The 72,089-nt window shown below is 43.4% G+C and overlaps 1 protein-coding gene across 1 annotated transcript; it reads right to left on the minus strand.

Moving 5' to 3' along the window:
• Positions 1 to 30,534: 30,534 nt before the first annotated feature.
• LOC308298532 (uncharacterized protein) lies at positions 30,535 to 31,716 on the minus strand. Its single transcript, XM_080742158.1, has 4 exons — positions 31,630 to 31,716; positions 31,335 to 31,388; positions 30,886 to 31,139; positions 30,535 to 30,672 (listed from the first exon to the last, which is right to left on the minus strand). The coding sequence occupies exons 1-4, from the start codon at positions 31,708 to 31,710 to the stop codon at positions 30,630 to 30,632; spliced, it is 432 nt and encodes a 143-aa protein (XP_080598284.1). The 5' UTR covers positions 31,711 to 31,716; the 3' UTR covers positions 30,535 to 30,629.
• Positions 31,717 to 72,089: the final 40,373 nt, after the last annotated feature.

The raw sequence follows: 72,089 nt of genomic DNA on the forward strand, positions 1-72,089 counted from the left end.
TCATTTCCACACCACAGCTGTTGATAAATGTTTTCACTAAGTATTGACTGTGTGGAAGAATGTTTTGTTAATCCAACCTTGATGTGTTCATTAAAAAGGTTTTTCTGCCATATTTTTTCAAAACACACTTTTTGCTGTCATCTGGTGCTGCATATGGTGCTTCCCTGTCGTCTATAGCACTGTTTCGCAAAACGTGGGTCGGGATCTAATAAATTCCACAAATTAAAAAGAAGACTTTCAAGTAGTAGTGAAAATAGCTGATCTACAAGCTCACAACGCATCATGCACGAACGCAAGCCAAGGACACCCTACTCCCCCTGGACCACAATGACAACACAGAGGCCTCTGATGGAGGCAGCTCCATCTTCATAATACTCTTGCAAGATCTGAGGTAGAGGTAGGAGTATATATGTCACGGTTTTAAAGAGAAACAGGACATTCGAGACGCGGAGCACTCGTGGTGCGGCACGGGGCGGAGCAAGCGGTCGCCAATACAACGTACTCCAGGCGGTGCGCCGCTCTATTGTCCACGACACTGCGAGCGGCTACCGAAGCCCCCCTGTATCCACGAAGCCCAAACGAGTTACGAGGCCCCCCTGGGTCCACGAAGCCCCAAGCGGCGCGAAGGCCAGCGGACCTTGGTCCTGCTCTTCGCCCCCGAGCGCCGCAGGCGCGAGTGGCCGCGAAGAGCGGGCCAGGGCCGGCCGCGCGAGTTACGAAGCCGTGGTGAATGCAATCGTTATATTTATGCCCAGGCCGTAAGGCCTGGGCAAGCGCACGTTAAACGCCCTGTCCAAGTGACTACAATGGAGCTAATGGCTAGGCTAGGCTAGGCTAGGCTAGGCTAGGCTAGGCTAGGCTAGGCTAGTAAATAAAGAGTAAACACTTCCGGTCTGCGGCGAGTTCAAAGCGTGACGTAACTCTCTTATCCAGTGGCTGACGTCGCCATCTGGTGGTGATTAGTGTGTGGTGAACGTCAAAACGAGTGCTCCTTGACAACTTTTACTGGTTTCTTGAACATACTGTAACATATACGACTGACAGGTTTAATAACTTAGCCAAATAAAGCTGACCAGAGCACCGATCAGTGGCCTCTCACTTGTCCGGTCAGAGAACGGTGGAGGAGATAAGGTGGCTAATCTCCCCCTTCCACAATAAAGATACTACCCAAACCCCCTTTGCCAGGAACCCACTAAAGTGACATTCATTTGAGACTTTTGAGAGGCTAGTAAAGGATCACGATCTGCTATGTTAAAGGAGTAGTTCACCCCCAAAATCTAATCATTTTTTATAGTCAATATAAATTATGTTGCATGTTTGTGTTACATTTGGTGGACGCGTTATAATATGAGCTTGTAGACACCTACTTTCAGTGAACAGATTTGGTGTAGAGGGAAAAAGAAGGGGACCAAAAATAGACCCCTGGGGGACTCCTGGTCAACAAAGTATACAGTGTTTAAAAGTAAAGCTGCTCTGTTATGATTGTCCCTCAGTGCCAACTTTGGGTAGACTCTTATCTGCACATTCCAACTCATGTATTTACCCTGGTGACTGAGCACTCCATGGGAAACTGCTGGGACTCCCAATATAACACTGTGCCTTTCTTTTCTTCATCCTGTCACAAACAGATGAAATTATTTGTATGTTTGTTCTGTGTCAAAGTTTATGCATGCAAAATTTAGTCAATTAAATGCTTTGACATGCTCAATTAGTGATGTGTGAGTGTGATAATGTGTTCCAGTTTTAATAGTAGTAGTTATTTGATATTTAGCAGTAGGTCATGTTTAGATTTTGTTGTTTAATTTATTGTGAGATCATTTGGATTCAAACAATTTCAAGACAAGTTTTACATTAAAGAAGATAACAGTAACATCTCTCTCCTGTTCACAGCTCCAAAGGGGGTTGGGGGGGGGGGGTCTCAGGCAAGTCCTCTAGCTTGAGGGAGGAGCAACCTTGAAGATAAAAAGACCCCATGTCTCTAGATAGTTTCTCTTTGTTCTCCTGCTTCTCAAAGTCACTCTGACATCAGCATCACAACACAACACAACACAACACAACACAACACAACACAACACAACACAGGTAAGGAGACAATATTGCATATAGTATCTATACCTGTAGATATATTTGTGATTATATTTGTGATTTTCTTCCATTTGTAATTGAGACATTCAGCGTGTTGCATGTTTAAAGAAATATGTAAGTATTTTATTCTTACTAAGCCTCTACACTACACCATTAAAACCAGGAAAGCATCTGTGTCAGATGTTAGAGTTGGCTATTAGCAGATAGCAGATGTACAAGCTTGCAGAGCAGCACAAAGTGTCACGCTGCAAGCAGCCAGCTTGTACATCTGCTATTTTCAACAAAGTGTGAGAACCACATGAGGGATTCTTTTTAATTCATCTCTTCACAAGAAACCACACTTCCACATTAAAACACACTTAACACCAAGCAGACAATCAGTAGTGGCACATTTAATTGCATAGAATCTGAAATGATGCAATCAATATTGCTTTGAGAGTGTACAGAAAAACTAAAATCTGCATACAGTATATCTTGGTATTTTAACTGAATCGCGTTAAACAAGATACTATATTGATGCATTTGGCATTATTTTATAAGTCACATTGAGTAACATTGCTATACTTTGTGACGGACAGCAGAGGAACTGCTCTTGTAGTTTCTATTTACCTTCTCTGGTGACTTTGCCAGGCAAGAGGTAACAAACTAATAAATACTTGAGACAAAGCAATCTCTTGGGATGATGTATTCAAAACAAACAGATAAGACGAGTCGCCCACTTCAAACAGGAAGGCAAACAATCACCTCGTTGAGATGAGGTGCATGTTTTAACTCACAGGGGTGATGACCATTGGGGCAGAGTTATCACCATTACGTATTGTGCAGCAGGGGTTTAGATAAGGGTGCAGTTTAACGGGGAACAGATTCTTGGGGAACTTCATTCTCGTGAAGGAGTAAATGTGCCTCTTGTGCCCAACGTCGTAAAAAGCCACCTCTCCCGCGTCGTAATCGACAAACACCCCCACCTTCTGGGGCTTCTTGGAGAGGTCAATAGCAAATTGGGTTCGGTCACAAGCCAGAAACGTGTTGTTGTCCCTCAGCATCAGGACACAGTAGCCCTGACTGGGATGGACGACATGGGAGCCTTTTCTCTTCACAGTTTTCAGGGCGACCCCGATGTCCCAGCTAGTCTTGTTCTCCACCTGCACCTGGTGTAGATAAACATTAAAGTTAATGAATATTAGGAAAGTATGAAATTAAAGGTATGAAAATTAAGACACGTTTTATGTCAGTAGACATTATTTCCTCACTAGGTTTTGAAGCTCTTCACATCATTTTGGTAGATAAACTACTTCACGCAAGCAACTTCCTCTGCCAAGAAACTTTGTTTCACCCCAACAGGGGAACATTGTTTATGTCTCGTTTATCTGTCTGCGAGCATGGGGACAGAGATAGAAAGCAGTCACTGATGCTTTGCAAATGTGCCCTAACCCTAACCATTATTGCAGTGATTATAGGTTAACGAAACCAACAGTATGGCTCTGAGACATGTTTTGAAATTTTTGTTTTATTTTAATCAGAGCAGAGGTACAGGAAATTCATCTCCTTCTGTAATTTTCGATTGCTTTTAAACAATAAAATGTTCTCCCAAAACAGTGAGTTAGGTTTATACCAACCTCGAAGTAGAATGCTCCAGAGCTGTACCCTTCCTTCCCCAGCACACAGAGCAGAGTGTCAAACCTCTCTGGGTTGTCCGGAACGTTCTGATGCATCATCACTCCATCATGTGTCACTTGCTTCCTGTCTGCCGACACCACGAGGGCGGCGTTCGCAGTGTCACAGTCCAGGGTCACATCCACTGAGCAAGAGCACGAGGGGACAAAATGCTGTCAACTATGTGGAGAGGGGAATGACCCTGGACTGGCCTGGTGCAACACATGAGAAACCTGATTCATCCATACACAAAAACATATTACATTACCTACCTGCATATTGCTGAATCCTTCTGAGTTCTGCAAAGAATAAATAAGTGAGAGTGAGATAATGTATTATTCACAACATTGAAAACACAGACCACTGATTAGATTCTTTATGGGAATAGATCTTTGCAGAGATCTTTTTTTTGTTTGATTGTAGAATTGCAGCATTTAATGAATTAGACGTGTTTTAGCTGTTCTACCTTTTTCTTCCAGCTTCTTGATTTCTTCATCGACTGTTTTGTGAATTGCAAGGCGCAGCTGATGCAGCGCAGACCTCACTGTCCCCACACATGCATCACTGAACACACTGATCTCAGACCAGTCCTTGGTGGTGGGAGGCTGACACAGAGATGGTACGTCCTGTAGAGACGAGTGTGTGTGTGTGTGTGTGTGTGTGTGTGTGTGTGTGTGTGTGTGTGTGTGTGTGTGTGTGTGTGTGTGTGTGTGTGTGTGTGTGTGAATATAATAATTATAATAATCATTTCAAAACCATAAAAAATGTGAAAGATATTTCCTTTAAATGGTAAAAAAATTAAGAATAGCAAAAATAGCAGATCTACATCTTGTGCTTGTCGATATGTGAGACTTTCGCTATTTGTTGTATCATTAGCAGCTGATATTGTAGGGCTTAAGTGGTCAAAGGCTGGGTCATCTGATATCTCTATCCACAAGTTTCCAACGTCCCATTGTGCATTGCGCAGAAGGTGTGCGGCAGTTCCGGCGTCTCAGCCGACTGAGCCGAGTTTGATCTACAAGTTCACAACGGTTGCAACTGCGACACGATGTGAGCTTGTATGTCAGCTGTTCTCACACATAATGCTACAGTAAAGTCTCACGGAAACAGGTAGATAGTTTATTTTCTAATTTGAAAATGAGCCTAACTTAACTGTAGTTCTTCTCAACTGAGTACAATGACAGAGAGTAACAGTGACCTTTAGGAAGGGGAGGTGGTCCTCAGTGAAGGAGAGCTGCTCCAGCTCATGTCTTCTCCTCTCCAGGTCATTGAGCTCCTCCTGCAGCTCCTCCATGAGGGTGTGACTGCGCGTCTCTGTGTTTTTCTGGTGGATGTCGATCGTAGCGGTGACTTTTAACTGGATGACCTCAGTGGCCTGATGAATTCGATGAAATGCCCTTTCGGTGTCCTGAATGTCGGCACTGAAATTGTTCTGATGAAGTATTGTTTTTGACATAAAATAATTATTAAAAGTTACATATTTCAACAAACAAAAATGTGCTTTTGTCTATTTAAAAATCATTCATATCCATAGGAAAATTCAATGAATGTCCATTGGCTAATACAAACCTTGCTGATCTCCATTGATTGCTGCACTTTATTCATCATGTCTTTGCGCTCCCTAATTAGCTGATGTACCTCTTCCAATTCCTGGTCAAACGTTATCTGTGTAGAATCATACAGAATATTCATAATTAAATTGAATCATGTAGGTTCTGGGTTCATAATAACTCTTTATTTAGATCATCATCAATAGTAGGCTATATCTATAACAAAGCATCACATAATGTATACAGTAATCAAAAAAAGAAAAATTGAAGACTGACGGAAATGTATAGAGCTAAAAGCTTATGTGCCCATAACTTTTATACTAATTATCATATTGATATCCTTTTTAGGGTAACTTATTCATACATCAGCAATTTCACTTATGCAAGTGTCTTGTTGAGCAACTCCTGTTATTTTCCTCCTTGTATAAAACACTGAGCATGACTTAACCTTTCACCTTTTCCAGTCTTAGTCTGCCTTCCAAAGAGACACATTCATGGGTCTGGTGGTCTGATTCCTTGCACAGGACACACACCCGGGTCAGATCAGACTCGCAGACCATCTCCAAAGGCTGCCTGCACACCCTGTTGGTTTTGTGTGTTGGGATGTGTGGTCAAAATCACAGATTTATAGCGAAATGGTGAGGTGAGATAACATTGACCCACAGGGGTCCACTTCTTCCATAATCGTTTTTTGTTCTCATAATCCATCTCCCTCACCTTTCCTTTAGTTTTCTGACGGGATCCAACAGCATGTGTCCCTTTGGTTCAGCATCTATCGGACGAGCTTGCAGCAGATGTTCACCTGAACATGACTGAATGGCCTTTACCTTCTTGCCTTTGGTACAGACATCGCTCAGAACCTCATGACGTTTGGTTGAAGCCTCCTCGTCTGTATTACCGGCAGTCACCTGGCTGAGCGTCTGGAGCAGATCTCTGAGTGTGGTGTTAACGCGGAGCTGTGGTCTGAGCGTGAAGCTCTCCTGGCAAAGGGGACACTGGAAGTGGACACTGTTGTCCCAGTGAGCGTCAATGCACACTTTGCAGAAGTTGTGTCCACAGGGAGTGGAAACTGGCTCAGAGAGCGTATCCAGGCAGATGGAGCACTGGAAACTGGCCCGGAGTTGACCGGGTAAGGCCATCTCATTAAAAGACTGTTGCAAGGAGATAAAGGTCATGAGGTTAAAACAGAATTATATTTTATTCAGCGGATATCAGTCTTTCAGTGTGACTTGTACCAGAACGGATCTGGTATTAAAAGCCAGCAGCACTTGTATGACTATATGTCTTTGATGATCTCACTATACCGGTAACCAATGACATTCATATCCACAGGAGGTTTTTTAAAGCATCTTGAAAACCGGTCACTCCAGATTCCTGTCTTTCCTATTTGTACGTTGCTTCAGTGTGGAAAAAACACATTCACATTCAGATTCCAGTCTGTTCGTCTTGCTTCACAAAGAGGTTGAGTTTCACTTTTGCTTCATTACAAGCACAAGACAATGTGTAATGTGTGTCATGTGACACATGTAGTTTCCCTTTTCATGAAAATCCCATGGAATTTATCTCTGTAAATACCAGGCACGTGCACACATAGACATCAAAGGGGGCTGGAGCCCCTGCCCTTTTACCCGTCTGTAAAAAGTGCCCTCTCCAGACCATGAATGCAGTTTTTACTATGGTGAAAGAAATGCAAATGCCCTCTTTCCATGCCATACCCGAAGGCAGCATTCAACAGAATTGCCTTGTCCAAAAGCTCTCCTGAACTTGAATGCAGCATCTCATTTTGAAATAATTGCCCTCTCTGTGTAGAAATCCATGCCGTTAAGCCACATCTCCAGTATTGACTTGATTATGCTTAGTTCAGTGTGGTATCAAGAAGTGAAAATAGCAGACCTCCAAGCTCACAACGCGTCGCAGCACGACGCGTTGTGAGCTTGGAGGTCTGCTATTTCCGATATTTTTTACCAAAAGGCCCTTTTAGAAATGTCAGCCCCTGCCTCTTCTCTGCATGTCCCTGGTAAATACACTACCCTGTAAGCAAGTATAGGTAGTTAATCACTTAAACCTCATATGTTGCTGAGCAGAGTTCCTCAGGGCTCTATGCTAGCGTATTTTCTGTTTTCATTCTACAATTAAATATCTTCACTGAAAATAGCTGATCTACATGCTTACAACATGTCGCAATGCCACACCCTGTAAGCTTGTAAATCGGCTATTTTCTGCTAAGGTTTTCCTTTTTCCAGAGCGCTGCCATGTAGCTGCACACACACATACAGTAGGTGCCGCTTGACACCGCAGTTACTGTATGGTTGCCACTCTGAGAAATCGGTCTATATACGGATGCTGGGCTTTAACCCATTTAGGTCTGGATTCTGGAATGCAATATTACACATTACTTTAACCATTGTTTTATGCTTTCATTTTAACTATTAGCAGATATACAATTAAGCTCACAGCGCTGCACCGAGTGCCACGCTTTGAGCTTGATCTGCTATTTTTGAAGTATAGCAAGTCTTTGAATATTTTTTGACCTGATTCTTTAAATGTTTTCTAAAATCCTTCTAAGGTTTTTGAAAAACGCATGTTTCTTTTTCATGTCAAGGACCCCCAAAATGATATGTATTTGGCCACGGACCCCCGTCTCAAAATATGTTGTTCCAGGGAGGGACCCCCAAGAAGCAAATATCTTTTCCTCTAAATTTTTATCCCATGATTTTGTAATCCATTTTTTGTGAGGGTATCTAGCTATCTACCCTAGGAGACACAGGGAGAACATGCAAACTCCACACAGAAAGACCCAGCGCGGCACTCGGTGCTGAGCTGGTAGGCTATATCTTGCAGATTTTTCAATAGCTAAAGTAATTTCAGGTCTTAATTTAAGTGGTTAATGTTTTTGATGCCAAAATTGTCAAATGAATATGTTTGTTAAGTTATGGGAGGTCTATGGGATCAATTAAACAATTGTTTTCATATTTAAAGTAATGGGGTGACCCTAACCAAATGGTTAGGGCGATTACCACATGGCTGCAAAATGTCCTCATCGAGGACGACACTCTCCGACACTACCCACTTTTCCTCTCTCTCTTGACTGATACTATCAAATAAAGGCTTATAATAATGATGACGATGATGATGTTGATAACTAGAAAAGATGCAATTGGAAATTGCAAGTGTGGTTGCTGACGGTTGCTGAGGTGACTATATTCTGCAGTAAGCTAACTGTCATGTGAAGCTCGACCAATTGATTCCCTATTGATTCCCATAGCCATTGATTCCCTACTGATCCCTACCACTCCCATACTGATTCCCACTCCCCTGGACAGAAGTCTGTCTGTCTGTTAATTTCCAATGGCAGCGGAAAAGTTACCCTAGTAATATAAATAATAATAAATAAATAATAAAAATAAAACAATAAAATAAAGTTTCCCCAGGACTATAATGTGTTGCCCTGTTGGGCAACCACACTAATGATAATGTAATCATTAATAGCCTAACAAATAATAACCATAATGACAACAATGTTTTAACCTAAAAAGTGCTAAAGTTCACAGTAATATTTTGTTCACATGCCCAAAGTTTTATGTATTTTAATGTACTTACTGTATATGTTTGTATATCGGTCCATACAACGATGAAGATATTTAGGTTTATTTTATTTTAACTCAACCAAAGATGTTCTCAACAGATCATTTTTCATCACTCACCTTGTTTAGTTTCCGTGCTGATTTGCCTGCATCCTCAGAGCGCTCATTCTGTTGATACAGTATATACATGTGACATGAGGAAAGTACTTTTCAAACCTATGTCCTAACATCACTCTCACTCTCACTCTCTCTCTCTCTCTCTCTCTCTCTCTCTCTCTCTCTCTCTCTCTCTCTCTCTCTCTCTCTCTCTCTCTCAAGTTCACTGTGTGTGTGTGTGTGTGTGTGTGTGCGCGCGTGCGTGCGTGTGTGTGTGTGTGTGTGTGTGTGTGTGTGTGTGTGTGTGTGTGTGTGTGTGTGTGTGTGTGTGTGTGTGTGTGTGTGTGCGCGCGCGCGCAGCCGTGCACGTGTGTAATAACTCAGAGGGGAAACACTGAATGACAAGTCATTGTGTGTTACTTACTACAAGGGAGAAATAACATGGGGTAATTCCAATAATCATTGTATCCATGGCAAGAAGACTAGTCTAAAAGCTCCTCTGGCGACTCCTAGAGGCTGTGCTTACACCCAACACAGACCAAAGTACAATCCTCAGGCCATCCTCAGTCAGAACACACTCTCACAAGAAACATTTGTGTTTGTGTGCTCTAATCTTGGTTCAGTCTAGTATAGTTCCTTCCAAATCTCCTAAAGTTCCACTGTTCAAATCAAATGCCCCATTAGGGTTAGTTCTCATGTCTCATGTAGTGTGATATGCTTAGTACATTTTACAACATGTATTACTAGGACCACTGCAGAAAGGTGTAGATGAACATTTAATATCCTGGAATTCACATCCAATCCAACTGTCTATCTCTCTCTCAAACACATTGCCCACAATTTATCAAATTCCTCACACAGTCCAGCCATAATATGCTACAAGATTTTGCACCCAGCAAAGTTCCTTTGTAAATTAGTTGTATTTAGAATTGTATTTTTAAATAAATGGAACCACACAAACAAGTATAACCAGATTCTAGCATCCTTGCCAAATATCTGTGTGTTACTCGTAGCCTGATAGACATTTCAGATTGAACCACACCTTCAAAGATTATGTAATTTATTTATTTTCATTGAGCTTAAAATATTCCCTTAGCCAACATTAAAATCATGTGGACAAGCAGTCTTGTTTTCTAATTAATAATTTAACATACCGATATGTATATGACAGAAAGGAAGTGATACAGTAAAACTTTCCTTATTATCATCAAGGCTTTCCATACAATATCATAATCATATGTGACACATAAGATGAACATGATTAAATCAAATGTTATTAAAAATAAGACACATTATAAAACATGCATTGTGAACAGCCTGTGATTTGTCAGAGCTCATCTTTAAACTTTTTAATCAGATTCATGGTTCTTTCCGCTGACTTTTGGAACATCTGCATCCTTACGTGTGCCAAACCGTCATCGTTCTTAATCTTTCCCTCGTCTTGAAGCTTTCTCATCATATCCATAAGTCTTTCCACTGCCTTTTGGATGTTCTGCAACCGCATGTCTGTAAAATCGTCATCGTCCTCAACAATGAACTCTTTGGTTGAGACAAACAAGGACTTCAGAGCATTGGCAGATGTTCCTTTATGGCAGGTGGACCTCTCTCCAATATTGCCTGCAAAGCATTGACGTAGCGCTCTGTTTCAGCCAAGACCGCCACAGCCTGGTGGGTGAAAGTAAAGCCATACCATTGGTAATGCTTTGTCATGTTCACATTTGTATTCAGTAATAACTGTTGTTTTTTCTCTATAGCCCCTATGAAATAACTGCTGAATGGCTCTTCACTCTTACCACACCAAAGTAACTCTCTGGCAGTTGGAAAGGAATGGAGATCGGATTACCCCCATTTGCAGCTCTTGCTTTCTGTTCCAGGGTCCTTAATGTCTCCTTGGCCTTGTCCTGACATTAAGAGTAAAGATAAGTGTGGAATCAATTTTTATGTAATAGAACATGAAAACAGCTCCTTGTCCATTTAACACAAGTATAGAAACAAACATAAGGCAGCTCACATAGCCTACAGTAGTAACACGACCCTCAACCATGGAAAACAGGCTCTCCAGTTGCGTATACCATTGTAGAGATGGTTACCCCCAATCTGCTTGGTTCTCAATCAATTAAGCACAGTGTAACAACATCGTTCTGTACCTTTGTGTCTCTGTCCAGCAGACAGTTGGCCAGAGACAGCAGACACAGCAGACTGAACATCAGGCCCAGGACTCTGGTAGCTCCAGTCACACTCCTGGTCACTGCTCTGTCTCCAGACATTGTTGTTCTGCTTAGATTAAAGGGTAAGCACAATAAGCTTTAAGCTTCAGCTTATGCCTTTTTTTTGGTCTGTTTATGTGAATGAAATGATTGCAAGAAATGAAGGAAAACACGTTGTACTAAACAAATGACCAAAAAAATAAACTAACTACTACTACTAGAGGGAGAAGATCACTACAGTAAGTAGAAAGTAGACAGCGTACAGGACAGACTTTCTTTTTCTTCGTCGTCTTCTTTTTTTTTTTTTTTTAAGAATAATGGGAACCAACACATACATTTTCAACTTTTGGAGAGGAGCATCGCTCATATGTAATCTTTTTCAGTAACTGACTGGAAATCTGCTGGCTGAGGTCAAGGCTGTGCTGGACTGTCAGCTATGCTGCTGCTTTTTGTTCTCCACTTTCTCAATAAAACTTTCTATACTGAGTGGAATATAATTTTCCATGAAAGTAAGGTGGTGCAATGAAGCAACTGTTTTAAAGGAATATTTCACTTAGTATTTAGATATTTGATATTCATTTTATCAGACAGGCAATCAGGTAATTTCACACTCCATATTCACCATGATAGATTCATCGAAAACACCCTGCCTTGGTTCTGGTGACTGATGTCCTTCTAACGCGTGAAGTGTCAAACTGCAGTAACATAACCATAAGGTATTGCATATTATTCCATTTAACATTGTTTGTGTTCTTACCTGTGTTGTTGTGATGCTGAAGTCAAAGTGACTTGTGAAGCAGACAGGTGAATGAGTCTATTGGTTCAAGTCTTTTTTATCTTAATGGTTGCTCCTCCCTTAACACCTTCCAAGCCCCGGCAGAACCCCCTGAACCCCGGTACTGCCGTGCAATCAGCGTTTTATTTACAAACATGTTTTAAAAAACAAACACACCAAATGATAAACAACGCGCGCGGGTCGTTCAGTGCAAGCCAGCAGGACGTGCACACACTACGTGTTTGGGCGGCCACTTACTTAGAAGCTGCTGCTGGCTGTATTTCTGCCGTTCATTTGCATGGAGCGAGATGGGGTAATCCGCGAGAAAAAACAGCGTTCGAAAGTACATTACGTCCTCGTCGCACGCACATCGATCTAATTCCATGTATTCCACTCATTCCGAAGCCTTGATTTCGCCTGTCGTCTGGTCGAAAAAGACGAGGGGATGGGCTAAGCCAGGCTGCCGCACACACAGTGAAGGGGAACGTAATGGCCGCTCGTGGAGCCAGTGGCAGAGCCAGCCGATGACGTCATCACGTTTCTGACGTGATCCTATTGCACAACGTCTCTTAAAGAGACAGAGCACGACCTGCGACTGTATTTTTCAAAAAATTATGATTAATTTCATAAATTACGGGGAAGTACGGGAATAGACGATTGGCTAATTGGAGGTCGAGGCAAGTACGGGCAAGTGCGGACGGCTTTGAAGGTGTTTTAAGCTAGAACTTTAATCTACACTGCGTGTGAGTGTGTACGTGTGTGTGTGTGTGTGTGTGTGTGTGTGTGTGTGTGTGTGTGTGTGTGTGTGTGTGTGTGTGTGTGTGTGTGTGTGTGTGTGTGTGGTTTGACAAAAAGTGACAAGATACCTCTGACGTTTGTGCCATGTTAATTTTCAACAGAATGAACACACAACTAGAAGCAGTGCTCTTCCGAGCACAGGTCTCCACCAGGCCGTGCGTCCTGGTGGTGCTACTGTATAATAGGCCAATGTAAAAAGGGTGGCATATGTTCTTCACCTTAGATCTTTCATGGCAATCGGACGCTGCATGCATGATTTCAAGCATTGTGTTCCAAAAATGTGTTTTGCTAAAGTCTACCTGCTGGTGGCGCTATAACAGGACAATGTTAAAAAGGTAGCATTTGTTCCTTGACCTAGTGGGAATATGTGTGGCAAATGTCACGGTAATCGCAAGCTGCGTTGATGATTTGAGGCATTTTGTTCAAAAACGGAGCAATCCTGCAAACTTTGGAAGCTAATATTAGCCAATTAGGATGGAATGTGAAATATCAGACGGATCGGACTTGATCACATGACTATAGAGATACTGTGTACCGATTTGCATGATTTTTGGATAAAATCTCAAGGAGTAATATCCAAAAATGTGTTTTACATAAGTCGGCCCAAAGGTGGCGCTATAAAAGGCTGATGTGAAAAATGCAGGGCAAAGGTTTATCCTTAGCCTCTAGGGAGTGCGCTTACAAAGTTTGAAACTGATCGGTGGAGTTATAGCGCCACCATGAGGCTGATTAAAAAAAAATTAAGTGGCATTTCTTCCTCGGCCTAGTGGGAACATGTGTGTGCGATTTCATGATAATTGCACTTTGCGTTTGTGATTTGAGGCATTTTGTTCAAAACGGCTCAATCCCACAAACTTTGGAAGCCAATCTTAGCCAATCAGGATGGAATATGCAAAATCGGACAGATCCGTGTCGATCACATGACTGTCGAGATATTGCCTACCGATTTGTAGGATTTTTGGACAAAATCTGTAAGAGTAGTGCACAGAAATGTGTTTAGCAAACATCGGCCACTAGTTGGCGCTAGAAAAGGCCCATTTGAAAAATTTAGGGCAGAGGTTCTAGATTGGCATCCAGGGAATGTGTGTGCTCACTTTGGCAGCGACCGGGCCAACGGCGACTGAGATTTGGCGCTCACAAACTGCGAGGACGCACGGACGCACGCACGGACGCACGGACGGACACACGGACGGAGGGGAAAACATACTCTCCCTCAGCCTTCGGCTGGTGGAGACAATAAGGATGAAGTGGAGTAAAATAAAAGTGATTAGAATGACCTACAGTATCCAATAGTCTCTCAGGATTATTGGGGTCTGTGGCCAATAATATGTGCCAAATGGGGAGTCGTTGAAATTAATACAATTCAGAACCACTGCCCTAGAACAAGCCCTGTAAGTCCTGCAGGGTCACAGGGAAATGGTGTCTGGTTTGTGCTGGAGTGACTGGCAGAGCTAATTGAAGAACTGGACTCAGGGAATGCCCAGAGGTTCTTAGAAATCAAGATTTGCCTGACTTACTTCCACACTAAACATCTGAGGGTACACTTGCCTACTGTACTTCAAATTGGTGACTGGGAGGTCCAGATTCCAGTGGGTCCCCAGCTAAATGATTCATAGTTATAGGATCAGGAATCAAATGGACCTTTACAGCTGTGTCTGAGAGTGTGTCTGTACACTCGCAGAGTTATGGCTGTCCATGGCCTAATCATGCACACCAAAATGAGGGTCCTTGAAATTAAAAAGTGTGTTTATTCATTATAATCTTTCATTTCATTCATATAAGGAAATACATTTAATGTCATGTCAAATTTGGCAGAGGAGATTACATTAATCAATAATGATAATCAAAGTCGGCATCCAAGAGAGGAATTATACTTTGTGAAGATGATATGTGTTGTTAATTCCAACATGCTACAGATGACAATCTGACAACTTCCTCAAAACAGAGGCAGAGTGACTCCAGCCTGGAGCTCAGCCAGGTTGAAAGGAGGCCTGCCATACTGGACATAAACACATGAGCATGCACGATTGCACGTAGTTGCCATTAAATGACATTGGAAATGATTTCCCGTAACTGTGTGTGTGTGTGTGTGTGTGTGTGTGTGTGTGTGTGTGTGTGTGTGTGTGTGTGTGTGTGTGTGTGTGTGTGCGTGCGTGCGTGCGTGCGTGCGTGCGTGCGTGCGTGCGTGCGTGTGTGTGTGAGTGTGTTTGATGACAGTGCTCCTACAATTTTATAGGGTGCCAGTAAGCACTTCCCTAGATTATAAGTTTATAACACAAGGTGCAATGATTAGGTGTGTTTGCGATGCAGTGCAATGCTTGAATAGATTCTGTCTAGACTGTTATGTCAACTGATGTTTTCACTTTTGTTATTTGTGCATTCTTCACAACCTAATTGGAATTAGTGTCATTATAAACATACCTATAAACTTAACCCTGATTCCCTGAAGGTCACATACGCACATCGCACGCACACAGACACACACGTGCACTAACAAATACGAATTCCATATCAGGAACTGAAAGACAACTTTTGGTGAACACATCAAGGTTGGTTTAACAAAACCCGATTCTAGCATCCTTGCCAACAAGGATGTTTATCTGTTTGTTTTGGAGAGTATAAAATTATTGTTTTTCTATTTTATTTTACTTGACACCTTGACCTACAATAGAGAGGAACTTCATGCGAAGGCAACGGTCACTGCCATGTGCTCATCCAAGGTCTTGTTGTACTGTAAACTGGGACAAGAACAAAGCCAGAGTTGGCGGTCAGAACTGGAAATCATTGGATCATGGTACTGCCTTTTGTTTACCAGTTTGGAATCTACCCTGGAATGGCTGTGAAGTTACTGAAAAATCACCTACTTTTCTTTTGATAATTTTACCACAAAGGATTTTTAATGGAATGTATCATGTTATATTATGTGTAAAGAAGAGTTTTAACGATCATTACTTACTTGTAGATTTCGATCATCTCATTTTTAATTCTTTTTATGTTCATTTCGATGTCCCGCAACATTAAGTCTTGATATGCATCAGCCATAGCCAGGGCCTTTTTGACTGAAAAAACCATGGACCTCACATCTTGAAACAAGGGCATCCATATCTTAGTATCTGACTCTGGGGCTCCCTCCATTATAACCTGCACATCATTTAAATACTGCTCCGTTTTATCCATGAGCTCCAAAGGGATGTTACGTGTTCTAAAACGAGGGAGGAGGGTGGAAGAAAGAGAATACCCACAACTAACTAATTCACTCAACCTAAAGTTAATTCCATTAAAAATATGTATGCTATTCTCCCACTGTGATTCTTTTTTTAGAAAGAATATTGGAAAAAGAATGAATAATGAAATATAATAATCAAATGATAATAAATGTACCTTCGTGCATGAGTGAGAATGATAACAATTATATTTAATCATACTGGAATGTTACAAACATAACAGAAAGCTTACACAGTAGACCCGTAATAACCATTTGTTTAATATGGTTAATAACTATGAAATGAACGTGAATAGATGTGTGTCCCATTTTGAGGAGTGCTTGGGGATGGATGATCTCAGGGTCATAGGTCACAGGCCATTTGGTTGAAAGCAGAGCTCTCCGTGTGACAGCACAGCCTGGCTGCTGTGTTTAAAGCTGTCCTGATGTCATGAAACATCTTATCTTTTCTTAAGCTCTCTCAGGATTGCTCCCCCCTTATATTTGTTCAATGCTGAATCTGGACCCTAGTCCCTATCAGACGCGCTCAAGCGACATTTTGACGCTCAAGGTTCCATTTGCTCATACAGAGCTTGGCAAGGCAGCATTTTCTATCAGTGCTCCACTTGCATAGCCTGACACTCAGCCTAAATTGACATTTCGTTTCACTTCATTATTCGCCAAACAAAAAAAAATAAAGGGGTGTGGCTAGCGATTCAGAGTCTGGAACTAGGCTACCACTTGCATGGAACAAGCTCCAAAAATCATTAAAAATAAAATATCTGCCGGCCTTAGGCCATTTTAGGATGCTGGTTTCTAACACCTTTGTTCTAAACTGTATATGTTTTAATTAATTTAGCTTTTAGTTTCTTGAACTTTCTACAGTTTTCAAGTATTCTCTTTTTGATTTTTCAAATGATCTGTAAATGTATACATGTATATATGTTGTTGTTCATTGTTGTACAATCTCGGTTGCGTTGTAAATGAGTGCTTGCGCTCAATTGTATTTCAGAGTCTAAATAAAGGTAACAAACAAACAAACAAAACATTCTAAACCATAGACAGTTTGTCTAGGAATCCAGAGATTAATATTGCAAAGTGTGTAGGCCCTATGTGTGTGCACATCAGTGTATCTGTGCGTGCACGTGTGTGTGCGGGACTGTAGCCTGCAAAGCAAACCGATATGTTTTTCTACTTCTACTCCACTATATCTCTGATGCAAATATTGCATTATTGAAAAACTTTAGTTACTAGTTACTTATTTGGAATTTATATATAATGTAAAAAAAAACATACATTAACCACTTCAGCCATACATACATTTCCACTATTTGAAAATAGGCCACACTAGCTCACAATGCGTCGTGATGCCAATACTTTTGTACTTTTACTCAAGTAAATTTAGAATTCCAGACTTTTACTTGTAACAGACTTTTTCCAACACTGCTGTTTTGCATACTATTTGCATCAGAGAATTGTTTGATCATGGACAGGTGGAAGTGGAACTTGTACATCTGCTATTTTTGATATAGCCAACATGAAGGAATTTAATACTTGATCCAGCGGGCTTCTCCCTCTCAATCTGGTGTGCACCAGTGTTACCAGAACCAGCTGAATGGTGTCTGTTTGCTGATGAAATCAAAACCCACATTTAGGGCAATGTATGTCTTTGAGCTGATTGTTGTCCTGTGGCTGAAGCCAGACAGGAGGGGTGCGAGCATGACCACAACATTTTATTGCAAGAAGACAATTCTTTGTTTGCTTTGTCCTACTGTGTAAACCGAGTGTCGTTGGGAAGTATATAGCCTACTACGGCTGAATAAGCTTTTTCGGGGAACACCTGCATGTGCATTGAGTCTGAAATAAAGATCTTAAAAAGTGGATGTAAACAACAGTACAAAAACACTTTATTGGACTTTTACTGCAAAGAGTTATCATACTAAGATAACAGATTTAAAGCTTATATAGGCTATTGTAATTTATATAATCATAGAAATCATGTATCACAAGTTAGAGGATCTCATGCAATTATTAAAGCTTGTATAATTAGGTAAACGTTTTATAATCTAAAGCTAAGATACAAAAGCTATATCTAGTATTTATTGTATGTATACATACAGTATACACAGACCCGAACAGTACTTATTTTTTCTTGTTTTCAAACATAAAAGTATTCAATCAAACAATCAATCAGGCACATGATGATTAAACATTATCTAAACACGTGGACTGTTTTTGTACTGTTTACACCAAATAGCCGATCTATAAGCTCACACTATGAGCTTGTAGATTGGCTATTTGTGGCACACATTGCCCTGGCCCATGCTGGGGTTGAAGTAGAGAAAGTTGGAGCAGATCTTTATGCATATGACACTGGCCTGTGATTTGTCACAGATCCTCAGAATTCCTCTCTAACACCCTTTTACCTCGAGCTATGGCTAGGTCCAATAGCTCTTTTTGCCCCTTATGTTCAAGTAATTCCTTTTTGGCCTTGTAAACCTCGGTGTCCATCATTTGATATGACAGCTTCATGCGCATCAGCAGCTGCTCACTCTCAGGGGGACCTCTAGCAATGATGTTCTGCATTGTTTCTACATGGCGGTCATATTCATCAATGATCTCCTGGAAGGTTTCTTCGCTTGAATGAAGGGCCTCCTGGTGGATGGAATTTCAGATTAGTAGTCAGTTATGGGGTAATGTCTTACATACAGTAATTAATGCATTACAGCTAAGCATGAGTTATATTCCATGACCTTTGACACAATCTAAATGTCTCAATAGAAGAGCAGGGAGACACATTACAACCATCCCAATTGTATGAGTTATAATTCACATACTCATGTTTCAGAACATGTCTCACCTTTGACGCTTCTGCTTTCTCTATTTCCCGACGCAGCACCAAGTTGAGCTGCAATTAACAGTAAACATAAGTGATGAAAATGGACAAGACGACGGTTCCTTGCCTTCTAACAGCATGACTGGAACTGAACGGTAGGTTCCGTACGGAACCATTGTTTACTTAGATATGGAAGGATGACCTCCCACTTGGGTAATGACGCCCCCTGGCGATCATTCAGAGAAACTACTTCAGCTCCCGTACTAACGTAGGTAGGAAGGGCCTGTCACTCAAACCGGAGTGACCCGCCTCCAGGCTATATAAGCCCCCGGAGGCGGAAGTAACATCCTCTTAATACCACTCTCTGCCACATTCAGTGAAACAGAGGGGCATTACGTGGGAGGTCATCCTTCCATATCTAAGTAAACAATGGTTCCGTACGGAACCTACCGTTTACTGTCAATATTCCAGGATGACCTCCCACTTGGGATTCTTAAACTCCCCTCTAAGCCACAACCTACTCTCATACCCCCACACACCCCTCATACGGGTGAGCACAGCCCAAACGGGCGTGACCCATCACCCAGAAGGTCCCAGGCCCACCGGACCTGGGTGTGAAGGCATGAGAAAATAAGGAGAGACCCTGACAAACCGAAGTCCGCCTCATTCAACTGAATGAAAAGGACAAGTCCGCCTTATAAGTAAGACACACTATATAAGGAAAACACAGGGTCCCCCCAAAATACCCCAGGTGGCTACATGCCCACCTGTGGGAGGGGAAGATCCGACTCCTCTATGACGTAGAGGAGGCAACTGCACCCAGAACCGAATGCGCTAGCGAAGAGGATTCGATATCCAGGTGATAGTAGGCTGCAAAGGTAGAAGGCGAAGACCAATTCGCCGAAACACAAATCTCCTGAACGGAGACTCCCTTTGCCAGTGCCCACGAAGTAGCCACACCTCTAGTGCTATGGGCTTTAAGTGCCGCCGGCACTTCCACACCCGCACTAGAGTAAGCCAGCCTAATAGCATCCACAATCCACCTCGAAAGAGTGGGTCTAGACACCGGCTTTCTGACAAGAACATTGCCCATTTCCACGAAGAGCTGAGAAGAAGCTCTAGAACCAGCAGTCCTGTCACAGTAGGCCTTCAATGCCCTGACAGGACAAAGGCAATTCAGCCGTTCATCCTCCACCGAGACAAACGGAGGAGGATGAAAAGCCAGAAGAACAACAGGCTCCTTAGGAACCACCATGTTCTTAGGAACAAACTTAAGATGAGGCTTGAGCAACACCTTGAGATCATTGTTCATAAACTGCATGCACTCCGCAGACACCGAGAGAGCTTGCAGGTCACCAACTCTTTTAGCCGTGGCCAAAGCCAGCAAAAGAGCCGTCTTGAAACTCAAAAGTTTCAAAGGCATCCCTACAAGCGGCTCAAAGGGAGCCCGACATAGGCCCCCTAGAACCACCTGCAGATCCCAAACTGGGAACAAAGACCTAGTCACCGGCCTCAAACGTTCAACTCCTTGCATGAACTTGATGACCTCCGGGACTTTAGAAGGTGCCTTGCCCGCCACCCCCAGGTGACAGGCATTAATAGCCGCCAAATACCCCCTAAGGGTAGAAAATGCCAGACCACTTTTCAAGCGGTTCTGCATAAATTCCAGAATTTCCTGGGCTGACGCCACATGAGCCACCACAGGTGGAACACGCGACTCACACCAGTCCTCAAAGGCATTCCACCTTCCATCATAAGACGCCCTCGTAGAGGGCGCCTTAGCACTCTGAATGGTAGCAACCACTTCAGAAGAAAAACCGGCTGCCAGCAGGTTTAACCTTTCACGTGCCAAACCCACAGGTCTAGGACCTGCAGGTCTTGGTGGAAGATCTCCCCCCTGGCCTGACTCAACAGGTCCCTGCACTGAGGCAGCTGCCAACCCGGTTCGCAAAGGAGAGGGGCGATCGCCGATCTCCACGTGCCCTTGTAGGGAGCCACCAGGAGCATCTCCAGACCGAACCTCCTGACTCTCTCCAGAGTGGGTCGGATTAAGTCGAAGGGGGGAAACGCGTACAGTAGACCTCTCGGCCACGTGTGCGCTAAGGCGTCCAACCCCAAGGGAGGACTGCCCTTCACCGCGAAGAACAACGGACACTTCGTATTCTCCGCTGACGCAAACAGGTCCGCCACTGGCTGACCGAACTTGCGAAAAATCTGGCTCGCCACCCTGGGGTGGAGAGACCAGTCCTCGTAGCGAGGACCTCCCCTGGACAGGAGATCTGCTCCGCTGTTGAGGAGACCTGGGACGTGTAAGGCCCTGATCGACTTGAGGCGCGACAAGCACCAAACCGTCAATTCTCGAGCCAGACGGTCCAGTGGCAACGACGACAGGCCCCCCTGTTTGTTGACATAAAACATGGCCGTCGTATTGTCTGTCCTGACCAGGACGTGACAATGCAAAATCCAAGGCTCGAAATGCTTGAGCGCCAGGAGTATAGCCATCAACTCCAAATAGTTGATGTGACGACCCCTCATCTCCAGAGGCCAAAGCCCCTGCGCTGTGCGCCCCTCGAAAGTGGCTCCCCATCCACTAAGACTGGCGTCTGTCGTGATCGACTTGCGGGAAACCACCCCGCCAATCGAGACTCCGCTGGTGAGGAACCCCTCCACCAGCCACGGAGACAGGGCGATCGCGCAGGAAGGGGAAACCGTAACCTTCTTGTACTTCAAGGAGGGCGGGATCCCGAGGGATAACATCCATCTTTGAAAAGGTCTCATATGAAACCTGCCCAAACGCAACAGATGTACTGCGGAGGCCATCATTCCCGTCAGTACCATGCAACTCCTGTAAGTGACCTCCTGGCCCACTTGAAAAGGAGTCGAGACATTCCCGAAACCTGTCCACCCTCTTCTCTGAGAGACGGGCCGACATGTCGGATGAGTCCAGAAGGACCCCAATGAATGTAAGACGACTTGCTGGAGTCAGCATGCTCTTGCCGTGGTTGACTATGAAACCTAAGGCCTTCAGGTGAGCCAAAACCACTTGTGTGTGACGCGCCACTTCGTGGGCGGAGCTCGCTGAAATCATCCAAACGTCGATGTACGTCGCCAACCTGACGCCCTGCTGTCTCAGCGGGGCGATGGCTGCTTCGGTCACTTTCACGAAAACCCTCGGGCTCAGTGACAGACCGAAAGGGAGTACTGTATACTCGTACAGGCGACCCTCGAAGGCGAACCGTAGGAATTTCCTGTGTGGGGGATAAATCTGGACGTGCTGATAAGCATCCTTCAGATCCACTGAACAGTGGAAATCCCCTTGCCTGACCGACCGTAACATGGTGGGTACAGTTAGCATCCTGAAAACGTATTTCTTCAGGTACACGTTTAGTGCCTTTAGGTCCAGGATGGGACGTAGCCCCCCCCCCTTTTTTGGGCACCAGGAAATAACGGCTCCAAAATCCCATGCGGGATTGGGTCCTGTCCAGCTCCACTATAGCACCCTCGCTTAGCAAGGAGCTGATCTCTTCTCTCAAAAGATTTGCTTTTAAACCACGCGCCCTGGTATGAATAACCCTGCTCGAGAGCGGGGGTATGTCTGCGAACTGTAACCTGTAACCCCTGGTTATCGTTCGAAATACCCAATGGCTCGGGTTGCATAACTTCCACTGGCGCGCGCAGCGTGCTAGCGTGTTTTGAGCGAGAGAAACCCCACCACTGTGCTTCCGTGACGGCGGAGCTTTTTGGCGGCCGGACCGGAAGTGGGGAACCTGCGTATCCGTATCCGGAACACCCGGATGCGGAGCGCAGGGGTTCAATAGGCCGCAAGGCGGGAACACCTTCTGATTGTACCGCTTGACTAGCGGAGCTTTTTGCGGCCGGACCGGAAGCGGGGAGCTAGCGAATCCGTATCCGGTGAAACCGGAAGCGTTCGGTTTTCGCTCGATAGAGCAACAGGAGGAGCAAAGCGATTCGACTGATAAACAGACTCGCCCACAACTAAAGCATTCTCCCCTGACAGGAGAGGAACTTTTACGCATAACCTCCACTGGCACGCGCAGCGTGCTAGCGTGTTTTGAGAGAGAGAAACCCCCCCACTGTGCTTCCGTGACGGCGGAGCTATTTGGCGACTGGACCGGAAGCGGGAGACCTGCGTATCCGTATCCGGAACGACCGGATGCGGAGCGCAAGGGTTCAATAGGCCGCATGGCGGAAACACCTTCTGGTTGTACCGCTTGACTAGCGGAGCTATTTTGCGGCGGGACCGGAAGCGGGGAGCGAGCGAATCCGTATCCGGTGTCACCGGAAGCGTTCGCACTTCGCTCGATAGAGAGACAGGAAGAACCAAGCGATTCGACTGATAAACAGACTCGCCCACAACTAAAGCATTCTCCCCTGACAGGAGAGGAACTTTTACGTTTAATACCTGCTCTAAGGCCTTTATGCTTGTCCCTTGACCCGGGCTCATAGTAGGCCGACAGAATTTCTGACTCAAAGTTAAATTCATAGCATCGCTCACGCGAGGGAAAGCCCACTCGCGCGCATGAGGAACCACATAATTGTTTGACGTTAACATTACTGGTTGCTGATAAAAACCTGTGATTGATTAAGGAGTCCTGACGGGACTCCATCATTCTTACAGGAGGCATGCATAAAGGAGTCATATTGTCGACGCGAGGGATATTCCACTCGCGCGCATGAGGAACCACATAATTGTTTGACATTAACATTACTGGTTGCTGATAAAAACCTGTGATTGATTAACGAGTCCTGACAGGACTTCATCAATACTACAGGAGGCATGCAAGATGGAGTCGTCTGTGCAATAGAGTTGGACAGAAACAGACTTGTTCTTTCAACAGATTTATCTGGGACATCTCATCTTCATTTCCCCGACGCGGGGAAGGCCTTTATGTTTGACCCTTGACGAGGGCTCATTAGTAGGCCGGCAGAATTTTGTGACTCATTGTTAATTCATTGCATTGACCACGCGAGGGATATTCTCCTCGCGTGTAAGGGGAACCATCTAAATGTTTGACATAACATTACTGGTTGCTGACACAACCTGTGATTGACAAAGGAGTCCTGACAGGACTACATCAATTTTACAGGAGGCATGCAAGATGGAGCCATCTGCGCAATAGAGTTGGACAGAAACAGACTTTGTTCTTTCAACAGATTTATCTGGGACACAAGAGGCATATTCATTGACATTCTCATTTTTATTTCCCCGACGCGGGGAAAATAAACGTCCTCGTTTGGGGGGAGGGGAACCGGGTGACACCACGGACCCCTGCCCCAACACAATCAACCTCTACAATGTCCGCAACTAAAGCATTCTCCCCTGACAGGGGAGGAACTTTTACGTTTAATACCTGCGCTATGGCCTTCATGCTTGTCCCGTGACGAGGGCTCATAGTAGGCCGACAGAATTAGTGACTCATCGTTAAATTCATTGCATTGTTCACGCGAGGGATATTCCCCTCGCGTGTAAGAGGAACCATATAAATGTTTGACATTAACAATACTGGTTGCTGATAAAACCCCTGATTGATTAAAAAATCCTGACAGGACTTTCAACACTTTTACAGGAGTCATGCAAGATGGAGTCATCTGTGCTAGTGCAATAGAGTTGGACAGAAACAGACTTTGTTCTTTCAACAGATCTATCTGGGACACAGGAGGCATATACATCGACATTCTCATTTTCCTTTCCCCGACGCGGGGTACAGAAAATAAACGTCGTGCCCACCACTCTATACTGGGGTCTGACAGAACCCAGAAAAGATTGTGCTTGTGTAACTTCCATGAGGATTGTAGCGCTTTAGTGAATCCAACATCTCCGTTGCAGAAAACCAAAGTCCTCTGCCATCGCTCCACCCGCTCCACCCGCTTGACTGGCGGGTGGAGGGGCAGTTGAAGTGCTGGCGCCGCAGGGGCCTTACCTTTCACTGTAAAGACAGGGCGAGAGCCATCCTCCTCCGCCATGTCCTCCTCCTTCTCGTCCTCAGAGTATCCTGAGTACGAACCCTAGCTCTGACTGGAGCTCAGGTCCGATTCGCGCCTGAAGGATCGGACTGCTTTGTTAAAGTTCACGTCGAAGGGGACGTCCCCGACGGTCACATCACAACGCTACTCTTTAGGCACCGCGCCCGTAGGAGAAAAGTCACCGGAGGGATATTGTTAGACTTCTTAGTCACCTTCCTCGCGGTAACTCCGCCAGACCCGCCAGCTCCAGTGACAGTGGAGCTAGCTGCGGTCGGCTGCACGGCAGGCGGTGTCTCACGTCGCTTGGCGCCATCTTGACCAAGGCGCGCTGCTGAACAAGCGGTGCCCCGGACGGCAGCGCCGCACCTTGACTATCGGTGCGGGCCGCCTGGGGCGGACAGCCTGGGCTGTAGGATCCAGAGCGTTAAGCCCTCCTGGTGGAGCGCAGGCTCCGAGGCCTGCCCTAGCCAGGTGGAACCGATGTACCATAGCGAAGCAGTGTAGTTAACGTTAACAAGGAAGCTGTCGAGCAACGAGCTAACGGCTAAAGCTAGGCCAAACTTGGTTCAGGCATAAACATACATTCCCTCGGCAGAAAAGCAAGAGGGACCATAGCAAAACATGTAGCTAACGTTAACAAGGAAGCTGTCGAGCAACGAGCTAACGGCTAATGCTAGGCCACGCTTGGTTCAGGCAGAGGCCTTAACAAGCTAACAGCAGAACAAACATACATTCCCTCGGCAGAAAGCAAGAGGGTTCATAGCGAAGCAATGTAGCTAACGTTAACAAAGGAAGCTGACGAGCTAACAAGCTAACGGCTAAAGCTAGGCCACGCTTGGTTCGGGCAGAAGCCTGAACAAGCGGTAAATTTCTTTGTTATAGAAAAGAAAACCGTCGGTTTAGGACGGGACAAGAATAATTATTCTTAAGTACGGGTATAATTCTACACTCGCCAGTGGGCGACTCCAATGCCACCGCTTTAGGCTAATGCGCGAAGAATAAAATACAAAGGCTGAGTTTCAACTTATCTGAATGTGATATCGCAGAGAGTGAAAAGAGGATGTTACTTCCGCCTCCGGGGGCTTATATAGCCTGGAGGCGGGTCACTCCGGTTTGAGTGACAGGCCCTTCCTACCTACGTTAGTACGGGAGCTGAAGTAGTTTCTCTGAATGATCGCCAGGGGGCGTCATTACCCAAGTGGGAGGTCATCCTGGAATATTGACAGTAAACTGATTGATTGATTGAAGACTTTATTAGAAGTTTGCATAGAAAAAAAAGGTACAGTTTCATGACAGTACAGTTCACTATAAGGTCAACTAAAAGAAGATCCTAGTAAGCTTTTCAGCTTATTTACACAGGAAACCATTTAAGTATCTCATAACATTGAATGACAGACGGATAGAAATATAAAATAAAAAAAATTGCAAAAAATATATACCGTAGATATTTAAAACAGAAGGGTCAGGAGGAGGGTAAGGGTAAAACTAAACCCCAAGGGCATTGAAGAACAAAATGACTTTATTCAAACAGCTGGAGAGAAGCACATGTTTTCAGAGTTCTCAGAAAAACATCAGTTACAACGGTGGAGAAAGGAAGGTTGGGGTTCAATTCAATTCTTGTTATTATTTTCTTTTATGCTGCTATGATGTATGAGGAAACAAGATGAGCTGTTATTGGTCACAGCTCCTCTTGAATCTTCTCTATGTTCTTCACAGTGTGAAGAACTTCACAGTTTGAACAACATTGGCATTATTATCCTCACCTCTGTATTATCACTGAGCAACGCATATTGCACAGCATTTAAATAACACACCTTTTCATGCATGTTCTTCAAAGGGATGTCAACCTCCTCCTCCAAATCCAATTCCTCCCATTCCTCCTGAAAGCAATGCATTGGTAAAGGTTTGGCATCTTCATAATGCAACCAGTTATTTTGAATGAGGGGTCTATAATGCATACAACATTTATAAGGCATTATAACACTTGTTAGGAATGTTTATAATTATGCGTATCAAAAAAAGCAATAATTCTTGTATTAAATTATTATAGTTATCTATAATAACTAGCTAATTTGAGGTAGTTATATGATCTGCTGTTCCACTGAGCTTATAATGCTTATAATGTTATAAGTCATACATGATTATAAACATATATAATTACTTTTAGAATGCCTTAAGTGCATTATGATTAATTACAACACTATTATATTGTCTCAATCTTTAAGTTTTAGGGCCCATTCCTACTGGGCCAGCTATAAAGAAAGTCTCCATTGAAGTGGATGAGAGGGGACTGTCCATCATCCACTTCAATGGAGACAGATATTTTTTATCTGTATCTTTATCTTTATCTGGCCCAGTGGGAATGGGCCCTTACAGTTACTTCCAATGTGCATTGTACTCAATATTAAACACAGTTTAACAACAACGTTCTGTACCTTTGTGTCTCTGTCCAGCAGACAGTTGGCCAGAGACAGCAGACACAGCAGACTGAACATCAGGCCCATGACTCTGGTAGCTCCAGTCACACTCCTGGTCACTGCTCTGTCTCCAGACATTGTTGTTCTGCCTAGAGGGAGAAGATCACTACAGTAAGTAAGTAAGTAGACAAACAGCCAGAATACAGGACAGTCAGATAAAAAAGAAAAGATTAATGGAAACGAACACATTAATTTTCAATTTTTGTAGAAGAGCATCGCTCATCAATGTCAATCTTGTCTGACCGTCCAATCAAAATGGAGGAGAGGCCGGACTGACTGGAACACTGGTCAACTATACTGCTTGTTGTCATGCTCTCAACTTTTTCAATAAAACCTTCTATACTGAGTAGTAGAGTACCATTTTCCATGAAAGGTCGTAGGTTGTCGTAAGACATCTCTCTCACACACACACACACACACACACACACACACACACACACACACACACACACACACACACACACACACACACACACACACACAGGAAGACAGTTCAGAGATGCCCCTAATTTTTGAGCATTTTAACCCCATGCAGATAAGATGGAGAGTTGATGCCTTAGGCTTAGGTCAAACGTCAATAACACAACCATAACGTATGGCATATTATTCCTTGTAACATTGTTTGTGTTCTTACCTGTGTTGTTGTGATGCTGATGTCAGAGGTGACTTGAGAAGCAGGCATGTGAATGAAGAGAAACTGTCCACTGAGTCTACTGGTCCAAATCTTTTTATCTTCATGGTTACGCCTCCCTCAAGCTAGGACTTTAATCTACGCTGCATGAGTGTGTGTCTGTCTGTGTGTGTCTGTGTGTGTGTGTGTGTGTGTGTGTGTGTGTGTGTGTGTGTGTGTGTGTGTGTGTGTGTGTGTGTGTGTGTGTGTGTGTGTGTGTGTGTGTGTGTGCGCGTGTGTGCGTGCGTGCGCGTATGTGTGTGTGTGTGTGTGTGTGTGTGTGTCTCAGCCATGGTACCGACAGACCACAGCGCAGAACAGCACTCATTATGCCCGGTCTGCAACCGCAGCTGTGGATCCAGGATCGGATTATACAGCCACCAGAAGACTCACAAATAGGAGAAGATGGTCATCATCGGACACGATGGACAACCATAAGCAGTAAGTGTGTGTGTGTGTGTGTGTGTGTGTGTGTGTGTGTGTGTGTGTGTGTGTGTGTGTGTGTGTGTGTGTGTGTGTGTGTGTGGTTTGACCTTAAGTGACATAGACAAGGAAGTGAAATAGACAAGATACTTACCTCTGACGTTTGTGGCATGTTAATTTTCAACAGAATGAACCCCCCACAAGGATGAAATAGAGTAAAATAAAAGTGATTAGAATTACCTACAGTATCCAATAAGACGCTATCTCATACTCAGCATTTCACATTTATGCCAGAGTTGGAAGGTCTTCATGGACCTCGCACAGACAATCAATCCCTTCCCCTTCCCTCTGTGTGTGCGCGTGCGTGCGTGTGTGCGTGCGTGCGTGTGTGGTCGCCACCAATGCCACCAGCTTCCACACTAAAAAGTAACCAGAAAGCTGCAATTAAATGAATTCCGTCTTACCATTTGAATTTTACCCATTCAAGTTAATGGGGAAAATGTATTCACTAATACATTAATGGCCATATATGGAGATCCCTGATGTCATCAATATTAAGCCCACATCTTGGAATGCCCATATATGGACATATGTGTCAGTCTCATGTGCGTGGCACCAAAACTGTGGCAGGAGTAGCGCGGCAAAATAATGTTTATCTCGAAAGACGGAAAGGTGGATGAATGGAAGTCAGACAAGTATTATAGTCAACCAGACTAATGAGATGGAAACTGCATGGAGGTCTGTGGCCTTTAATTCGTACCAAACTGGGAGTCCTTGACATTAATGAAATTCAGAACCACTGGCCTAGAACAAACCCTTGACCTGCAGGGTCACAGGGACATGGTGTCTGGTTTGTGCTGGAGTGAGCTAATTGAAGAACTGGACTTGCAGGGAATGTCCAGAGGTTCGTAGAAATCAAAATGAGATGGGCCTGACTTTCTTCAACATTAAACATCTGATGGTACACTTGCCTGCTGTACTTCAAATTGGGGTCTAGGGACAGTCACACCCAGGGGTCCTTGAGAGGGAGTTTCAGATTCCAGTGGGCCCCCAGCTAAATGATGTGTTAGGAACCAAATGGACCTTTACAGATCAGACTCTGAGAGTGTGTTTGTACACTCTCAGAGTTATGGGGCCCATGGCCTAATCACGAGGAATCTTTAAAAAAAAAAGGAAAAAAAAGAGCATGCACATAGTTGCCATCAAATGACATTGGGAATTATTTCCCGTAATTCTGTGTGTGTGTGTGTGTGTGTGTGTGTGTGTGTGTGTGTGTGTGTGTGTGTGTGTGTGTGTGTGTGTGTGTGTGTGTGTGTGTGTGTGTGTGTGTGTGTGATGACTACGCCTACAATTTTATAGGGTGGCAGTAAGCACTTCTCTAGATTATAATGTTACTTATAACACAAGGTGCAATGATTAGGTGTGTTTGTGAAGCAATGCAATGCTTGAATACATTCTGTCTAGACTGTTATGGGTTATGTCAACTGATGTTTTCACTTTTGTTATTTGTGCATTCTTCACACATTGGAAATAGTGTCACTGTAAACATACCTATAAAATTAACCTTGAAGGTCACACATGCACGCACACATGCATGCACGCACGTGCAAATACAAATCCCATATGATCAGGAACTGAAAGACAACTTTTGGTTGGTTTAACAAATCCCGATTCTAGCATCCTTGCCAACAAGGACGTTTATTGCCCTGAAGGAAAATCAGTTTGAGTTGGAGAATATCAAATCATTTGTATTAATTTGTTTTATATCATTCTTCTTTATGGCTGTAAATAACCCATGTGTCAGAGTGTGTTATACTAGTAGACATTCACAAACCGCAACTTAAAAATCATGTATTTATTTGTATTGAGCTTAAAATATTCCCTTATACATGCACAACTAACAGTACAACACAATACACAACATAACAACACCACATGTGACACTAAAGTTGATTAACATACAAGGTTATGAAAAGCAAGAGACTCTTTACACATCAGGCCAGAAAATAGAAGAACAAACTCAGAAAATTCACCCTAACTAACAATGCAAAAGCTGATCACAAGTCACCACAATGCATACAGACAAACAGTACATAAATAGATTAGTTTATAACCTACTTTTATTTTCCTTTTCTTCTACAGTATGCATGTGGAACCAGAACAAAATCATTTGTACAATTATGTACTTGACACCTTGACCTACAATAGAGAACTTCATGCGAGGGTCTGTGGCTCCTTCTTTTGGCATACAGCTGACCATGATGAAGGCAGCGCTGCTATACTGTACATCACAACTCCATGTGCTCATCCAAGGTCTTGTTGTACAGTAAACTGGGACAAAAACAAAACGAGAGTTTTGAACTGGAAATCATTGGATCATGATAATGTCTTTTGTTTACCAGTTTGGGATCTACCCTGTAATGTTGGTGAAGTTACTGAAAAATTGCTACTTTTCTTTTATTTATTTTCCCTACAAAGGATTTTGAATGGAATCAATGTGTCATGTTATGTGTAAAATAAGAGTTTCTAAAGCTCATTACTTACTAGAAGTTCTTGATCATCTCATTTTTCATTCTTTCTATGTTCATTTGGATCTCCTGCATCATTTTGTCTTGATCTTCATCAGCCATAACCAGGGTCTCTTTGACTGAGAGAAGCATGGACCTCACATCTTGAAACACAGGCATCAGTGCCTTCTTCCATGGGGCTCCCTCCATTATATCCTGCACATCGTTTACATACTGCTCCGTTTTATCCATGATCTCCATAGGGATGTTACGTGTAGACTCAAATTGTTCCTGGTGAGTGAAAGTAGACATACATTGACGTTTTGTTTTGTGATGTTCATATCTGTCGTCAGTTGTTAAGAGTGAGTTAAGAGTATATTGCATACTCGATGTTCTAATGAGCAATTTTCCATAGGACCGTCATCAAATAACTACTTAATGACTCTGGTGTTGACAATTGTCAAGAATGGTGATTGAATCACTCACCTTTACAGCTTCTGCTTTTTGTCTCAAGTTCCTTATTTTCTCCTTGGTCTTGTCCTGGACATTAAAGGTAAAGATACGTGTAGAATCAACTTTTATATAAAAGAAAATGAAAACAGCTCGTGTCATTCTAACACGAGTAGAAACAAACATAAGGCAGCTGACATTTGTAACACAACCCCCACAACCGGCAACCATGGAAAACAAGATCTCCAGTTTTGTAGCATGTAGAGACTCTTGCTTCCAATGTGCTTGGCTCAATATCAGTTGTACTCAATACATAGTTCTGTAGGCCTACCAGTGTGTCTCTGGACAGCAGACAGTTGGCCAGACACAGCAGACTGAACATCAGGCCCAGGACTCTGGTAGCTCCAGTCATACTCCTGTTCACTGCTCTGTCTCCAGACATTGTTGTTCTGCAGCTGATAGGGGGCAATACGGGACCTTGAGAGATGAGAAAAGAATATGTGATTGTCCACTGGCTCTGGGTCTCTGAGGCACGCCGGGGATAGCTTGAAAATGTACCTGCTGATGACATCATCTATATGGGACTTTGAGTTAATGGGAAATACAGCCTTTTATTAGTTCTTCTATTTTCTTTTCTTTTCTTAGGACCTTAGTTTAAAGTGCTACCCTTTTTTTAAACCATTAATGTATGTAGCCAGCGGAATTAGTTCATACAGATACACTTGAGGGGTCACTGCGCACTATGTTGCTTTAAGTCTGTTACTACACTATTACGCCAGTCCTACGTCACAGGCGACGTGGCAGCCTGCTGGCAGTCAGCTGATCTCTTGCCAAGCTATGTAACCCCCTCAGGCTGTCATTCTCTTGCTGCTGCCTTCCAGGTCTGCTGTGCTATGCGCTTGCTTGCCCCCACCGCCTCCCCAGCTCCACCAGTAGGCTCTGCTAATTCTGTTCCCCATGGGGGGTGTTTATATATTTATATATTTAGATCCCCCTGCTCCTAATGGTTAATGATGTTCTTCTGGGCTGCGCTGAGCAGGGGGAAGCAGAGCCGACGCCAAGTCAAAATGTTACATATACACTTGTTATACTCATCAATAATAAACATTGTTAATCATATCGTAAGTTATCTGAATGAAATGATGTTTATCAGAAGGGATTTCAAGCTAATGGCGAGTACTCTTTTCAAGGAAGGTTATCCTGCTAAAATAACAGCCATGGTTCAATTAAAAAAGAATAAAGTATGGCACATCATTTCACTTTCAACTTGAAAAGTTAATAAGATGAGCCTTCTAAATCAGTGGTTCTCACACTTTTTTGAAAATAGCAGATGTACAAGCTGGCTGCTTGCAGTGTGACACTTTGTGCCGCTCTGCAAGCTTGTACATCTGCTATCTGCTAATAGCCAACTCTAACATCTGACACAGATGCTTTCCTGGTTTTAATGGTGTAGTGTAGAGGCTTAGTAAGAATAAAATACTTACATATTTCTTTAAATATGCAACACACTGAATGTCTCAATTACAAATTGAAGAAAATCACAAATATAATCACACATATATCTACAGGTATAGATACTATATGCAATATTGTGTCCTTACCTGTGTTGTGTTGTGTTGTGTTGTGTTGTGTTGTGATGTGATGCTGATGTCAGAGTGACTTTGAGAAGCAGGGATGTGAACAAAGAGAAACTATCTAGAGACATGGGGTCTTTTTATCTTCAAGGTTGCTCCTCCCTCAAGCTAGAGGACTTGCCTGAGGAGACCCCCCCCCCCCAACCCCCTTTGGAGCTGTGAACAGGAGAGAGATGTTACGTACTGTTATCTACTTTAATGTAAAACTTGTCTTGAAATTGAATCCAAATGATCTCACAATAAATTAAACAACAAAGTCTAAACATGACCTACTGCTAAATATCAAATAACTACTATTAAAACTGGAACACATTATCACACTCACACATCACTAATTGAGCATGTCAAAGCATTTAATTGACAACATTTTGCATGCATAAACTTTGACACAGAAAAAACATACAAATAATTTCATCTGTTTGTGACAGGATGAAGAAAAGAAAGGCACAGTGTTATATTGGGTGTTCCAGAAGTTTCCCATGGAGTGCTCAGTCACCAGGGTAAATAAATGAGTTGGAATGTGCAGATAAGAGTCTACCCAAAGTTGGCACTGAGGGACAATCATAACAGAGCAGCATTACTTTTAAACACTGTATACTTTGTTGACCAGGGGTCCCCCAGGGGTCTATTTTTGGTCCCCTTCTTTTTCCCTCTACACCAAATCTGTTCACTGAAAGTAGGTGTCTACAAGCTCATATTATAACGCGTCCACCAAATGTTCATCCCAGAATAAGGGTGCTAGCTAGGGTTCACATGATTAATTCACAGAATATATTTCCTACATTGTAACACAAACATGCAACATAATTTATATTGACTATAAAAAATGATTAGATTTTGGGGGTGAACTACTCCTTTAACATAGCAGATTGTGATCCTTTACTAGCCTCTCAAAAGTCTCAAATGAATGTCACTTTAGTGGGTTCCTGGCAAAGGGGGTTTGGGTAGTATCTTCATTGTGGAAGGGGGAGATTAACCACCTTATCTCCTCCACCGTTCTCTGACCGGACAAGTGAGGCCACTGGCCGGTGCTCTGGTCAGCTTTATTTGGCTAAGGCATCATAAACCTGTCAGTCGTATACGCCTACCTCTACCTCAGATCTTGCAAGAGTAATATGAAGATGGAGCTGCCTCCATCAGAGGCCTCTGTGTTGTCATTGTGGTGCAGTGGGAGTAGGGTGTCCTTGGCGTGCGTTTATAATGCATTATGATCAGCCGTTATAGGCCTGCCCTACATTATATTATTTTAAGTAATACTTCAAAACCTTAAGAGTTTAATTGTTTTACTATACAACTGACAGTGCCTCAGTATACAGTATGGTGAATGGTTCATTGTGTATTTCAATTCTGGCATGTTTTTCTATAAATATAAGTGCAGCAAGCAGCGGTATGTGCACGCGCGCATGTGCACACACACACACACACACACACACACACACACACACACACACACACACACACACACACACACACACACCATTGATGTTTCCGTGTGTACGTAGACTTTAGTTTGTGAACGATGTATTGTTATCATATACTTTCATTACTGTGCATGTGTACAGTAACACTTTTACTGTCAGTCAAGACTTTGTGGAAATTACCATAGAGTTGAAATTACACGTTAGCAAAACGTCTACCATGAGAGGAAAAATACTGAGACAGTCTCAAAGTACAAAAGCAGGTTTATTAAAAGGGTCTGTGCAAGAACTGGAACAAAAAGCAAAAAGAGAAGGCCATGGCATTGTATGTAACAGGATGGAGGCACTCAAGTACTGTTTGCTGAGGAAACAAAAGAGGAAAAAGAGTGCCCTCTGCTGTTTGTTTCTGTTTTGAGAGGATGCAGACAGAGATGTGATATTCTCAGGACAAACATAAGGTCAGTAACAGAGCAGAAAGTTCTTATCAGGACAGTAAAAAAACAACAACAATCTTCTACTTCGGCAGGCTTATATTCATAATGTCATTTTGAATGATTTCAATTGTACAGTTTCCCAACGCACAACACATAAGACAACTACAAGACAGGCTTAACCACTTAAACACTCTATTATTATTAGAACAGACCTGAGTAACAGCTGTAGGCTACTTTGACTGTTTTTCCCACCTCCTTAAAAAAAATGTATCCCACGATTTTTGTAACCCATTATTTTCACCCAGTGCCAATTACCTAAGCTGTAGTCCTGGTTTCTGCTCTCCCTCTGCCACGCCTGGGGACTGGGGAGCCCCGGCTGGCCAGGGGGAGGCGGTATAGAAACCTGGACTACTGCATGTTTTTGTGAGGGTATCTACCCTAGGAGTGTTGAAGAGACATGGGGAGAACATGCAAACTCCACACAGAAAGGCCCTTTCGGGCAGCACCTCCTTACTACAGTACTGGCGTGTGCACCTGTTCCATTGTTTGCCTTAAAGAGAAAGTTGGACATTATGAGCATGATCTTTATGCATAGGGACCGGCCTGTGATTGCGTCACAGCTCGTCCTTAGGATCCCTCTCTAAGAGGTGACCGAACTCCCTTTTAGCTCGAGCCAAGCTCAGCTCCATTAGGTCATTCTCTTCCTTCAACCCAAGTAAGCCCTGTTTGACATTGGCAATCAAGGCGTCCGTGTTTTCATACGACGGCTGTATCTTCACCAGCATCTCGGGGGGGCCTCTCGCGATGATGTTCTTCATCGTTTCTGCATGCCGTGCAAGTTCAGCAACCAGCTCCTGGTAGGCTTTACTGACCGCCTGGTTGGTCGCCTGGTGGAAGAAAGTTCATATTTGTAGTCAGTCATCGGGTCTGTAAGTGACGCATTACATGTATGCAAGAATGATCTATTAGAGGGTGTTCTCTACTTGAGCATCAAGTAATGCTCAAGTAGTATAACATAACACTTGACAACCTATTACTTTTATTACATTTTGAAAGTAGTTAATTACCGTCAGTTATTATGGAATAGTTTAGTGTACTTATTACAGTATCATATGCACTAGAACTAGTATTTCCTGATGTAACCCTTTTTCCTGATGTGAAATATATTTGCTTTTCAGTTTAATCTACAATGCATGCATTCAACAGATACGCTCATCCAGAGCGATTTACAAGTGCGAGAGCAAGCATGAGCTTTAGTCAATAAACAAGAAAAATATTCACATAATCAGAATGCACATAGCAGTGTAGTGCCTCAAATAAACGATATACCACCAAGTTTAAATGTTTAACAGATGTAGGGTATTCTGCTGTTGAAACATTTGAAATCTTTAGATTTTCTTACCTTTGCAGCTTCTGCATTCGCTATGACCTGACGCACCTGGTCGTCCTGCAATTAACAGTAAACATATAAGTGTAGAAGTTAAGGTTAGTGTGGAATCAAGTGATATGCATTGTGAAAATGACAACGGTTCCTCGCCTTCTAACAGAATGACCACTAAAAATCATCTCACATCATCATCTCACAACACCTGTTGAAGAACAAAATGATGTTTATTCAAACAGCTGCATAGAAGTGCAGTGATGTGTTCAGAGGGTTCTTTGAAACACATCAGTCACAATGGTGGACAAAGTGAGGTTGAGGTTCTATTTCCGGTTGAGTCAAATACCATTATACCAAAAAGAAATGGTACCCAATGCCTCCCTGCTTTGCACTCGGCATTGTTGAATTGGGGGTAACAAGTCTCTGTGACATAGTATCATGTCCAAGGGGTGTACTTGCACATCAAGCTGCTTCATGCTAACAAAACACCGGTAGGCTCCTGACCTACTTACAAGTGAACGTTCAGCTTTTTACTCACTGGAGCACTTGCTTTTAAGAATATTTAAAGATGCAGTGCCACAAATTTGGTACTTCTCTCTGTTTTGTATGACAGAGATTTGACAGTTGACATAGGCCTACTATGTACATTTTGAGACATCAGACCCCTGGGCGCAGACATGTAAAAACTCCCCACACAGGTATAAGGATTGCAGCCAACAGCACAATACCGGTAATTTCACCTGTGACTCAACAGGATTTACAGTGCACAACTGCATTTGACAGCAACAGCATAATGTATTGTTGCTTTCGGAGAGTCATGCAAAAAGGTTGATCTACAAACGTTTGCTTGCAGCAGGTCTGCTATTTTCATCAGTGGTGTAAAATTCCACCTCCGTTCTATATGATATGATTTTTCCTCGTCATCCCCAGTATGCAATGTGAGAACAGTGTGTTCACATCCGTACTGGGAATGATCCATACATCATGTGAAACTTGCTTTAGCCTGCTTCCATCACTGAAGGCCCCCTAGAGTCGAAACTGCGCACTCAGTTCCCTCTTCCTTCACTTTCCCCTTTAGATGGGTGCTAGTTCTGTCTAGTGCCCTTTGCAAATCTGTCAAGTCCGCATCCTGACCTAGGAGTCCGTTTGGTACCTGCTCCCTCTTTCACATAGCAACGGCATAGCAACCAAGCGGGGTATTAAAGTATGTCTGGCGATGTTCTGACCCTGTTCATTAAACTCTTAACTTTGTACTTTTAAACTGTCTTGAGTACTTTTGTTGTCTGAAGGTAGAATTGTTTTGTCTTTTGTGAGTTTTCCACCACAGTCTACTCCACTACATCTCTGAAGGAAACCATAGGGTCAGGGCAGGAAGCATCAATACAGCATGGAGCAAAGAACGATAAAATATTCTACGTTTTGGGCTGTATATAATGCTGTATAAATAATAATGGGTCTCCCTTCATGACTAATTAATCGTGTTAAAAAGTTAAAGCTCTATATTCTATCTATAGTAATTAGAGTTTTGTCCGATAACAGGCATCTCATTCTCCACATCTCTCCAACTCTTAAATATACAGAAACACATTTTGAGGTGGGTTGCCAATTTCAGCCAATCAGTAGAGACTACCCATTCATCAGCTTAAATGTTATTGTATTCCAGATTTGCTCACTTCTTTGTACCATCACTTCCAGTTTATCCTGTATGAGTTCTCTCTCCTGGTTGCATAGAATTGGTAAACCACTGTTTAGAACAGGCCAAAAACCCTAACCCAAAAAATCCAATGAACCTGAAGCCTATCATTAAACACCCAAGCCACTATGGGTTCAGTGCAATCCTGGCCAACTATATCAACCTGCTCCTGAGACAACCGCTCGATAAGGCACTATACATTACGTGATATAAATGTTGGTTTTGTTTTCGAGTTTCTGTAGCCAGTTTTGGAGGAGAGCTGTTATCTACCTTCCTGTACCAGGCTGGAGCCTACCTGTGGCCGATCCCATGGTAACCTTTGTCCTCCTTTGTCCTCCTTTGCTGTATGGGGTCAGATCAGGATAACCTTTCTGCAGCTGCTCTGTCTCCCAGAGACTGAAGCCTTTTATGAAGGCTGAAACTAGAAAGCTTTCGCTGGAGTTCAAATGCAAAGGTGCTTCAGGCATAGATTCATTTGAAACTGTAGTAAGTCTGTCATGTGATTTCTGATGAAGTGAAAGATATGGGGCCAATTATTGATCACATACATACACACACACACACACACACACACACACAGCGAAATAAATTTGGCTCTAAAGGCCTGTCCATAATCTCTCGGAAAGGTCCGGTTCAACTACAAAATGAGGTCACTCGCAACTTCTGAAAAGCATTACCCCGAATTAGAGTTTTGGAAAGCTGCACGTCGGAAAGTCGGAACTCTTAAAAGTGGAGTATGCATCGGCCCTAATAATGCCTGTTTCTCCAGGGGTCATTTATACCAGTGGTTCTCAACCTGTGGTAAAATTGTTTTCCTCACTCAACAGTAAACAAACCAACCTAAAGTTTACATTTCTAAAGTGACAATTACAGACTTTTTAATACCTCTAAAATGACAAATTAAACATTGGCCAAATTGTCAAAAATTAGAGGTAGAAATTGTGAAAATACCCTAACCCTAAAACATAATGCCTCAAATCTTAGTGCTCGTCAGGGTGGGGGGGATCCCCAGTTAAAATATGATTATTTTGGGGGTCGCGGCTTAAAAAGGTTGAGAACCACTGATTTATACTTACCGTTACCGGCGTGCACGGGCACGGCTTGCACTGCCATTCACCGCTGGTCAGAGGCAGCAGACACAGCAGCATCAGGACTCCGACTCTGATAGCTCTGTCACCACACATTGTTGTTCTGCAGCTGCTTAGAGGGAACACAGGACATTGAGTGATTAGAAAAGAATAGGTGATTGTCTACTCATACACACTGATTAAATGTGTGACATTTTATCGAAAGGGAGGAAATGAGGTGAATTAGATATTATTATAGCTGCGTGACCCTGAGACACAGCTGCTGGTAGGAGGGAGGATAGGTACGGAGGTCATAGTTACCACACATAGCGGCCCCTTTGTTTTATGGCTGTGAGAAAGAGATAAGGAGTTCTTGGATTTTTACTAGAGCTGTAGAGAAGAATGTGTTATTTTTTTTGCTTTAGCCAATTATGAACTGAGAGTCAGGGCAGTGGAAGTCATGTCTTCTTGTCTTGTGTGTCTTTGGTGTAGGCAGGGGCGTCACACCAAATTCTGGGCCCTGGGTACAAGGATTCACTGCGGGCCCCCCATGAATGTTAACTATTGAAAAATAGCAGATATACAAGCTCACAGCGCGCTGCGAGCTTGTAGATCTGCTATTTTTGAAAAATCGTGAAAATGTGTGCCAAGAAACCTATGTTTCCATGTCAGTGATGCTCAAACTTTTTCATGTGAAGGACCCCCCATCTCAAAATATTTAGTTCCAGGGAACCCCCAGAAGCAAAATTTGAGTTACAAATGTTCACTTAAAAAATACATATATTCAAAGATTTGTGCACATTTTCACGACTTTTAAAAAATAGCAGATCTACAAGCTCGCAGCGCGGCACTCGGTGCCGCGCTGTGAGCTTGTATATCTGCTATTTTTCAATAGCTAAAGTTACTAGGGCCCCTCCACCTTGGGCCCTGGTAACTCAGTCCCACTTTCCTACCCCTTGTGACACCCCTGGTTGTAGGACGTATGTACATGTGTGTGACTGTTACAGCGCTGTAAATACATGTATTGTATTATCTTTTAACATCGTTTCTGAGTCAAGGTTTTCTGAACTTTTGAGAGTTTTAATTCCACTATAGACTCTTTAGATAGGAGTCCATAAATCAAGTAGGATTTCTATGTCAGCACGTACACATGCATTCTCACGCACGCACGCACGCACGCACGCACGCACGCACGCACGCACGCACGCACGCACGCACGCACGCACGCACGCACGCACACACACACACACACACACACACACACACACACACACACACACACACACACACACACACACACACACACACACACACACACACACACACACACACACACACACACACACACACTTAGACTGTATCTATATTTTGCCTTTTTATATATTTAAATATATTTGTTGTACATATATGTATATTTTGTTGTCCTGTCATTGTTTTCCAAACAAACAAAAAAAGAGACCACTGAAACTCCTGTGTGTGGCCGATCTGGCTAATACAGATAAACGACATCTGTTGTTCTTGCCCAGGCCAGGGCCCTACCTTGCGTATACTATGTTGAAAAGATGGACTTGACTGGCTTTAACAACTTTAAGTTTTATTGCCAACAGATTATCAACAACAGAATGGACATGTTGTCAGATTAACAATTTTCTGTTTTAGCATAATTAAGGAAGAAAAAAGAAAAAGAGAGAGAAAAAGAAGAGCAGAAAACGAACTAAATAAAATACAAAACAAAATAACATGACATAAAAACAACCTCTTCATACCCTCCCACCCCTACTGTTCAGTGACGTAATGCATAATAGAGAATCAAAATGAATTGTTCCATGCAAGCATATAATGTTGCGTGCGACGAGACGTTGTGAGCTTGTAGATCGGCTGTTTTCACTAAAATGAAAAATACAAAACAAACGGTTTTGGACATATAAGGTTTCCACCCGACAAGGACGATTAGGTTAAATGTTAGTTGAATATTGTCGAGGCTGAGAGTCCTTGTCTGGAGACTGTAGCAATACAGTAAGTACAGTAGGACTAAATAAATCACGTTTTGGATGAATCTATTGCTAACAAAATAATTACAATCACTTAACCCTCCCAAAAAGCTTTTAACAGGATCCAACATAAACATCGTCAATCACCATTGATGCTTTGCTGGAAATCATACATTTTTGTATTGGTTATTCATATTTTTTTAATGCATTGCAGATATCAATTTACCCCAAATCCTAATGTTCATCAGGTAAACAGGATTTAAGAATAAAGAATCTGTGAGCAGGTGTCAGCAATCACGGTCCCATCCTAATTTACAGTACACTTGACAGAATAAGACATAATAAAGCCATATTATAAGAAACAATGTGTTGGTAATTAGAACTAATATGTTTTATTAGACAGAAACAAAGACAGAATAGCACCTGCCGACCGTCAGTTCAACCGTCAGTCGTGCTGCATCGCCGGCGATAGGACCAGCAGCTACGGAACTGTAGGTAGGACCGGCATCGCTGGTAACTGCCGCAGCAGCCACCATCGCACGTCCCATGCCGGCAGGGACTTGTTGGGCCCCTGATTCAGCATGGGAAAAGGAATTGGAGAGGCCCTCATTGTGCGTGGCTTGGCAGTGCACCAGATTTTTGGGGGTTCCGGTATTCACATGATAGACAAGCCAGTGGGGCCAACGTGATTGCAAGACTTGTCTATGTCTGTGGCCCATTTTGTTTATTTCTTTTCAATGAAAAATATAGTCTATATAAATATTTTCTTTGTTGAGTACCTAATTGTGTTCGGATGACTTGCTCATTAATATGTTGCAGGAGATTTGTGGTACTGTACATAGTGCTGTACATGATTGCATCCGATGAGAACAAGACAGCTAGAAGTAATAATAACCTGAATTCCCTGAAAATAGCAAAACGTGTTTAATCCTTTGTTGGAGAAACCTAGTTTTTGGACAATGGATTCATATGGTGGTCAGACAATGAAACAACTACGGTCAATGCGACCGCAGTGAAAAGTCGTGCAGGTAAAGATCAAAAACAGATCTGTTCAGAAGGATCTATTTGCTACAAAAGCAAAGGAGGGCAGCACTGGACAAGTAAACCCTTCAGAGAAAGTGTTTGAAAGTGCCCAAAAATAACAATATGCTGTAGTAACACTCCATAATCATAGTCAGTGGAAACCACTGACCACAGCCTAGGGTCCACATACAATCACCATCAGACCTCCAGCTTATAAATCTGCTCACCTCTGATTAAAGTTAGGAGCCATTGCATGAAAGTAGACGTGACACTGCATTCCTTTAAATCCTGCCATGCCCTTTATCATTGTCTGATGACTGGTCATGTACGTCACGTACAGTACATGACCTTTCTATTTCCATTGTTCCACATATCTTGTATCACAACTCTGCAAGGTCTAAGACTTCTCATCATGATGGAAGATTTCTCATCAAGATATCACCCCAATGGAAAGAAACCACAACTGTCGAAGCTACTGTACCAAAAAATAGTTTTGGATTGATAAGGCAGAACTGGTAGAACTTGATCTCCTCCTCACCTCAGCTAACCTCTGACAAGCCAGCAATCTCTACAATAACCATTATGACATGCATCCACTCACCTCTGCACCTAAATGTCCCTTTGGCTCATGTAATGTGCGATGGAAGTACTAAATGTACTGATAAGACCCAAATATTGAAATCCCAATATGGAATAGACTTTCATCATGCCATATTTAATGCCTGTCTTAACCTCCTGGAAGTCTTAAGGTTTTCTTCATAATATGTAACCTGGCATGCACCATTTTGGGCATGTCATTGAAGGCCAAGGAAATAAATAAATAAATATGTAATGAGAAACATTTCTGAAAATGTGTCGTGAGCTTGTAGATTGGATTTCAAAATAATGGCTTATTATGTTTCTTTGTGGCTCAGTGGTTAATGCAGACATAATATCATGTAAAATGTGTAGCACATTGGCATTGACAATAAGAAGTTTATTACTCATATCTATATCAGTTGTAAAACTATAACACATTATGTGTCTTGTGATAAAACTTGGCTGTTCAGCATCCTATTGGGTTCTTGAGGAGCTTGGGGGTACATATGCATTGATTCACAGACCATAATACCCCACAATTCAGAATATTGTGGGCTATTCTACAAGTGAAAATGAATAATTGTTTTAAAACACACTAAATAGTCATCTTAGACATACGCTTTTAATGAATATTTTATCATATTGGATGGAAGCAATCGGTAACATAATGGTCTATTTGGTAAATATAATGACATTTCAATTTAGTTTGTCATAAAATACCCCCTTACAAGAAATACCCATGATCTTTGTTAGTGGTTCACCCAACAGATGTAGCTATTATCCCCTACTATACCTGTCAACTTTGGTGGGTTTCCATGAGTACATTTACCCCTAATTTCAAAGAATGGTCTTATAAAGATGGTGGATTTACAGTTTCGCCTGGCATAGGCACCAGTGTACAACATAGAAATCTATGGATAAGACTCTGTCAATTCATTTTTTTCACAGACTATGCACTTCACATACCCATGTATACAAAAATAAAGTACCCTTTAGTGGTGTCCTAGATCAAAACACAAGTTATGAACAACATAAGTTATGGATGAACTGTACTACTATATTTTAAAGCGTACCTTGTATTTAAAACTACAACTCCATTTAGTATATTGGATTGATAAGCAGGAATATGATAGATCCGCTATTTTCATTAGTTTGGGGTATACAAATGGTAGAAATCCTGACCCGTAAATGTATTGAAAACCTACTGTTCATACGGAAACTAAGTTTAGAATCGTGTTTGATTTAAGAGGATAATGCTATAAAGACTCACTTGGAGTGGATACTTGCATTGTAGCTCGATCTAAAGATTATGTTTTTTAAAACTTGAGAGAATAAAGTTAGATTTACATATAAAACAATAGCTAAACCCTATCATATATGCAATCTTGGAGATGTGTATAAGATGTGTCAAGATGGGTGCCAAAATAGCCTATGTACAAGTTCCCATCCTATCATTTTATTGTCTCCACCAGCCGAAGGCTGAGGGAGAGTATGTTTTCCCCTCCGTCCGTCCGTCCGTCCGTGCGTCCGTCCGTGCGTGCGTCCGTGCGTCCTCGCAGTTTGTGAACAGCTCATCTCAGTCACCGTTGGCCCGATCGCTGCCAAACTGAGCACACACACTCCCTGGATGCCAATCTAGAACCTCTGCCCCACATTTTTCAAATCAGCCTCATGGTGGCGCTATAACAGGCCGATTTGTGTGGCCTGGTTGTTACCAGCTAATCTCCGGCGCCGTTGGCCCGATCGCTGCCAAACTGAGCACACACACTCCCTGGATGCTAATTCAGAACCTCTGCCCCACATTTTTTAAATCAGCCTCATGGTGGCGCTATAACAGGCCGATTTGTGTGGCCTGGTGGAGACCTGTGCTCGTTGTCTCCACCAGCCGAAGGCTGAGGGAGAGTATGTTTTCCCCTCCGTCCGTCCGTCCGTCCGTGCGTGCGTCCGTGCGTCCGTGCGTGCGTCCGTGCGTCCTCGCAGTTTGTGAACAGCTAATCTCAGTCACCGTTGGCCCGATCGCTGCCAAACTGAGCACACCCACTCCCTGGATGCCAATCTAGAACCTCTGCCCCACATTTTTCAAATCAGCCTCATGGTGGCGCTATAACAGGCTGATTTGTGTGGCCTGGTTGTTACCAGCTAATCTCCGGCGCCGTTGGCCCGATCGCTGCCAAACTGAGCACACACACTCCCTGGATGCTAATTCAGAACCTCTGCCCCACATTTTTTAAATCAGCCTCATGGTGGCGCTATAACAGGCCGATTTGTGTGGCCTGGTGGAGACCTGTGCTCGGAAGAGCACTGCTTCTAGTTAATAATGAGTTAGATCAGTTTTTATGTATACAGTACCAACCATGCCTACCAGATTTAAATGAAAATCACCATTACCAAATAGCTGTAATTCTATTACACAATAGTGGCCTAGAGCAGATTCACCCTCTTACTTCTTAATTAATGTATTAAGTTAGATGTACTTTTCAAAACAAATGTGTTATGCATTTTGGCACCGATCCATGCCAAATTTTGCACACACGTTCCTTACCTGCCAAACTACAACCTCCAAGGACCCCCGGAGCTCCAGGGACCCCCAGGTCCCTGGGGGACCCCCAGATGTAAAAAATGACCAAATGTGCTAAACTGACCAAATGACCACCCCCACGGGGCTGCTCACGGGGAATTCCCGTGGACCACCCACTCCTGGTGCTCCAGAACGGATGCAAAAGTGGTGGCGCCCCCAGTGGAGGACCCCCTACACTGCAGCTCACATAAAATGCCGTAACTCCGGCTAGGAGCGACCGGGACAGCCGGGGCCAGTACCTATTCGTCCGCCTTGCCGGCGCGGAGACCCCACCCCTCATTTCTCACATGGCCCTCTTCTAGCGCCACCATGAGGCCGCTTCTTGCAAAACACATTTTTTGACACTGCTCCTACAATTTTTGCCCTAAAATCACGCAAATCGGTACACAGTATGTCTACACTCATCCCATCAACATGAATCTCTCCCATATAGCGCCACCTCCAGGCCGATTTTTAAAAACACATTTTTGGACACTGCTCCTACAGATTTTGCCCTAAAATCACGAAAATCACTACACAGTATGTCTACACTCATGTCATCAACATGGATCAGGATGATTTTGGCAAAACACATTTTTGCCCTATTTGTGGAGATAAGTGACCTACGGTCGCTTATCTCCCGATTAGGGAGTGTTACTGGTGGCATGTGTTTAGCTTTTATTGTGATGTAATGTGTATGGGGGTGTTGATGTTTTGTTGATATTGTACTGGGTTTTGTAGATGTGTATGAGGGCAGCTGTTTAAATTATAGTGGGGAAACAAAAAATGTAGTGAGAGGAAAATAGAAAGGTACAGTAGCACTGGTTTATTTAGTAGCATTGTATAGCTGTGCTTCCATACATCCCTGCTATTAGGCCAGTTAAATACAACACTGTCATAGATAAAACACTAAATAGTATACTTATGCGTAGGCTTGTGTGTAAATGTTTTACTGTAAATGTACCATACATGATGTGAGGATCATGGATGGTACAGACTCATGGTACAGACTCATTACAAACTACTACTTAGTCTACAGAACACCCAATAAATAAACAATAAGTTGTCTAATTACTATGTACCCCTGTACATGGCATGCTTAGGATGCCATCCTCTCTTGCAGCTGAAGCCATCATACATGTTACCATATATTCATTCGATCATCCATGTACATCTTATTGAATTTGCACGTGTCATAACACCTTAACCGTGAGAATTGACACCCTTTATCCCCTACAGCTATCAAACACATCATACCATATTCGCATACCATATTCGCATATGTTATAAAACACCTAGCAGTGAAAGTCAACCTACCACCTGCTACATACTGTTAGATAAGGATTGATTGATGTCAATATAGAATTACATTTTAATGTTAGACAACACTTTCAGTGTTAAAAGTGTCAAGGTTATATTGTTTTGGGTGGTTTTCAGCATCATAATAAATCTTCTGTAGAGTCCCCCATCCACCATAACACCACATACACAAGTGAATAGATTGTATAAACATTCATAGTTCAAATCCTATATGGTCTAACGGTTAGGATTTCCTGGTTTTCACCCCGGCAGCCCCCGGTTCAACTCTTGGTATGGGAACTAGTCATTTATCCTTCTGTCATTCAATGTTATATACTGTAAGATACACCAGTAAGACTCCCTAATCGGGAGATAAGCGACCGTAGGTGGCTTATCTCCACAAATAGGGCAAAAATTTGTTTTTCCAAAATCTTCCTGATCCATGTTGATGACATGAGTGTAGACATGCTGTGTAGTGATATTCGTGATTTTAGGGCAAAAACTGTAGGAGCAGTGTCCAAAAATGTGTTTTAAAAATCGGCCTGAAGGTGGCGCTAGAATAGGGCCATGTGAGAAATGAGGGGTGTGGTCTCCGCGTTGCCTTGGCGGACGAATAGGTACCGGCCCCGGCTCTCCCGGACGCTCCTAGCCCGAGTTACGGCATTTTATGTGCGCTGCAGTGGCAGGGGGTCCTCCACTGGGGGCGCCACCACTTTTGCATCCGTTCTGGAGCACCAGGAGTTGGTGGTCCCCGGGAATTCCCCGTGAGCAGCCCCGTTGGGGTGGTCATTTGGTCATTTTTTCACATTTGGTAATTTTTTACATCTGGGGGTCCCCCAGGGACCTGGGGGTCCCTGGAGCTCCGGGGGTCCTTGGAGGTTGTAGTTTGGCAGGCAAGGAGTGTGTGTGTAAAATCTGGCATGGATCGGGTCAACGGGTGCGGAGATATAAGCAGGGAAAAAGTGTGACGTGTGACGTCTGAGCACATTTGGTCATTTTTTACATCTGGGGGTCCCCCAGGGACCTGGGGGTCCCTGGGGCTCCGGGGGTCCTTGGAGGTTGTAGTTTGGCAGTCAAGGAGTGTGTGTGCAAAATTTGGCATGGATGGGGGCAACGGTTGTGGAGATATGAGCAGGGCAAAAGTGTGACTGACTGACTCACTCACTCACTCACTCACAGACAGCCTGTGGAGGTTTTGGTAGTAAATGCGACCTACGGTCGCAATAAAGGGTTTGTGTAAGAATAAGCCGAAAAGCTTACTAGGATCTCCTTTAGTTGTCCTTGTACCAGTGAACTCTTTTCCTATGCAAACTTCTTCATTCAATCAGTCAAACTACTATTCAAACTGATTATAACACATATAGCCATATATCTGATGTCTTATTGGATGTTTTAGGATTAAGGGTTGTTATTGAAACTAGTCTATTGAACACATTGATGGTAACATTGTTAGTAATATTGTGACTTTTTGGTTTCATGTTTTGCATTTTGTCATGTGTTTTAGCTTTGTCGTGCTGTAATATGCAGAAGTGTTGATGTTTTGTTGATGTACTGGGTTTTGTAGATGTGTATGAGGGTGACTGGGTGAGCTTTTTTAATTGTAGTGGGACAACAAATATGTAGTGAGAGGAAAATAGAAAGGTACAGTAGCACTGGTTTATTTAGTAGCATTGTATAGCTGTGCATCCATACATCCCTGCTATTAGGTCAGTGAAATAGAATAATGTCATAGATAAAACACCAAATAGTCAGCTTATGCGTCCATTTTTACTTTAAATATAACGTACATGGTGTGAGTAATAGCATGTTCATTAGATACGTACTTAGCCTACAGAACACCCAAGAAAGAAAACAATAAGTTGTCTAATTACTATATGCACCCCTATACTGGTATGGTTAGGGTGAAAAACCTTCTCTGACAATTGCATTGGCATTACCTACTGTGTGATTTCATGATGTACCATATCATCTATTGAAATATAATTAGGGAAAAAAATTGTATGTAAGACCACGATGACTCAACTTATGAGTGTTGTTACTTGTTAGTAATAACCACTGTATAATGTTAGGAATTAGCCATTCATTACCGCTCGTACCTTCAGCACTGTTAGAAGCCATGGTTGTTTGAATCAGCGCTCCGAGAACCTCTGAATATATAAAAGAAGTGAACCCTTCCACGCTGTCACCTCCCCACCTGTCACACACACACACACACGCGCACGCACGCACGCACGCACGCACGCACGCAAGCACGCACGCACGCACGCACGCGCACGCACGCACGCGCGCACGCGCACACACACACACACACACACACACACACACACACACACACACACACACACACACACACACACACACACACACACACATCACCCACTAGCGGCTAATCATAGCAGGGAAAGCCCACCCCCACCTGTTCACACACATCACCCACTAGCAGCTAATCATAGCAGGGAAAGCCCACCCCCACCTGTTCACACACACACACACACACACACACACACACACACACACACACACACACACACGCACGCGCGCACGCGCACACACACACACACACACACACACACACACACACACACACGCGCGCACGCGCACACACACACACACACACACACACACACACACACACACACACACACACACACACACATCACCCACTAGCGGCTAATCATAGCAGGGAAAGCCCACCCCCACCTGTTCACACACATCACCCACTAGCAGCTAATCATAGCAGGGAAAGCCCACCCCCACCTGTTCACACACACACACACACACACACACACACACACACACACACACACACACACACACACACACACACACACACACACACACACACACACACACACCCCCCTGTCAATCACAGCTGAGCTGACCGTATGCCCACATGGCATACAACAGCTGTCAAATGCTATTAACTCTCCTACTGCCAGATTATTTATTTATTTATTGGGTCTGGTGCCATCAAAAAGCGGCTTACCTTTGCGACGTTATAGTAGATAGACAGACAGACAGACATTTATTTATTTATTTTTATTTTTTTGGGTTGTGCAATAGTGCACTTTGGTCTGCCAGGCAGCAGAGGGCGGCGTCATGCGAGAATGAATGTGAATTTGCCTGTTATGTGTTGAAGAAGAAGAAGACCAGTCACTGGCCACAGAGCCTTACAGCCAGAGGAAATCAACAAGGAAGTGAATTGTTCTCCGTTGATGTTAACTATTATGGCACCTGAGTACGTATGCGTATACTCATCGACACATAGCACAAACACTCCTCTTCATTTTGAACATACACGGTATGCCCGTTTAATAAAGGCAGAAGTGTGAAACTGAAAAGAATCAAAAAAGAGAAAATCAGATTCTCAATTGACAAAATGCAAAAATAGCCGATCTACAATTATTTGTAATCAAACACAAATGTTTTTAACCAGCATTATACAAAGTGTTTTTAACTAGTAAAGCTTACAATGAAATAAAGTTACATGACATGTTTTCTTTTTAACTAAACATCTTCACATAAACATGAAATGAAATAACAGTCTGAGTGTACTCACACACAAAGCTTCCACAAGGTCCCAACAGGTAAAAGAAAGTACACTGGCAAAAGCAGCTCCTTTTATACACTGCTAAATCACAAAGGTGTGGCGTATGAGCCCTGATCAAAGCTGTACAGCAGGTTGAAAAGAGAGCGACCTAGGTCAACAAGACCTGGGTCAATCTAACCTAGAGTTCAAAGACATAAGGTCACAATACCTTGTTAAGCCTGTAGAGGCAATAAACATGAAAAGAAAAGCATGTAACATTACACTCCCCGCCTGGGATTAATTACAATACCACTACTAAAGACAAATGAATCAAAAAATCACATGCACAATCTATGTAATCTTAAGAGGATATGAGCATCACAATCTCAGTGATGGGACGGAGGAAAGTCTTAGCAGTCCCTCCTTTGGTGACCTTGAGCTCCAACTTCCGGACCTTGTTGTCGTTTCCTGGGAAGACTTTAGTGACCAAAGCCATGGGCCAGTGGTTTCTCTCAACCTGGCTGTCACGAAGAAGCACTAAATCTCCTTCTTTGACGTTGGGAAGGCTCTTCTGCCACTTAGAACGTTCCTGTAGTGTACAGAGGTACTCGCGCCGCCACCTCTCCCAAAAGGTGTTGGCCAAGTGTTGGACCCTTCTCCATTGTTGGCGGTGTAGATCTGCATCAACGAAACACCCTGGAGGTGGAGGACTGCAGACCTTCTGGGTAAGGATCAAGTTCGGAGTAAGAAGAGAAGGAGCTTTAGCATCTGTCGAGATGGTTGTCAGAGGTCTGGCGTTAATTATGGCGGAAACCTCTGCCATGAGAGTGGACAGAACCTCGTGGGTAAGATGAGACGTTTGAATCTGGGAGAGCATGGCATCCAGAATCCTCCTGGAGACCCCAATCATCCTCTCCCACACACCACCCATGTGGGAGGAATGGGGTGGATTGAAGATCCAAGTACAGCCTTCTTCACTGAGGAACTTGGAGACATTGGGCTCCTTGTCATCTTGAAGGAGTACCTTCAGCTCTTTGCAAGCCCCCTTGAAATTCGTGCCACAGTCGGAGCGGATCAGCTTCACGGGACCCCGGATGGCGATGAATCGACGAAGTGCATTTATGAAGCTTGATGTGTCCATGGCTTCAATGAGCTCTATATGAACAGCACGCACACTGAGGCAGGTGAAAATCACTGCCCACCGCTTGCTGTTGGCTGCTCCTCCGCGGGTGCGTCTAGTAGATATGCTCCAGGGGCCAAACACATCAATGCCCACGTTGGTGAAGGGTGGCTCTGTGCTTAGCCGATCTGGAGGGAGGTCAGACATCTTTTGCTCGGCTGTCTTACCTCGGAGCTTGTTACATACTACACACTTATGCAGATGTCTTGCGATGCACCTCTTGGCTCCAACAAGCCAGATGCCATCTGAGCGTATGGCTCCCTCTGTGAAGACCCGGCCTTGGTGCTGGACTCTCTCATGGTAGTACTTGCTGAGAAGAGTGCCGATGTGACTGCGACCAGAGATGATGAGAGGGTATTTCTCTTCCTCTGTGAGAGTTGAGTGACAAAGACGGCCCCCGATCCTCAAGAGTCCGTTGTTATCAAAGACAGGATCCAGCTTCCTTAGTGGACTGTTCTTCGGGATGTCTATCCCTTGCTTCAGACAAGACATCTCTGTCTGATATGCCTCGCCTTGAGCGCATCGAATGATGATCTGCTTTGCTTTCAGCAGATTGTCTGGTGTGCGAGCCTTGGAGCACTGATGCCAGCCTTTGCATGTGGGAGTCTGACTTGTACTCTTGTCTCTGAAGGTCTCTGCGACGTGAATTAGAGTAGCTATGGCTCTGATGAGAGACTGCCATGTTGAAAACCTCTCAAATCGCTGGCAGCTCAGGTTTGTTTTGGTACAGGATGTGAGGTTCGCTCGAACATCTGCATCAGACTCTGGGTCCATGAGGTCATACGTGGTGTCCACCACAACATCATTTGTGGGTTGAAGCAGGAACTTGGGCCCAGTTAGCCAGCTGGTACTTGAGAGCAGTTCCGCAGATACTGACCTGGTTGCTATATCTGCTGGATTCTGGCTGGTGGGTACGTAGTGCCACTGTTCAGGACTTGAGAACCTCCTGATGCGTTCTACCCTGTTGCTGACATACACGTAGAACCTGCGGGTCACATTGTGGATGTAACCTAGTACGACCCTGCTGTCAGTGTAAAACCTTGTGTCGTCTAGCTTGACATCCAGTTCTCTTGACACCAGTTCTGCAATCTCAATTGCTAGGACGGCAGCTCCTAGCTCGAGCCGTGGGACTGTATGGACTGACATAGGAGCCAGCTTGGCCTTTCCCATGATGAATCCTACATGGATGCCGCTGTCATCCAACACCCTCAGGTAGGCCACTGCAGCAATGGCTTTTACAGAAGCATCTGAGAAGACGTGCAGCTCCACGCGCTGGGCGTTAGATACAGACATGCTTGTGTAGCAACGAGGAGTCTCAAAGTGTTCAAGGGCTTGCAGTGACTCTCTCCAAGCAATCCATTCTGCTTCCTTATCGGCTGGGAGGGGCTCGTCCCAGTCAACGGTATCGTGGGTGAGTTCTCTCAGAAGGAACTTTCCTTGTATGGAGATCGGTGCCACTAGTCCTAGTGGATCGAACAGACTGTTCACTGTAGCAAGCACACCTCTGCGTGTAAAGGGCTTGTTGGTGCTGGCGACCTGGAAGGTGAATGTATCTTTGCTCAGGTCCCAGTTCAACCCTAGACTGCGCTGCACTGGAGGAGGCTCTTTGTCTAGGTCGAGATCCTTCAAGTCCTTCGCATACTCGGAGGATGGAAAGGCTTGCATGACTGCCAGAGAGTTGGATGCAATCTTGTGGAGGTGTAAGTTGGACATGGCTAGCATACCTCGAGCTGCTTTGAGTAAGCCGACGGCTTCCGAAATGGAGGACAGGGATGTGAGACCGTCGTCCACATAGAACTCTCGATGGATGAACTCTTTTGCTGCATGGCCGAACTCATCTTCTCCAAGCAGAGCAGCTCGCCTGAGGCCATAGGTCGCTACGGCCGGAGAGGGGCTGTTGCCGAATACGTGGACACGCATTCGGTATTCGACAACTTTATCCATGGGGTTGTTGTTCTTGAACCATAAGAATCGGAGGAAGTTCCTATGATCTTCCCTCACGATGAAACTATGAAACATCTGTTCAATGTCCACAGTAACAGCAATCTGTTCACGCCTGAAGCGCATAAGAACTCCCAGCAACCCGTTGTTCAGATCTGGTCCGGTCAGCAACACATCGTTGAGAGACACTCCAAGATGTTTTGCGCTGGAGTCAAACACGACTCGGATTTGACCTGGTTTGCGGGGGTGATACACTCCAAATGAGGGGAGGTACCAGCACTCTTCTCCCTCTGCCAAGGGTGGAGCCAGCTCTGCATGTTCTAGATCGAAGATCCGTTGCATGAAGCTGACGAAGTGCTGCTTCATCTCAGCCTTCCTTTCAAGGGTGCGACAAAGAGAGTTAAACCGACTCAAAGCTTGCTCTCTGTTATTAGGCAGACGTGATCTTGATGTGCGGAAGGGGAGGGGAGCTACCCAGTTGTTTCCTTCATCAATGAACACCTCCCTATCCATTAGCTCGATGAACTGCTTGTCCTCGATAGAGGGAGCAACCTTGTTGTCATCCTCTGTACGCTGGAAGATATCGCTTCCCAAGGAGTCACCTTCGCTACATGGAGCTGGAACAGAAATGAGCTGCGGGCTTTGCAGGTCGTAAGAACTGTGAAACCTCTGATTGTTCACAGTGAGCTTCTCTTTCACAGTGAGATGGTTAGTGCAGGGTGTGAAGTAAGAGTGGCGTCCGTTCTCAAGAATGTGAGTGCGGAACACACTTGCATCCTTGGGTTTGTGAGCTGCTCCAAGACAGGCTTCCCCGACAATAACCCAGCCAAGATCCAAGCGTTGGGCATAAGGCGCGTTATTAGGTCCGTTGCGTTGGTCTCTCACCTTGTGGACTTGTAGAACGTCACGCCCAAGCAGGAGTAGGATCTGAGCCTCTGGATCAAGTGGTGGAATGTGCTTCACAATGGACTGGAGGTGACTGTGATGCTTTGCTATTTCCGGCGTAGGAATCTCTGACCTGTCTTCAGGGATGTAGTTGCACTCTATGAGAGTCGGGAGATTGATGCTGAGACTTCCATCCAAAGGTTCAGCGATGAAGCTCGTTGCTCTCCTTCCAGACATCTCAGTGACACCGGCACACGTCCGGAGCGTGTAGAGAGAATCCGTGCCCTTAAGGCCAAAGAGGTCAAAGAACTCCGATCTAGCGAGAGACCGGTTGCTCTGGTCGTCGAGAATAGCATAAAGTCTCACTGACCTTTCTGGTTGTCCATTGGGATGCACTGTAATGAGGCATATTTTAGAGCAGGAGCGTGGGCTGTTGTTTTCTCCACAGACTTCCGTGCACTTGGAGTTCACAGTGGGAGATGGCTCAGCCTTCTCCTCCCCGCCATTCTCTGACTCGGGGATCTGGTTATCCCATGGAGCTGGTCCAGGGTGAAGGGCTGTTATATGCTTGTCACTGCTGCACTCCTTGCATTGAACAGCAACTTTGCAGTCTTTGGCAACATGCTTGCTTGTTGAACAACACTTAAAGCATATGCCAGCTTCTTTGAGAAAAGCCTTGCGATCTTCGATGGCCTTGGACCTGAAGCCTCTACAGTGTTTAAGGGGGTGAGGCTTTTTATGGATCGGACATTGCTTATTGACATCCGGTTTTGGACTGGGAGTCTCTGTAGTGTCGGATTCAGACGTAGAAGAGACCTCTGTCTTGTGCGAAGTGACTACGTTTCTGGAGCTACTCATTTTCTTCAGTGTGTTGTCTGGCTTCACAGATGTAGTGGCTGAAGAGAAAAGAGTGAAACTTGGGTCGTTGCGGATGTAAGCCTCTTTAGAAACGAAGTCTGCAAAGTATGTGAAAGGTGGAAACTGTGCCTGGTAGCGCAGCTTGTAATCGCTCCCTTGTGAGATCCATCTTTCCTGGAGGTTAAATGGCAACTTCTCCACAATGGGATTCAGGCCTTTAGCGGTGTCCAGGTAAGTCAGCCCTGGTAGGGTTCCCATATGTGCCGCTGATACTATTTCCTGTAGCAGATCACCAAGCTCTCGGAGCTTCTGAGGATCCTTATTAGTGATCTTCGGGAACTTCTCTACTCTGTCCAAGAAAGCCTTCTCGACCATCTCTGGTGACCCATAACACTCCTTAAGACGAGACCATGCCTTTCTCAGGCCTACAGCTGGGTCGTTGACGTGAACAGCTCGAATCCTCTTCACATGTGCTGACGACTGTGGGCCTAACCACTTAGTTAGCAGATCGAGCTCTTCACTGCTGTTAAGTCCTGTTCCTTGAATGGAGTTCAGGAAGCTTGACTTCCACGCCCCGTAGCCTTCAGGACGGTCGTCAAACTTGGTGAGACTGGAGCTCAGCAGTTCACGTCGAGCGAGGAATTTAGCAATGTCACCAAACCCTGTATTGTCACCAGAGTGAGTATGAGTAGCTTGATTGTTGTGAGCGGAGTAGAAAGGATTTGTTTGCCGACTGGGTGAGCTTTGCGGTTGAGTGCTGTCAATGCGACTGTTGGTGAAGCGCGCAGTGGCACCATCGATCACAGGATTGTCTTGCTGAGGGGCACTGTTGGACACAACAGGATTGCGCTGTTGAGGGGTGCTGTTGAATACAGCAGCGCTGTGCTGCTGTGGTGCGCTGTTGAATGTAGCAGAGTTGTGCTGCTGTGAAGCACTGTTGAATCCAGCAAAGCTGTGTTGCTGAGGTGCGCTGTTGAACACAGCAGAGCGGTGCTGTCGAAGTGCACTGTTGAATACAGCAGGATTGTGTTGCTGAAGAGCAGTATTGACTGCAGCAGAACTGCGTTGCTGAGAAGCCCTATTGAATGCAGCAGAACCAAGTTGCTGAGAAGCACTATTGAATGCAGCAGAACTGTGCTGCTGTAGCTGAAGATGCACAGAAGCAGAGAACTCATTCTCTGAGAACACATTTTCTTCAATGACTTCGCTATTGGTTGCTTTGGAATGACATTCAACGTAATCACTGGTTCTTTCTTCAGCAGATTGGGATGGAAGCGCAGCGATGCCTGATGCTCTAGAGCCTCCGGAGTGTCTGGAGGATCTATCCAATTCCTCAAGAACCTCAGCCTCCGCTTCTGCTGCTGCAATGTCTTTGTTTAGGTTCAGTGTTTTAAGATCTGCGTCTATCCGAGCTTTCTCTAATAACAGTTTGTTTTCCTCCTCAACATAAGCTGTGCGGGCACGTGCGGCCAATACTTTAGCTCGTGCTTTAGCTGCTGCCACAGAAGCAGAAGATTTCCTTGAACTTGAGCTGCTGGCTACTGACCTTGTTACAAGTGTCTCGTTTGCTCCAGGAGCTGTCTGCTGTTCCTCTGTGCGTTGAGTAGCGTCCATCTTGTAGCTTGGGTTGAGTTGGAAAAGCTGATGAAGAGTAGTTATCTTGATTGCGAGGATGACTGCTGTGTAGACCCCGATGAGATGCTGTGTTTTCACTATTATGGCACCTGAGTACGTATGCGTATACTCATCGACACATAGCACAAACACTCCTCTTCATTTTGAACATACACGGTATGCCCGTTTAATAAAGGCAGAAGTGTGAAACTGAAAAGAATCAAAAAAGAGAAAATCAGATTCTCAATTGACAAAATGCAAAAATAGCCGATCTACAATTATTTGTAATCAAACACAAATGTTTTTAACCAGCATTATACAAAGTGTTTTTAACTAGTAAAGCTTACAATGAAATAAAGTTACATGACATGTTTTCTTTTTAACTAAACATCTTCACATAAACATGAAATGAAATAACAGTCTGAGTGTACTCACACACAAAGCTTCCACAAGGTCCCAACAGGTAAAAGAAAGTACACTGGCAAAAGCAGCTCCTTTTATACACTGCTAAATCACAAAGGTGTGGCGTATGAGCCCTGATCAAAGCTGTACAGCAGGTTGAAAAGAGAGCGACCTAGGTCAACAAGACCTGGGTCAATCTAACCTAGAGTTCAAAGACATAAGGTCACAATACCTTGTTAAGCCTGTAGAGGCAATAAACATGAAAAGAAAAGCATGTAACATTACATTAACGCATAATGGATTTTTTACACCATCACCGCGGAAAATGTGTTTACAGTAGACGGCCGCGCGACCCCTCATCAGCTTACAGTCATCAGACGAACGAACCGAACGAGCGCCGTATTGGCGGAGAGGTCTTGCGAAATCGGGCGAACGTGAACGTTCAAAGCGTTGGGAGAGTTAATAGATCCTATTTATAGATCCTATTTATAGATCCTATTTATAGATGCTAATAATAGATATCTAATTATAACAATCTAATTATAACAATCTATTAATAGATCCTATTTTTAGAAAATCTATTTATAGAAAGAAACTATGCCTATATAACTACTCACCAGAGCCTGATGACTCTGGTGGTCGTCAGTTAGGCAACCAGGAACCTTATTTTCCTCTAGATTTTTGTTTATGACCCTATACTAATTATTTCGGCAAAGCCGAAGTATTTGAATTTCATACCACGATTATTTTGACCAAAGAATCATCCGTTATCCTGGGGCGGAACATTTGGTCTAGTTAACTCATGTTACCCTCATTAGTGACAGCCTCATTTTTTCCAAAAGCTGTTTATTTGTATTTTAAACTTGTATTAGTTGGCTATCATTTATAACCTGTAAGATTTTCCACAGTCTGTCTAAAAGTGTGGTTATTTTATCGCTTATCAATGATATTCATCTAATACAATTTTGAAATTCAAAGTCAATGGCCTAAAGTGTGAACCAATTGGGTGCCTCCGTGTTTGTGACATAATATTTTCTGCGGCCTAAACGCTTTCTAAATCAGGGGACCGGGACAATCAGTGGATACCCAGTGGATATTGTGTTTATTTGTATTTTAAACTTGTATTAGTTGGCTATCATTTATAACCTGTAAGATTTTCCACAGTCTGTCTAAAAGTGTGGTTATTTTATCGCTTATAAGTGATATTCATCTAATACCATTTTGAAATTCAAGGTTAGCACCGCTCAATAATTTTTTATGACGTATTTTACGCGGCCTAAACGCGTTATGACGTATTTTACGCAGCCTAAGCGCGTTCTAAATCAGAGTGAACCAATCGGGTGCCTATGTGACTATGACATCATGGACAGATCAACAGAATCGAAGTGTTTCATTGGTCTAGCGAACTCATGTCATCATCATTTGTGACATCATAGTTTTGGTAAAAAAGCGGTCTATAGGAGCGGTTAGCACCGCTCAAAAAGAATAAAGTATGGCATATCATTTCACTTTCAACTTGAAAAGTTAATAAGATGTGCCTTCTAAATGTAATACAGAACTATGGAACAGATATGAAAAACTGATCTCAGAATTATAACTAGAAAAATATTGTTCCTTCGAAACAATTGTGGGCTCGCTTCAAGACAGAAAACAATGGCTATAAAAGTACAAAATGTCAAGATCGCAGGCAGTGCTCTCTTTGACGTTACTGACGTCAAAGATTGGTCCATTTTGTTCCAAAAATGTGTTGTGCAAAAGTTGACCCGCTGGTGGCGCTATAACAGGCCAATGTAAGAAGGGTGGTATCTGTTCCATGACCTATTGGGAATGTGCTTGCAAGATTTCACGCACATTGCAGGCTGTGTTCATGATTTGAGGTGTTTTTGGCTTTGGCCACTTTATTGCTGCTTGCAGCTATATTCATTATTATTATTATTTTTTTTTGTGTGTGCACTTCATAGGCATATTAGATAAAGGTCCTTAGATTGTGTGTAGAATGTTTCATGCAAATTGCAAAAAAAAATCCTAACGGGTTTAAGCGTTTCACAAACTGCTCAAAATGATATAGCGCCCCCCTTTGGCCAATTGGGGTAAGATTGGTTTTAGTGATATTTCGATTAACACTCTACATCTTTGCCAAATGCCATGAACATGTTACTTTGCATGTATGATTTAGAGGCAGAAGAATAATTTGCATAAAACTGCAATATTCATTGAATTTATTTAAAAAAGCATGTTTCAATTTTAAAGAAATCCGATCTGACAGATCTTTAGATATCGGTCCAAAGTTCACGTAAAAAAAGTTTTGTGCACGTGGAGCGAAAATTCCAGAATAAAAGCGGGTTTACGCGTTTTACAAACTGCTCAAAATGGCGGAAAACCGAAGGGCGGAGCTTACTTAACAACGACACAGATGTCTTCCGCTCGAGTCAAAGCACGCGTGTAACAAGTTGCATGTCTTCAAACGAAACGAGTCATGACTTATGCCCATTTGAAGTTTGAATTTTCAAACGCTTCGTATAGCGCCCCCCTTTGGCCGATTGGAATAAAATTGGTTTCAGTGATACTTTGACTAACCCTCCACATCTTTGCCAAATGCCATGAACGTGTAACTTTGCATGTATGATTTAGAGGCCGAAGAATAATTTGCATAAAACCGCAATATTGATTGAATTATTAAAAAATTATATTTTACTTTAAAAGAAATCCGACCAGACAGTTTGACCGTATTGGTCCAAAGTTCATGTGAAAAAAGTTTTGTGCGCGTAACGAAAAAAACCCAGGAGGAGATAGATTTTTACTGTTTTTCATATTATTCCGAATTGTGGGAGACCTAAAGGTCAGAGGTCAAAAGTTAGAGGGTAAAAGTTGTTCGGCATGAGGAGACGCATAAGTGTATACAGGTTTCATGGCTGTATGTATAACACAGCGTGAGCTATACCTGTTCAAAGTTCGCACTTTCGAAGGCTTCCTGCAGCGCCACCATTTGGCCGATTGCTGTAAAAAGTAATAGCACACGTCGCCACAGTAAGCTGAACACATTGATGTTTTTATTTTCATTTTCTCACTAAGTATGTAGGAGTTGAAAGCGGACAAAGTATTGAGGAGAACTTGATATGCTTAGTATAGAAACTAGAATTGACAGAGTCAATTTTGACAAGTGTGCCTGCAGCTCGCTAAATGCGCGACCTTGTGCAGCGGTTTGGACTGTGAGACCATCCGCCAAGTCGTCTGCGTTTCGTTGTGAGAGGGTCGGTCCCCGTGAAAAACGCGTTCTGGCACGAAACGGTTACGTTTGGCGCGTTTGTGACGCCCCCTAGGGGTCGAAGTGGAAATGCTTTTGGGGATTCGTTGAGTATGCCACCCCCGACCTGTGGTTGAAATTCAGTGTTGACTCGACCTTTTGTTTGTGAGTTAGGGCAATTTTGTGCCAAACGGGCCCCTCCCGCTAACTTTGGAAGCGCGTTACGAACGAACGGTATGGACTATCGAAATATCCTTTGACTATGTTTATCGCATGGCTTCATAGATCATGTGTACCGGTTTTTAAGACATTTGAAGAAAATATGTAGGAAAAGGAGCAAAAAGTGTGTTTTGGAGAAAATTCGAAATGGTGAAAAATCTTCCATGTGCAAATTGGCGTGTCCTATATGGAGAGATGCGTCGTGACCCAAGGAATCCAGGGAAAAAAGAATTTTAATTCTCCGACCTACGGTTCAAGAGTTACGAGGCAAGTGGTCCGTTATAGCGCCACCATGTGGCCAAGTGGAAATGCCTTTGGGGATTCGTTGAGTATGCCACCCGCAACCTGTGGTTGAAATTCAGTGTTGACTCGACGTTTTGTTTGTGATTTATGGCTATTGTTTGTCAAACGGGCCCCTCCCGCTAACTGTGGAATTGCGTTACGAACGAACGGTAAGGACTATCGAAATATCCCTTGAGTATGTTCATTGCATGGGTTCATAGATCATGTGTACCGCTTTTTGTGACATTTGAAGAAAATATGTGGGAAAAGGTGCAAAAAGTGTGTTTTGGAGAAAATTCAAGATGGCGGAAAATCTATCCTGGCGCAAATGGGCGTGGCTTATATGGGGAGATGCGTCATGACCCAAGGAATCCAGGGAAAAAAAAATTTTAATTTTCCGATCTACGGTTCAAGAGTTACAGGCCCAAAGGTAAAGTGGGCTGTTATAGCGCCACCATGAGGCCAAATGACACTATTATTTTTTATTTAATCCTTGAAATCATTATGAACCTCCTCTCCAAGTCTTGAAACTGTAGCCCCTATGGTTTGTGAGAGAAAAATAATTGAATGTGAGTTTTTGCGATTCCCATTATAAGTCAATGTGGAAAATTAATTCACTAATAAATTAATATCAATTAAACTATAGAACCTTTCTCTTAGCAAGTTACTAGCACACGATTCCCGAGTAAGCCGGTCGATTTGACATATGGCGCGAGTGTGTGGTGCCAAAACTGTGGGAGGAGTAGCGTGCCAAACTTTGGGGAAAAGTATGGACAGAAAGAAAGACCTAAATAAATATGAGCGAGAACAATAAGTGTGCCTATGCACCCACTTTGAAAACCCCTGCCTTACACCACAGAAAGAAAGTAGTACTGAGAGTAAGTAACATTCAAGTATCAATGTTGCAAGCAATCCAGTACAATGCTTCAGTACAATTTCAGTGTTACAATACCTCCAATCCAGAGTACACACACCATCCTCAGGAGCAGATTGAAGTTGTAGTAGATCGCGAAAACCACAGCTATCCAATAATGATCCCATCGTGTTGTCCCATCACACTTGCTCTTCAATGGACAGCATCCAGGCCATAGACTTCATTAAATCACCTGAAAAGAGATACCCATTATGTTATATTGTAGAGGTGAAATGCTAATTGAACAAGAGTAGAATTTCAATGATCAGCAACATCACAAACTGTAACACAACTCACTTTATTTTGATCTACCTTGGACAATCAAGCAGGGGGTGCTTGGTAATTTCTCCGTCATCTGCACATCAGTGGCTGTGGCACACAGCTATAAAATAAATAAGACAAGACAACAACCACCTCAATGATTGACCATGCCCAAGAGATCTCAAGCTGACACCAAACTCTCTCCAGGACCTCTAAAACCTTATCTAGAACCTCAATCAATCTGTCAATCACATTAGATCTACTTTGTATTATTCTATGCCAAATTCTATTAGCAATGTTAAATTCAGTATAATACACTTTCAGTAGCCTATAAGTATAATACCTTTGGATAAACTCCAGAGTACAAGTGCCATCCTCAGGAAGGATACTGCAGATTGAAGTTGCAGTAGCCATCACGTGGTCCCATCTTATTCTTCAATGGACAGCATCCTTCATTATATCACCTGAACAGAGATACCCATCGTGTGATATTGTTAAGAGGTGAAATGCTAAATGCATTCCACAATACACACACACACACACACACACACACACACACACACACACACACACACACACACACACACACACACACACACACACACACGCACACACACACACACACACACACACAATTTATTTATGCCCACAGAGTGGCTTATCACTCTGTGGCATGTACTGTTTTGGTACAGTTTAAAAGAAATGAAATCTTTCCAAAATGTTCAGTTTATTTTACTTTAATATTATTTGATGAAGATAATATAAAAAATAAAATCTCTATTCAGACACATTCCAGTATTTTTCTGACTTATATTATTTTCTAGGTATGCTTACATTATGATATTAAGGGGGAAAAAATCACCCTATGTCACCCTAATGACCATAATGTCTCACATGTGGAGGAAAGGGGAGGGGCGACTGGGCGAGGAGATTCCATCAAAGTCAAAACAAAGTTTTAATGTAGGCAATTAAATATATACATTTAATCCATGCATAAAGATTTAAGGACATTATACTTACTAGAAGCTGGGCCGCCCTTCGGGCGGCCCAGCGTCTAGTCGGCGACCTGGCCAACTCGGAACAATGTAAATAGGGAATGAATGCCCCGCCCTTTAATGCAAACCCCATTATACCTGTTTTCATAGGACCCGTTTTGACCATTTGTCTGCCTGTGTCCATTTATGCCCATATATGGAGATATCTGTATCTGTCTGTCTGTCGGTGTCCATTTTATGTCCATATATGGAGATCACTGCAGTTATAGTTCTGGGTCCATTTTATGCCCATATATGCCCATATATGGAGATATCTGTCTATCTGCGTCCATTTTATGCCCATATATGGAGATCTCTGTATCTGTCTGTCTGTGTCCCTTTTATGCCCGTATATGGAGATCTTTGTGATTCTGCATCCATTGTATGCCCATATATGCCATATATGGAGATATCTGTTTATCTGCGTCCATTTTATGCCCATATATGAGATTTCTGTCGCTTTTTCAAACAGATGGTCAAAACGGGTCCTATGACAACAGGTATAATGGGGTTTGCATTAAAGGGGGAACCGGCACTGTGTCTGCAACACAGTCGGAGGCACAGACAGATACAGAGATCTCCATAATGGGAATAAAGGGACACAGACAAACAGATGGAGGAGGAGACAAACTTAATGCAAACCCCATTATACCTGTTGTCATAGGACCCGTTTTGACCATCTGTTTGCCTGTGTCCATTTATGCCCATATATGGAGATATCTGTATCTGTCTGTCTGCGTCCACTTTATGCCCATATATGGAGATCTTTGACCATCTGTTTGCCTGTGTCCATTTATGCTCATATATGGAGATATCTGTATTTGTCTGTCTGCATCCATTTTATGCCCATAAATGGAGATCTATGCAGACACAGTGCCAGTTCCGGAAAATCCTGATGTCAGACATCAGAATCCGAACCTTTCGTGCTGGTTCCAGAAAATCGTGTATCGGGTCGGGTCGGGTCGAGGCCGAGCACTGCACTACCTGCTGCGGTGGGGAACGCACGTGCCGAATTTGAAATAGGGAATGAATGCCCCACCCTTTAATGCAAACCCCATGAATGCCCCACCCTTTAATGCAAACCCCAATATACCTGTTGTCATAGGACCCGTTTTGACCATCTGTTTGTCTTTGTCCACTTATGCCCATATATGAAGATCTCTGCACACACAGTACCGGTTGCAGAAAACTCTGATGTCAGACTTTATGCCCATATCTGGAGAACGCGCGTGCCGGTGGGAAGAAGGGTTCTCGAGATACGCGGATTACATACATACATACACATTCCATTTTATGCCCATATATGGAGATCTCTGTATCTGTCTGTCTGTGTCCCTTTTATGCCCGTATATGGAGATCTTTGTGATTCTGCATCCATTGTATGCCCATATATGCCATATATGGAGATATCTGTTTATCTGCGTCCATTTTATGCCCATATATGAGATTTCTGTCGCTTTTTCAAACAGATGGTCAAAACGGGTCCTATGACAACAGGTATAATGGGGTTTGCATTAAAGGGGGAACCGGCACTGTGTCTGCAACACAGTCGGAGGCACAGACAGATACAGAGATCTCCATAATGGGAATAAAGGGACACAGACAAACAGATGGAGGAGGAGACAAACTTAATGCAAACCCCATTATACCTGTTGTCATAGGACCCGTTTTGACCATCTGTTTGCCTGTGTCCATTTATGCCCATATATGGAGATATCTGTATCTGTCTGTCTGCGTCCACTTTATGCCCATATATGGAGATCTTTGACCATCTGTTTGCCTGTGTCCATTTATGCTCATATATGGAGATATCTGTATTTGTCTGTCTGCATCCATTTTATGCCCATAAATGGAGATCTATGCAGACACAGTGCCAGTTCCGGAAAATCCTGATGTCAGACATCAGAATCCGAACCTTTCGTGCTGGTTCCAGAAAATCGTGTATCGGGTCGGGTCGGGTCGAGGCCGAGCACTGCACTACCTGCTGCGGTGGGGAACGCACGTGCCGAATTTGAAATAGGGAATGAATGCCCCACCCTTTAATGCAAACCCCATGAATGCCCCACCCTTTAATGCAAACCCCAATATACCTGTTGTCATAGGACCCGTTTTGACCATCTGTTTGTCTTTGTCCACTTATGCCCATATATGAAGATCTCTGCACACACAGTACCGGTTGCAGAAAACTCTGATGTCAGACTTTATGCCCATATCTGGAGAACGCGCGTGCCGGTGGGAAGAAGGGTTCTCGAGATACGCGGATTACATACATACATACACATTCACAGAGATTTTGTGTTGACTCATGTGGCGTACGTGATGTCAGAGCCCTGTGGCGTACGTGATGTCACAATGACTCAGCGCTTGCGCCGATTTCCTCCGGAACAGCCTGATGTCAACAATCAGCTCCGCATAAGGAGATTCCGAACGTTTCGCGCCGGTTTCGGAAAACCGCGAGTCGGGTCGGGTCGAGGCCCGGCACTGCACTCCGCGCCGCAGCGGGGAACGCGCGTGCCGAATCTGAAGCCGGTGGGACGAACGGTTCTCGAGATACGCGGATTACAAACAAACAAACAGACAGACAGACAGAGATTTGTCGCATTTATAGATAGATGACGGGATTTTTGACGGAAATTAAGCTCCTACTGCAGTGGACACCACAGGTAGGCTAATGATCAATCATTAATCTGATGGTGTCACCCGTCGAATATAGACCATCTACAGCAGTGGTTCTCAAAACTTGTAGTTCCACAAACACCAATTTAACACTTATCAGCCAGTGGACGTCCATTTGAAAAGATATACGCCAGGGACCCCCATAAGAGAAGATTTTGAAGGCTCTGTAGTGATTCCATTTTAATTTCAAGGACCCCCAGGACATATGTAATGGTATTTCTATCTCTGAGATGATATATGTTAATTTAACTCTCAGAATGTACAAATGGAACAAAATGGACCTGTTATCATTTAGCCAGGGACCCCCTGGAACTCCCTGAAGGACTCCTGCGGGGTCCCGTACCCCACTTTGAAAACCAATGATCTACACAGGCTCCCATTTGTCGTGACGCTTGGCTTGTGGATCGGTTGCTTTTACAACAGCAACTTTTAGCCACACTGGAGCATAAAACCTCCCCCGGTGCAAATATTATCATTGATATAGTTGAGAAGAACCAAATGGACCCGGCATAAGGATACGTACAACTTACACAAGGATTGTCTGTGGTTCTCAAAGTAGTGTCCGGTCATTATCGCGTCCGAGTGATGGAGTTCCAGATGGTCCACAGCTAAATGATAGATATAGGAACCAAATGGACCCGTGTGGGTCTGTAACTCGTGCGTCGCGGGGAGTTCTTCCACGCGCGTCGGCCGTATTGAACCGGGCAGGGAACGTTCCCTACCGCGGTCCGCTAGCTAGTAAGCAGCCGACATGATATAAATAAGCCCCGCTGACGTGCAGCCTATCGGCGGCAGAAACCACACAAGCACACTGGTGAAACGGCTTGGCGTACACACCGAGCGACGCGCGCCACTATGAGCTTGTATATCTGCTATTTAGTTAAGCGGTTTGTGAGGGAAAGACACATTTAACTCGACAGTTTAAATGTGTGTTTCCCTCAAACACCGCTTTAACTAATAGCAGATATACAAGCTCATAGTGGCGCGCGTCGCTCGGTGTGTACGCTAAGCCGGTTCACCGGTGTGTTTGGGTGGTTTCTGCCCCTCGACAGGCTCACGTCAGCGGGGAAGCAGTGCTGCTTCAGAGCCTGCAGCACACATACTTTGCTGGAGCAAGACTGAACCACAGGCGAAAGCACAACTAGTTGTCATTAAGGTGGAGGGGGTAAAAAAAAGAGCGTGACTTACCTTATCAGAGCAATGTTATGAACTTCACATGACTTCTGAAAGTTCCTTTGAACACCATCAGTTCACTGCTTTCCCTCTCACAATGGATATAAATTTGAAATGTAATCCCACAATGCAGCACAGTACAAGTAATTTGTTGTGATATCACAGTAACATTCTGAACACAATATGTTATTGTGAGATATATTGTAAAGTGTTGTGTAATCCTGATAACAATTTAGAGTACAGTCATTTGTTGTGTTATCACAGATGATGGTGTGATTACACAGTAATATTCAGAATACAGTATTATATTGTGAAATAATAATGTAAAGTATTGTGAGATCCTGGTAATATTTAACAGTCTAGCTCCACAGGCTTTGGAATTTGATGTCAGGTGCCACTTTATGGGAGGAGTTGAGGACATGCATAAAGATATATAATGATGCTGATCAGGCAAGTGAAACAGAGAGTGAAGATGGCCCTCCACAAGCTGCTGTGCGGGATGTCTCTGATACTCATCCTGGAGTTCATAGGTGAGCAAAGCAAAGTTATTATTATTATTAATATTTTTAGTTTTGTTTGCATTGATTGTAGTATGAGGCTGAGGTTGAATTGATTCTTCTTTTTTTCTTTTTTTTCTGCATTAATGCACATATCCCTCCACACCTTTGGTGGGTTGTGCACTTGTAAAGCACTGTGAAATAATTTAGAAAAGGACGGCTTGAACATCATTTTGACGCTCTGTATCTTAATAAAGATATGGGACAATGAAAATTAGTTGCAAGACTTCCTTTTCCGATTGTAATCTTCTATTTTCTAGACAGTCTGCTTACCAGCACAGTGCAAATCACCCTGGGAAACTTAATAATAGTAGTGATTGATTGATTGATTGTTTGTTTGTTTGTTTGTTTGTTTGTTTGTTTGTTTGTTTGTTTGTTTGTTTGTTTGTTTGATTGATTGATTGATTGATTGATTGATTGATTGATTGATTGATTGTATTAAAGGAAGAAAGCAGAATAATACTTCAAACCACGTACTGCAAAGATATCACAGAGGATAAAAAAACACAAGCCGTGAGGCTATTTGGCATGTATTGTGTATCGTGTTTGTGCTCATTAAAAGCATTAAGCCACAACAGTCATTTAAATTAAACTATTTGGGCGGTGTTGGCGTTTTCACTCGCTCGTAATCTTATTCAGATCAGGACACAGGACGCTCTGACACTCGCTTGCTGGTATGACAATAACAAGTTGGTTTACTTCCGTGAGTCATTCAACCACAGCTCATACAGTACATACCAGTGTGCTGAAGTGCAACAGCAGACTTGGCATGATAACTTCACGACGTGACAAACAGGCAGCACCTCCGCGGCCCACTGGGAGATGGCCTGGCACAAAATAAACTTAAATTATGTGGACGTTAACTAAAATATCACAAAAATTACAAAGCAGATATTTTATACATAATTATTTATTTATACATATAGCATCTTTTGGTGAAAGCTACAATGCAACCTGCAATTTTCCAGTGATGCATTAAAATTGTTTTGTGTACTATATGTCAATATAGTGAACTCAACTTTATTTGTTAACAAATAAAAGTACAAAAAATGTCCGTGGTGGTAAAATAGTATTAGTGCTGCTGTTCATTTTTGGACATTTACAGGAGGCCTACATCTTAAATTTGTTTGTGCAAATTATCCAAATTATTTTTTCAATGCCTCATCAGTTCATTAAAGTATTGGCTGGGCTTAGAGATGGTATAACCAGTTTGTCTGAATGTTTTTCTTATTTTTTTACATTAATTACATGTTACATGTTACCGGTTACGTAAGCTTTCCCAATGTGACATCATTAACCAGGAAGAGAAAAACAATAATCAGAAAACCACTATTAATAACATTTTTAAGAAAATATATTATGTAAACTGTATGCAAACAATACACACAAATCAAGTGCTGCAAATGTTGGGAAAAAAAGGACATATCTTAGGTCAGTGGTTCTCAACCTTTTCAGGCTGCGACCCCCAAAATAATAATATTTCAACTGCGGAGATCCACCCTGACAAGCACTTGGAAATAGCAGATCTACATGCTCACAATGCCACAGAGGCATTGTGAGCATGTGGATCTGCTATTTTTCAATTTTGGCCACTATAGTTTGGCCTAGATATCTCTACCTTCCATTGCTTTCACAAGTATGAATTTACTTTACTTATTTACTGAATTTAAACTACTCTTACTCATTGTCCAAAGTATTTACTTTTTAAATTACTCCAAAGTAAGAGTAAAAGTAGAGCATTTAAAATGTACTTTAAAAGTACAGATCCTCAAAAAAAAACTACTCTTGAGTAAATACTCAAGTACTTTTACTCGAGTATTCTCCACCTGTAAGTGTAGGATGATGATCGCCTGGCTTCAGCCCACTCTCTGAGGGGACTGGTTCTCAAGTGCTGAGTCTGAAATCAGGCTATAGGATGATGAGGGTCCATTTGGTTCATATATATAACTAATTGTAGCCCTAAAGTTATTACATCCAAGACGGGACAGACAACAGCCTTAGTAGCTGAACACAGCCTTATTAGCATGACGGGTTGTTTGTTGGACTGGCGATTGAGAGCCTCGGGTTCGAGCCCCGCTTCAGCAAAAATAGATGGATACAGTGAGTCGCCGAGACTCATTTTGAGAAGCAATACTCTAGTCTACAATAGTGTTCATAGTAGCCTATACAATAAAAATAAATATTTACGAGCAGTTAAGTAAAAAAAGTGTTTTTGTGCAGTCAGTTATATTAGCCTACCAACAGCGCCTAAAGCTTGCAAGTAGGCCTAGCGTTTCAAATTAAAACAAGGGGTTTGTGCAGTCAGTTAGCCTACCAACAGCGCTAAAAATGTGTTAATTCTCACCGTTGTATGTTTTATTGATGGGCCGATACAATCACACAAACCAACAGCTGAAATTCATTTGGGAGCGCAGCTGCTGATGTCCTATCAATCGAAGCCCAGAGCCATTCAAGGACAGTTTCAGGGAGAGTTGCATCATATCCGTTCACATGGGGCAAGAGTTGGCAGAACTCTCTAATACAAGGCTCTGGCCAGCCTAAGGGCATGCGTAGGCTGTTTTGAGAGAGGAGCACGTTTGAGAAACGCCGTCATCGTAAGGACCGCAGCCTTACGAAGAGCTTCGTACGACCTGCGCTTTGGGAAACACGGCCATTATTGCTATAGTCATGCGATCAAGAAGGGCCTGTCGCATTTTTTTATATTCCATCCTGATTGGCTAAGATCGGTGTCCAAAGTTTGCAGGATTGGTCCGTTTTAAACAAAATGCCTCAAACCATGCAGATGTGTCCAGTTGCCGTGAAACTTTGGACATCCCCACCAGGTGAAGGAAGAAAAAAATCGGTACACATGTCTGGAGTCATGTGATCAAGATGTAAAAGTTTTCTTTTTCAGATCCCATTCCAAGTGGCTGACCAAAGTTTACATGACCTGGGTCGGCAACCCGGCTTGGCGGAGAACTGTGCTTGTCTAGTTTTTTTCTTGATTTAGTTTGGCACACAACACTCATGACCCTAAATCATTGCTAATGCACCTGTTATTGCAATGTAATGGTATGGACATTGTCTTGGCCTAGAGATAAAAAGATTAAAAAAAAAATATATATGACTTCTGGGAAATGATGAGTAAAAATGCACACATTTACATAACTGCCTTTAACATACAACAATGAAGAAATAGTCAACAATGTGCAGTTGTGCACACAAATTCGCTCTCAACAACAGCCTCACCTAATGTCTTCCTTTGTTTTGAATTTCAGGCTCTAATGCTCAACTCTCGGGTAAGCATTCTGCAATATTTATAACATCAAAAGCCTGTTTTAGACTGAAAAAGAGGCGTACTAAATCAAGTATAGTCGAGCCGATCTCCCATAATGTCATTTTGTTTTAGTCACAATTATAGTCATTTGAAATGTTTTAGTTTTTGTCTGGTTTTAGTCGACTAAATCCCCAGTTGATTTTGTCAACAGAAATGTATTTTAGTCAACATAGGTTCATTTTTATTTCCTTTTTATTTAGTTTTCATCATTGAAAAAAGGCAGTCAACAAACATGTTTCATTATAGTTTTAGTCCATTAAGTTAACACAAACCTCACCTGTGTTTCATTAGAGTGCGGTAAGGCGGCTTGGAACAACAAAATCGTTGGAGGTCAAAATGCCAACCCTGGGAGCTGGCCTTGGCAGGCCAGTATACACAGCGGTGGTTATCATTTCTGTGGAGGTTCTCTCATCAACAAAGAATGGGTGCTGAGCTCTGCTCAGTGCTTATCAAGGTCAGGCCACACGCACACGAACATATGCACGCACGCATTGTCAATGACCGGGTTTCCCAAAGCGATGTTTAGCCCATCGTAGCTCACACATGGTCGTAGACACCAAGCCCTGAGCGTCATGTTCCCGTGTTTACACGGGTTCGGGCAGAGCGACTTATTTAGCACAACTACACCAACATTCAGATTTCACAAACAAAGTGCTTAATAAAGTCTCACACCTGTCTAAATACGATGCAGCATTCTATAATTACCCGTATCTTCCTTGTTCTTTAATAAGAAGCTGTTTTATCCGATCGCTGTCTGTTTATCTCAATGGTGTTGGTGCGCATGGGGAACGCCAGTAAATACATGGGAAAACAGAAAGCGATCATAATAAAAAGGCTTCTTATTAAAGAACACGGAGGGTACAGGTAATTATAGAACGCCGTACCGTATTTAGAAAGGAGAGAGACTTTATTAAGCACTTTGTGAAATCTGAATGATGGTGTAGTTGTAGGGAGCTAATTACAGTAAGTCGCTCTGCCCGAACCCATGTAAACACGGGAACATGACACTTGGTCTTTGTGACCATGCGTGGGCTAAAAATCGCTTTGGGAAACCCGGCCAATGACAGAGAGAGTGAGAGAGAGAGAGAGAGAGAGAGAGAGAGAGAGAGAGAGAGGGAGGACATAGAGAGACAAACATAGACAGAGATAGAGACAAAGAGAGAGAGAGAGAGAGAGAGAGAGAGAGCATTTGAATTAAGACTAATGTATTAGTGATCCGTCCTACCATGATCAGAATCCACACTCTCTTTCAGAGACAATCCGTCCTCCTGGACCGTTTATCTGGGTCGCCATCACCAGAGTGGAACGAACCCCAACGAGGTGAACAGGACGGTCGCACAGATCATCCGCCCTCCCGCCTTCAATTTATATGACATTTTATCTGACAGCGACATCGCCCTGCTGAAGCTCTCTAGCCCTGTCACCTTCACGAGCTACATTCGCCCGGTCTGTTTGGCAGCATCGAATAGCACCCTCTACGCTGGGACCGACAACAACTGGGTCACTGGCTGGGGACTCAATAAATCAGGTGAGCAGCAGAGCTGTGTTGATTCTGACTTTCATTTGTTTATTCATAGTCTTTTAGTCATCTGAAAAGTATTATTATTAAGTAGGGTGATGAGTGCTGTCTG

This window comes from Nannobrachium achirus (genome assembly GCF_963921795.1).
Source record: "Nannobrachium achirus genome assembly, chromosome: 14".
NCBI classification, from domain to species: domain Eukaryota; kingdom Metazoa; phylum Chordata; class Actinopteri; order Myctophiformes; family Myctophidae; genus Nannobrachium; species Nannobrachium achirus.

Excerpts from the sequence above, each read along its gene's own strand:
- LOC308298532 (XM_080742158.1), bottom strand. The coding sequence starts at position 31,710 with ATGACTGGAGCTACCAGAGTCCTGGGCCTGATGTTCAGTCTGCTGTGT. Across the intron at positions 31,389-31,629 it reads TGCTGTCCAGAGACACACTG|GACAAGACCAAGGAGAAAAT; the intron begins GTAGGCCTACAG and ends TTTAATGTCCAG. Across the intron at positions 30,673-30,885 it reads GAGATGATCAAGAACTTCTA|TTTACTGTACAACAAGACCT; the intron begins GTAAGTAATGAG and ends TTTTTGTCCCAG.